The sequence below is a fragment of the Silurus meridionalis genome, chromosome 23 (genome assembly GCF_014805685.1).
Source record: "Silurus meridionalis isolate SWU-2019-XX chromosome 23, ASM1480568v1, whole genome shotgun sequence".
NCBI classification, from domain to species: Eukaryota; Metazoa; Chordata; class Actinopteri; order Siluriformes; family Siluridae; genus Silurus; species Silurus meridionalis.
Window position 1 is genome coordinate 12,786,213 of NC_060906.1, and position 72,089 is coordinate 12,858,301.

The 72,089-nt window shown below is 36.4% G+C and overlaps 3 protein-coding genes across 4 annotated transcripts; 2 read left to right on the top strand and 1 right to left on the bottom strand.

Annotated features, from left to right (window-relative positions):
- Window positions 1–18,929: 18,929 nt before the first annotated feature.
- On the top strand, window positions 18,930–24,211 carry si:ch211-142k18.1. The gene is made up of 3 exons (XM_046836562.1): window positions 18,930–19,129; window positions 22,338–22,898; window positions 23,544–24,211. Exons 2-3 carry the CDS (start codon window positions 22,384–22,386, stop codon window positions 23,683–23,685), a joined length of 657 nt encoding a protein of 218 aa, XP_046692518.1. The 5' UTR covers window positions 18,930–19,129; window positions 22,338–22,383; the 3' UTR covers window positions 23,686–24,211.
- Window positions 24,212–26,068: 1,857 nt separating this feature from the next.
- Window positions 26,069–34,218, top strand: chrna2b (cholinergic receptor, nicotinic, alpha 2b (neuronal)). 2 transcript variants are annotated; one of them, XM_046836214.1, is made up of 6 exons: window positions 26,069–26,675; window positions 28,692–28,843; window positions 30,201–30,245; window positions 30,571–30,680; window positions 31,570–32,737; window positions 33,839–34,218. In XM_046836214.1, exons 1-6 carry the CDS (start codon window positions 26,573–26,575, stop codon window positions 33,962–33,964), a joined length of 1,704 nt encoding a protein of 567 aa, XP_046692170.1. In that variant the 5' UTR covers window positions 26,069–26,572; the 3' UTR covers window positions 33,965–34,218. The 2 variants fall into 2 exon arrangements, with proteins under 2 accessions (XP_046692170.1, XP_046692171.1); XM_046836215.1 differs by lacking the exon at window positions 30,201–30,245.
- Window positions 34,219–35,861: 1,643 nt separating this feature from the next.
- On the bottom strand, window positions 35,862–59,501 carry ptk2bb (protein tyrosine kinase 2 beta, b). Its single transcript, XM_046836213.1, has 31 exons — window positions 59,346–59,501; window positions 54,831–55,065; window positions 53,202–53,380; window positions 52,904–52,991; window positions 52,732–52,811; window positions 52,509–52,571; window positions 50,652–50,706; window positions 49,870–50,010; window positions 49,678–49,752; window positions 48,739–48,840; window positions 48,533–48,650; window positions 48,226–48,265; window positions 48,047–48,093; window positions 47,882–47,929; window positions 47,657–47,754; window positions 47,479–47,560; window positions 47,221–47,321; window positions 46,176–46,291; window positions 45,977–46,077; window positions 44,200–44,289; window positions 43,131–43,335; window positions 40,697–40,802; window positions 40,533–40,592; window positions 40,310–40,432; window positions 40,003–40,152; window positions 39,825–39,860; window positions 37,925–37,949; window positions 37,770–37,816; window positions 37,451–37,585; window positions 37,239–37,319; window positions 35,862–36,978 (listed from the first exon to the last, which is right to left on the bottom strand). The coding sequence occupies exons 2-31, from the start codon at window positions 55,014–55,016 to the stop codon at window positions 36,739–36,741; spliced, it is 3,018 nt and encodes a 1,005-aa protein (XP_046692169.1). The 5' UTR covers window positions 55,017–55,065; window positions 59,346–59,501; the 3' UTR covers window positions 35,862–36,738.
- Between the last annotated feature and the right edge of the window lie 12,588 nt (window positions 59,502–72,089).

Sequence of the window (72,089 nt, forward strand, 5' to 3'; positions counted from 1 at the left end):
CGACTGTACGGGAAAGGGGTCAGATTTGGTCTTTTGTATCCTGCCAGACTTCGGGTATTGTATGAAGGGAAGGTATGCTACTTTAACACGCCAGAAGAAGCCAACGAGTTTTATCGTTCCCACTGGGATGAAGGCTAACGTGCTGGCTCTATATCGACATGTAAAACCCGATGCTGCACAAGACTTATGACTGCGACGACACACACTGTTTAGCTACTAGCTGATTAAAATGTGAAACGACGACATGACTTGGTTACGATATCTGTTCTACATGGGAGCTACACCTGCGATATACATTTTTTACCGTTGCTAATCCGCGTTTCTCGGAAGCTTCTGTAATTTTTTTTTTCTGCGATCAGTCCCTGTTGGGGTCTTAGATCTAGGCTTTATAATGTTCTCTCTTTGTTCGAATAAGGGGTGGGAGTGGGAGGGGTTGGCAGCAATGTTTGCGTATGGTTGTTATGGCACTTTTAATTATAGTTCTGTTGTTTACATTTTACAGTTGCTACATGTTTTGTGACCCTTGCATGTGTCTAATTTTTATTTTAATTTTTACTACATGTGTAATGAAGACCGAGGTCAGCCAGTGAGGCTAATGACATGGAATGTCAAGGGATTAAATGGTCCTGTTAAGAGAGCTAAAATTTTCTCCCATCTTAAATCTTTCAAGCCAGATATACTGTTCCTACAAGAAACTCATCTAAGGCTGGATGATCATATTAGAATTCGTAAAGTATGGGTAAGCCAAATGTTCCACTCCAAATTTAATAGTAGATCACGAGGGGTAGCAATTTTAATTAATAAGAGAGTCCAGTTCTCATCTTCCGAGGCTATCTGTGACCCCAATGGTCGTTACATTATTGTGACCGGATTTCTTTTTCAAGTCCCAGTGATTTTAGTTAATGTCTACGCGCCCAACTGGGACGACGTTCACTTTGCTAATACTCTCCTTTCGCTAATTCCCAAGCTTAATACACATCATTTATTATTTGCAGGTGATTTGAACTGTGCTATCGACCCTCAGCTTGACAGATCTAACATCAACAGTAACACTTCAGAGATGGCAAAGACCTTTTCTTTGTTTATGAAACAGAATGGTTGCGTAGATCCTTGGAGATTTTAAACCCTCTGGGCAAACAATTCTCTTTTATTCCCATGTCCATCACTCCTTCTCCAGATTAGATTATTTTTTTATAGATAATTTGCTTATGTCGATGGTCAGGAAGGTTGAATACTCCGCTATAGTCGTATCTGACCATGCGCCAGTTCTGTTAGACCTATATTTCCCTCTGAATATTAGAGAACAGCCACTTTGGGCATTTAACCCTCTACTTTTATCTAATAATAAATTCTGTGACTTTATTTCAGTTAACATAGATGACTTTTTGGAACTAAACAAAACAGACACAGTGTCCTATTCAGTACTCTGGGAGACTTTGAAAGCGTACTTGAGGGGCCAGATAATATCTTACGCATCCTATGTTAACAGGGAGCATAAAAAGGAACTTCAGATACTGTCTCAGTCCATAGTTGATTTAGACAGAGAATACTCCGAGTCACCAACAGCTGAACTACGTAAGAAAAGAGCTGACTTGCAAACAAAGTTTAATTTTCTATCCACTACTCATGCAGAACATTTAATAATGAAGACACGTGGTTTCTACTACGAATACGGGGACAAATCTAGCCGTCTTTTGGCCCACCAGTTAAAGCGACAAGCCGCTTCACGGATTATTTCTCAGATTAAAGACTCTAATCAAACTTTAACCTGTAATCCGAAAGAAATAAACAACATCTTCAAAACTTTTTATTCCTCACTATATACTTCAGAATTTCCAGCAGACCCCGGGGATATGGATAATTTCCTAAATGATTTAGATACCCCTTCACTGCCAACGGATCAGTTAGTAAGGTTAGAACATGACCTTGAACTCGAAGAGATTAATGTGGCTATAATGGCCATGAAAAGTGGCAAATCTCCTGGTCTTGATGGCTATCCGATTGACTTTTTCAAGAAATTTAAGACAAAGCTTGCGCCCATCCTCCTCGAAGTGTTTAAAGAATCTGTGGGAGCAGGTTCTCTACCCCCAACTTTTTCGCAGGCATCGATTTCACTTCTTCTCAAAAAAGATAAAGATGCTACCCAATGTGGATCATATCGCCCTGTATCACTTTTAAATACAGACACTAAAATTCTATCTAAAATACTAGCACTCCGTTTAGAACACGTTCTTTCTTCAATAATTTCAGATGACCAAACGGGATTCATTAAAAACAGACAATCTTTTTTTAATATTCGTAGATTATCCAACATAATGTATATGCCAGTCCCTTCTCCGCATCCAGAGGTAGTTATCTCCTTAGATGCGGAGAAGGCGTTTGATCGAATCGAATGGCCATATCTGTTTGCAGTCCTAAAAAAATTTGGCTTTGGCGATACCTTTATTTCTTGGATCAAGCTACTATACCGTTCTCCTTTAGCATCCATTCGGACTAACTATACTCGATCAGATTTCTTTCCACTGACACGGGGAACGCGGCAGGGATGCCCCTTATCCCCACTTCTGTTTGCTGTTGCGATTGAGCCTCTTTCAATAGCTTTGAAAAACACTACATTGTTTCATGGAATCATTTTTTCTTTTATGGGTGTTAATGTATAGATATGCTGAATGATGTTAAAAGTAATAAAAAGAATTCAAACACAAGATTGAACAAGTCACATTAGGCCACTTAATATTAATATTATATTATCATCTCATCACTTAGGTGCTTGTGCACAAATCTCAGGTCTATTACTGGGTGTTGACTAAACCTTAAGCTCTCCAAAAAAACACAAGCAGTCACTTTCATCAAATTAAAAACTCTGCACCTCTCGCTATGGGCTCAGAAAAAGTGTGGTATCAGAATGACTTGGCATGGTGCAATCTAACTGGGGGATGGATACTAATTAACAAGAGTGCTTTGCATGGCCAGCATTTTAAAAACTAGAAAAGAGAGAAATATATCAATACAAGCTAATGATAGCAAGGCACCCCAGAAGTCTGACTGCTTTGTTGAATTGCTTGATAGCTTTGTTTTCTGATTCAGATCAATAATAGAAAAAATCATAGTGATGTTTATCTTCACATAACATAAAGTTATGTGCAGTACTGAAGAAAACAATAAATCACTACACTCAATTGTTATTTCCCTCTGACTGCCCCCCAGGTTTTCACATCCTATACCAATACCTGACTTTATTAACACCCTTGTGGTTGAATGAGCATGAATCTCCAAAAGCACTCTTCAAAATCTATTGAAACATCTTTCCAGTAGAGTGGAGGTTTTGATAACAGCAAATGGGGATTAAATATGTAATAGGATTTTCCACAAACTAGTCCATCTAGTGTACCTTAGTATGGGAATAAGGGAGATGTGCAGACCTGCAGTAACTACAGGGGAATTAGGTTGATCAGTCACACCATGAAGTTATGGGAAAGAGTAGTGGAAGCCAGGCTGAAAGAAGAGGTGACCATCTGTGAGCAACAGTATGGTTTCATGCCGAGGAAGAGCACCACAGATGCCTTATTTGCATTGAGGATGTTGATGGAGAAGTATAGAGAAGGACAGAAGGAATTGCATTGTGTGTTTGTGGATTTAGAGAAAGCGTACGACAAAGTGCCAAGAGAGGAGCTGTGGTACTGTATGAGGAAGTCAGGTGTGTCAGAGAAGTATGTGAGGGTGGTGCAGGACATGTATGAGGACAGTGTGACGGCAGTGAAGTGTGCAGTAGGAAAGACAGACTGGTTCATGGTGAAGGTTGGACTGCATCAAGGATCGGCCCTGAGCCCTTTCCTGATTGCAGTGGTGATGGACAGGTTGACGGACGAGGTCAGACAGGAGTCTCCCTGGACTATGATGTTTGCGGATGATATTGTGATTTGTGGTGAGAGTAGGGAGCAGGTTGAGAAGAGCCTGGAGAGGTGGAGATATGCGCTGGAGAGAAGGGGAATGAAAGTCAGTAGGAGTAAGACAGAATACGTGTGTGAATGAGAGGGAGGGCAGTGGAGTGATGCGGTTGCAGGGAGAAGAGCTGGAGAAGGTGGAGGAGTTCAAGTACCTGGGGTCAACAGTGCAAAGTAATGGAAAGTGTGTTAGAGGTGTAAAGAAGAGAGTGCAGGCAGGGTGGAGTGGGTGGAGAAGAGTGACAGGAGTGATTTGTGATAGAAGGGTATAAGCAAGAATGAAAGGGAAAGTTTATAGGACTGTGGTGAGACCTGCAATGTTGTATGGATTAGAGACAGTGGCATTGAGTAAAAGACAGGAGGTGGAGCTGGAGGTAGCAGAGCTGAAGATGTTAAGGTTTTCGTTGGGAGTGACGAGGATGGACAGGATTAGAAATGAGTTTATTAGAGGGACAGTGCATGTAGGATGTTTTGGTGACAAGGTGAGAGAGGCGAGATTAAGATGGTTTGGACATGTGCAGAGGAGAGACATGAATTATATTGGTAGAAGAATGCTGAGGATGGAGCCACCAGGTAGGAGGAAAAGAGGAAGGCCAAGGAGGAGGTTCATGGATGTGGTGAGGGAAGACATGCAGGTAGTTGGTGTGAAAGAGGCAAATGTAGAGGACAGGGTGGTATGAAGACGGATGATCCGCTGTGGCGACCCCTAATGGGAGCAGCCGAAAGAAGAAGAAGAAGAAGAAGAAGAAGAAGTGTACCTTAGTATGGAATGATTCTCTATTCAGACATGAGATTTGTCAGAAGTTGCACACAAAGACAACACAAGACTATACTAATGGGTTCTATTCTTTTTTTACTTTAATGGACTCTGCAAACTTTGATATCAACAGTTATATGCTGTTATTTCTGTTGTTCTTTAAACAAATATAAACAGAATTCCTGCACTGTGGCAAAGAGAATTTATTCTTGTTAATTGCTGTATAAAAGAGCATTTTCAGAGGTGCAAGTTGCATGTCACTATTCATTTCTACCCATTTGGAGAATACCAACTCAAAGAGGCTGATCCATATTTATTATTTTACATGCAACTGAGCCGGGAGATGAAGATAGTGGGAAAAACTAGACAGTGCTGTAAAGATTATATCCACCAAGCAGCATTAAGCTATAAAAGGTTTTCCATACCATAAAGTCCATTCTTAGATTCATAATCAATTATTTCAGCTGAGTACATCCTAGTGTGTTAGTGAAACATAATTTGATGATAATTTTTTTGTGAACATTGAAGCAGTAAAAAGCATTGAAACTAGAAATGTAGTTTGTAGCCTGAAGATCAACAAATAAAACAGCCTGCAAATAATTTTTGCTTTAACTGTGGAAACCGACACTAGTTTTAATGGAGAACTAATTGACCTGGAAAAAACAGCTTGTTGTAAAAGCTTTTTCGAGAGGGAGAAATTACCATATCTTACTTCAGGAAGGTATAAAAACGGAAGGATACCCAGTCAAGAATAAGACAAATATTTGAAAGAGACGAATGTGCTGCGTACAAGTGGAATAAAACACTTCTAGCAATTATGTTATAAAAAATAAACTCCCTAGCGGATACAAAATAAATGACATATTAAGATAATGTTAAACACAAATAAGATGGAATCCAGGACTTATCAGCTCGCAGTTTGTAAGAACGAATTTTAATCATAAAACACTCTATATAACACATACACGTAATATATTTATATAATAAAATCAGTTGTATTTTTTTTTTCTAGGCTTTTTTTTATGTGGTGTCATTTAAGTGAGGTACTAGAGCTTGAATATTGCCTACTTTGTGCAGCACTGCTCAATGACTATAAACAACTTCTTTAAAAAAATATATCTTTATTACCATTTTATTTCTTCATTTGCAATTATTTATGACTTCTGTTTCCAGTTACTTACACTTCCAAACTCAAAATGATCATTTTTCTTATTAATTTCTCATAAAACAAAGGTTGCTATTGTTTGACCAAAAGGTACACATCAGAAACAGAGACATGTATTGATTTCCAATTGCATAGGGTGACTGGATTAGACACCATGGATGAGATATGAGTGACCTTTTATCGGTGCAAGTAATTTGGAAGTTTAATTAAGACAGCTTTAAGCTAATGAATTACCTACACCTGAGTTTCAACCCATGCAGTAATCAATAACTGATGACTAAAGCAGTCATCTTTCCAGGTCAGGTTGTTTATTACATACACTCCCACTCACTTTCCTCTAAATATATGGCTTTGGATATTTTATCACTGTCTAGAAGAGGGATTTTCAATTCTAGACCTAAGCATCATTGCTCTACAGATTTTGACTCCTGCTACACCTGACTGGATAATTATTGTAAATGATTAGTTGGATCAGTCAACTGGATGGAAAATGTATTTTGCATTTTATGGCATAAAGCTTCTTTCCATTGCAATTTCATATTACTGTTAATTTATTCAGTCTAGAGTCAATTTTTGGTGTTTTTTAACCAACATATTAATGCTTTAGCATTTTATTAAAAAGAGACCTGTGACCTGAAATTATGAATACAATGGATGTACTGAGTAAAAATCTCTAGAAAGAGCCTTCTATTTCCCTGCAAACACTCATTGCAGTTATTTTTTTACACTGCATATAACAATAATAATAAAAAATCAGGCAGTGAGGCAGCTGTAACCTTGAAAAAAAGGAAAATACAATTTCCTTAGGTCTGAACAATGCAATCAGAGTTCTTATTCTGATCACAACCAGAGAAATTGGAAAAACAAACAAACAATAATTGCTTATTTTTTGACTGAAATATGAATGTATTTCTACTTGATCCCTTTAAGTCTATTGAATTTCTGGATACCTGCTTCTAAGTGTGTTCATATACTCAATGCTGTTTCAACAAAGTCACAAAGTCATGTGACACAGATATTACAATAAATACTAATGTCCCACAACCATAATATGCTTTCTTCCTCTCCTCTTCCACAGAAGATCACATATATGCAATAGAAAGCTACTGATATCTTGGTAATTTGATTGGAGCTACAGTTGGAGTTTATCTGTGTTGCTGTTGTGAGTATAATTTGCATATATTTGTATATAGAGTATATATTTGTATATATACCACACGTTTTAAATACATACATCTGCACGGTTTTTGACCTCTACTGTCTTTTATTTTGGATTATTTGGATTTAGTTTATCTCAAGCAATTTCAACTTGTAATCCAACCTCCACATTCATAGAGAGAGTTATAAAAAGCATGTTTTATATGACACACAGCACACCATGGGCCTAATAAGCAGCTCCAGCTACTTGTGTCATCTTCATCTATGATGATTTATTGCTTCTTTCTCCCACTGTTATTTCTTGAGCTGATGATGGTCTCCCTATGTCAATATCTCATTCCCTCTCACCAATCACAGTCAAGTTTTAAGGTCCTTAATGAAGACAAAAAGCTATTGGTGTTGGTTTTGCTATTTGGTAGCTGATGACTAAAGTCAGACACATTTTTACATTTGGATTTTTTCATTGTGTATGCAAACCTTGACCAACAACTGGACAGGCTTTGTAATTCTAAGATGGATTTAATTTATTTAAGAGCATTGTCTCATCCATTCTCTCTGAACATTCTTGATTTTAAATAGTGAAGGAACTTACCAGGGCCAAGGTCAAGTAGTATAGAAACATGAACAACAGCATCTCATGAAACCAAGGAAATGTCATTTTGACTTGGCTTAATAAATAATAATTTAAAAAGTTAGAAAACTTTCTACATTAAACTTTTCAGCAATCATATATAAAAAAGTATTTATTTTTTGGTCAATTGAAAACTCTTGCCAGAGGCATTAGCACTGACACACGCTTCATGAAACTCATTTGTTCAATGGAATTCTTCAGTGAAAATGGCATTGACGGCAAATCTTTGACCCAATCTGCTTTGCAGTACATGGATTGATTTGTTTAATAGACACATCCTATGACCAGCTACAATTATCGATTTACTTTATAAACATATTGCTCTCAAAATGTAAAATGTGTAACTATAATACGAAGAATGTAAATAAATAACTGGGTCAAAAGTTTAAACTTTAAAAAATTTAATCTTTGTTTTGTCACATTTTGCAAAATTGCCATGCAGAATCTTTATTCTTAAATTTTCTGACTTTGATTGGAAAACACTTTTGTGAAAGATTAAAGTGACCCCATTTTCATTCTCATTTATTCATCTTGTTTAACCTGAAGTGATTGTGTGTAGTTTAACAATAGTCCAGCGATTGTTTGAATAGTCCATGTGAACTACTGCCAGTTGTTTAGTCCTGATTCAACAGAAAAAGCCATGCCTACCTTGAACTTCATTTCCCATCAGCCTCACAATCAACATCCAGGTCACATGACTATCAGTAGCGCTAGATACTGATTATGCACACGTACTTAATCAACCCCACAGTATAGAAGGACTACATGTACACTGAAGTCATGAGGATGTGTTGTTCAGTCTTGTTCCTGGTATATGTTGGTGATTGTAATAAAGCTTGTTATTTGTGATTAAGTTCAAAAAGTATTATTTGATCTATTCTTCCTGTTTGCTGAATACCTGCTTTCTGACATGTTGGTTTTGTCTGCATGTTTAAAACCTCCCCTTGCACCCAATTGATAAAAAAACTACATTGGAAATATATATTTAGTTATATTGAGTATCTTCAAAATTGCTTTAATATTGCCCAAGCTCACAACAATTGAAAAAAAGCCACACTTGTCCATTCCATTTGGCTTTTCTATCTAGGATTATTTATTGCTAGCATACATGCTTCATTCAATGTTTTAGCATTTGACCAATATAAATTGCAGATTTCTATTTTGTCACACAGGGTCAAACTTTGACCTTTTTTCAACCCTTTTTTCTTGCTCATTATTAGGCAAGTCACTGCAATCTTTATTACTCCAACTGACTTTTATGACATATGAGGGCATGAGTTAATGAGTACATATGCATACGCTGAACTTGTATTGATGTTTGCTTAAATAAAACAATATAAATTGACCTTTTGATTGAGCTTACAGATGCATCTGGAAACATGCCTATACATTTGATCAATATCGAGATGGCCCAAATAGTCTATTCAGCTGATTAACATGACCTGCCACTCCTACGTTTACTATTGTATAACCTACTATATTTTACCAAAAGTGCCAAAAGTAGATTTAAAAAAAAAAGCCTTTATATAATATTAAACATTTCATGGTTAAATATTGTAAAGCTTGGCCATGAAAAGAAATAGTCCTAAAAGTGAAATATAATTTCTTTGGATTCTGTTACTTGTCCTTTATGTCTTATGCAAACCCCATATGATACTAATTATTTGGAATTGAAGTTCTGACATTCTGAAAATTAAACAAAGCCACTAGTGTTAAAATTATATGTATATCCATACAATTCTAGAGTGTGTACAAACAGTTATTGGTGGGATACCTCTAACATCTCTAACATCCTAAGTGATTTTAAGGAACTTCTGGTTCTATAGCATTAATGTATCACTTTTTAAGGGGAAGTGTTACCTTCTATGTGATAGGGAATGATATGATGCACTTTTTTTTTTATCTTCTGCTGGCCTCTATTTTCTCCCACTGGGTTCCTGCTGGAGGCTTCAGTCATCATCAGTCATCATTCTGTCACTTTTCAACACACCTTAAAGTCTGACAAGGTTATGATATTTTTCTATACCCTCTGCATACCTTTAAATCAGATGTTTTTCTTTCTTACTTTGTCAACCTGCTCCACCTTTTATATCTAGAGTTAAACAGTAATTCTATATATTTTTTCCATTAAAATAGTGATTAAAAATGTGTTACATATTAAAAATGTCAGTGATGGCCAGTGAATTGAATGATTGTATATTATCCAAGTAGCTATGGACCATCCTTTGTAATTTAGAGCACTGTTTTAGGTACAGTGGTAAAAAACAAAACAAAACATTTTTTTTTATATTATAATACATGTTTTCAACCTTAATTTCAATTAGCAGTTTTTATTATTTCAAATAAAAAAAGCAAACAGAAATTAATGATTAAAAATATATATATATTTTTCAGAAAATTGTAATTGGTTAATTTTGATCAGTATTTTGATCAGTCACATGTCCTCATTATCATTTTTTTTCTTCTCCTGAATTTCTTTTCAGCATGTTTTTTTTTCACAAAATTAAAGATGAAAAATATCTGACATGATTTATCTTTCCTTTTCGTTAACATATAAAAACCTGCAGTTTATAAGGGTTGTGTAGACTTTTTATAGCCTTTGAAAGTATCAGAAAAAAATATATATTAAAATAAACTGTTATTTATCTGAAATTTTCTGTACAGATCATCAAATATGTGGGTTCCTGATGTTATTCCAACTGCTTCTGTAACATTTGATAGTCACATTTATATTTATCCTCCCAGTAGTCTAGTGGCACATATTAATAAAGTCCACAGTCTAATAACAGACAGAGAGGGTTACGCTATTGAAAGTCTTAATTTATTAGTAAAGTGTAGAAGTGGGCAGAACTTGGACATTAAAAAAAGTAACTTTAAATTAATATTGAAAAGGCATTTGCTGCTCTCTTAATTGGAGGTTATAAATCTCCAGAAATGACAGACTTGTTGGCTTTATGTAGGAGGGTCTATGTGTGCCTCATCCAAATTTCTGAAACCTCCTGCATAATAATTGGTGGATGTCAGGAGGGATGTAAAGGGGTGGATACACAGTTTTGGATGGAATCAAATGTATACAATTGAAGCTGGTGTGGAAAATAGTATGTGAGATTGAAAAGTATGGAGTAAATATAGTCAGCCTGATAGTATATTCACACACAATAGGGGTTCTGATAAGAAACTTCTTGTTTTAACCTGGGGTCTATGCTTCTTACAAGCAAAAGCTGCAAAAGCCATTGACACAGTCTTGTGAAAGGTCATGGGAATATGGTTCCGGGAATCCGGTTTACATATGTTTTCTGAATTTGGGGAATGCCTTTAACTGTGTGCCTCAATGTTTGTTGTTTAAGGTACTGCATGGTTCTGGGGTTTCTGGGTTGTTTTATCTGCATTCCTATCTCTATATGTGTATATTGAAAGTGTTGTTTTTTTGACATCTGGAGTAGAGTTGAAATCTATGGCTAGTGATGGAAAAGTCCGGATTGACTTGCTGTGCATGGTGCTAACACATATAATAAATGAATAAATAGATAAATGTGGTCCATATTGTTATATTCTATATTGTAAAATAAAGTATTAAAAGGCTATTGAAAGCTTCATGTCAGGCTCCTACAGCTTCACTAACCCCCTGGTTGCTCTGCAATCCTGTGGAGGTTGTCAGTGGTGAATAGATTATTAGGTTTTCTGATTGTGACCTTGCATGCCTGCCTATTTACCCTCATCCCATTTTCTTAAGTTTCCCTGGAATACCAGCAATAACTTGAATGCTTTTGACAAACATGCACAGGTATACACACTTGCACACTGCCTAACCTTCTCATAACATGAACAAGTGACCATGCATAGTCAATACAAATCAGCAAACCACTCTCTTTGTCTATTTTTAAGGATTATTTACAGAGACATTAAGGGACTTTTACAGCCAACACTTTCTGACTCTCATTTTCTTTAATTCATTCATATGTTCTGTCAAAAATATAAAGCATAAATCATATAAAGTATTCACATATGTATTCTCTGGAAGAAGTGATGTAATCTGGACAGAGCTTCAGTTGCAGTGACAGGGATTAATTGAAGGGGCCATTAGAAAAATAATGAAAAGTCTTTAGTTTGGTTTTAATACAAAAGTCATAAATATCTATAATCTGTTATAAACTGTAGTGAAGCTGCAGTTATTTATTCTTTTTACAAAAGTGTGTGCTGGATATATACACAGTTTGGTGGCCATTGCAGGTAAATATAGCATCAGGCAGCTTTGCAGCACATTTTCTGTGCCCTCTATCACTCATCTGACCCACACATCTTAAAACTTGACCGCAATCAACAAAGCTATTTGGTAACAGACTTGAGGGTTTTCCCTCTCAGGCTTCAGGGCAAAACATTATAAATTGCTGCTTCATAGCTGCACAGCAAAATGGTCAGTTTTGAATTAACACCTAGAGTGTTATTTTTATTTGTACCTAATGCATAATAGTGATTATCTTACTTGCTTAAATAAGAGGAATAGCATTAAAAGTATTGCTTTATTATGTGAGAACACAGACCATCTTTTTGATGATTGCTTTGTTAACAGAGTGCATTCACACAAACTAAATGATCTGCTTAAACAATGGCTAAGACAAAAACCAGTCTTTAAAAAAATATTTTTTAAGTTCATTGATGACTAAGTGGACAGTGGCGACTAATTGCAAAGAATCATTAGTAAACCTGACAAAATGTCTTTGCTGTCCTTTTGTTTGAATGCTGCCACAGAGCGCATAGAAAGCCGTAAGGTAAATGAGAGAACCATGTGTAATGCTTGCCAGCATAAATGTGGAGCCAACAATCAGCGTAATGGAACTCGAGTGTGTCCAAGGTGCAGAGTCTCCTCTTTCAGCCATTAGGCCTGCAATCTACCAGAGTGGTGGCTGAGAGAATTCAGTCCTAACCTAAACACAACTAATTAACCTCAGCTAATCAAACACTATCCCACTCTTTAAATCCCAGAACTCTTCAGCAAAAACCTTGTTTTTTATTTTATTTTATTTATTTCATTGTGGTTAGAAGTACTACATGGGAAAGAGAGACCCCTTTTATTATCATTTATATTCATATTTATAGTATGTTTATAGTATATGACTATAAATGCTTGCAATATAAAATAAGATATCTTTGTGAGTAGCTAAATTATTATCAAGGGCAATTCTGATAGGTCAGGTGGGTAAAGGTGTGTATCAAATTACCACACATTCACATTAATTCACATATAATATGTTCACAAAGGATCTTTTGACTTTGAAAATTTTTCTTCCATCAGCTAGTTTTATTGAAATCTGAGATAATCCAGTAGGCAGCATTGTCCTGTTTAAAGCCCATACCACCCTTTATATGGAGTGCACTTTAGTAATACCTGATTAGACCTGAACAGGCCACATAGGGAAGGTAATAAAAGGAATCTACAAAATTGCATTTGTTATTTTGTCACTGTCAACTCAGCTCAGTTTCAGACACTAACAACCCAGCACATTGTCAAATATTTAATAATAAAAATAGTAATAATAATAATATTAATAAACTATTTATATAGTATTATTATTTTTCCAAATGTATTTAAATAAATATTAAATAATTTGGTCTACCATATAAATTAAAGTAATGATTGGACACACAAGTGTTAAAAACCATCAGCAATTAGTATTTAACACCAGTACTGCATTTGTTATTATTCTTTTTTTTTTTTTTTTTTTTTACTTTCCACTGACTGCAGATTTCCAGGCACCAGTGTAGAGGGAAATGTATACATCTGTCATTCTTGAAGTGCAGCTGTCCCTCTGGGATTTCAAATACTCTTATGTTAGTTCATATCCAATGCGACAAAAACACAGCAATGTTGTTATAGCCAAACAGCTGGGCAAGAGAGCTACCATGGCAATACTGAAAAAAGTGATCTATTGCCCAGCAGCCTTTCACTTGCCTTACAACCATCCACATTTTCAGTATGTTATAAATGGTTTGTATACTGTTTTATTTCTGATAAAATGAGTAATAACTTTATAAGACAATAATGCAATAAATGATGAATGATATTTCTTGTCACTGAAAATACATATAAATGAAAAGAGAAATATATTGCCTGGATACACCATACAGACAAAAGAATTAGATCATCTGCCTTTCAGCAATATGTATTTTTTCCCCTAAACTGTTACCACAATGTTGGATGCACCCAATTTTATAGAATATTTTTGGGTGCGGTAACATTATATTTTCCATCCATTTGAACTAGAAGACCCAAACCTGTTTCAGAATGATAATGTCTCTCTGTACAATGCAAGCTCAATTAAGATATGGTTTCCATGGTTTGGAACACTTTGGGATAAACTGGAATGCTGAATGCACCCAGGCTTCCTCACCCTAAATCAATATCTGACTTTATTAGTGCCCTTTTGGCTAAATGAGCAAAATCTCCAAAAGCTCACTCCATAATCTAGTGGAACATCTAACAAGACTTATATTCAGGTGTCCACAAACGCTTTTCATATAGTGTACCTTACTTACCATAGTCTTATATTCTGGCTAGTACAATACTGCTGAATTAAATACACACATTGTTCCCATGTCAAAACCATTCAATTCAGTATCTTACACAATGCGTTTTTAAAGATAATTTCATGGTGGGCCAAAGGGATGCTGTTACCCTTGGTGAGAAGAATGACAGAGTTTAACCACTAGCTACCTACTATTATAAAACATTTGCTTAGAACATAAAACACACCATCTTCTCTCCCTACTCTACTGGATAACACCAAAAAGAACAAGTGCAATTCCTGATCCTCAGTAGCCAATAGATCATTCCTTTATCCGTCATAGGCATCTGTTTCACAAATAAATTATACAGCTCAGTAAGCTGTCAGCAAGGCTTTTTAGAACAATTAATCATCTATGGAGGCAGATATGAGTGCATTTAATGGATTGGCTCTATACAGTACAAACTAATTTGTTTCTTGCTCATCTTTAACCACCATACATAAAGCCAAAAAGGCGATGAATATTCATATCTGGACTAGTGGCTCGATTGCCAAACCACTTTGAAATAACATCTGCTTTATTCTAGTATATATCTTACCATTCAAATTAGAGGTTTTACTGGTATTGAAAATAAGCTGAAAAAAAAGAACAGCTCATACAGACAGCATTATAAAGAGGGATATGAAGTACTCCCAGAATGAACTTTCCCAAGGTGAGAGTTATGAGAATCGAGATACATATAAGATGAAGAAGTAAAAAATGCTGATAACGTAAATATAAAAGCCACGTGCATGAGCTCAGCAGCTATTCATGCTATTTAATCTCTTAGATTTATGAAGTTTAGTACCGTGTGCAGTTGAGTGGGACATGATTTGCATACTTTCCTTCAGCTTCAGTCTTAAATGGTCTGCATTTAACTCTCCAAGTGCTAGGTGATGCAGAAAAAAATATGGAATCCTCTTCGATAGTAAGCGCATCAAGATCAAAGTCATGTACTGCAATAATTTGCTATAAATACTACAGCAATCTTTCCATTTCTTTTTCTTGCCTCATGCAAACTGAACATAATGTGCAGCTAGCAACTTAACACCTTGTGTCTGTAAGAAAAATGACAACGATATCTAAGATCTCAATAAAATAATAACTGTATTGCCTCATAGCAGTGACAAAATATATAAAGTTACTTGGGGAGTTCATTGGAGTGCTGCATGATGAACAAACTTTTAGCATACTTGCATATTTTCTCTGTGCTTCTGCATTCTTTAGTCTGCATTTTACAATTAAATCCTGTGTGTGCTTTACCAGAGTGCAAGCATTTTTATTGAAACCGTAGGTGGCCTTTTTTGTCTATTAGTCGTGGATCAGTTTTCTCACATTAGAATCACTGTTCTGCATTTTGCTATTCATCACTGCTTTCTGTGCATGTATGGATTTAGCAATGACTATTATGCATGCTAGAAGTGATACTGCTGATGAATTTGTGAACCCCGCCCCAGGCTTTTCTGGAAATTACCATATATTGTAAGGTCAGAGATCATCAACCACAGAATATGATCCATGAAGGCCCTGAAGTTGTTCTTTCCATTTTGGAGATCTTTGTCTCTATCACTCACTATCTCATATATATATATATATATATATATATATATATATATATATATATATATATATATATATATATATATATATATATATATATATATATAAATATGAGATAGTGACCACTTGCTGTTATAATGAACTTCACTCTTCTGGGATGATGTTCCACTACATTCTGGAGTGTGGTTTTACATAATAAGATTTGTGCTTAGTCAGCTGCAAGGGTGTAAGTTAAGATGTAGGGTGAGGAGGCCTGGGGTGCAGTCAGCTTTCTGAGGGTGTTCAACAGGGTTGAGGTCAGAGCTCAAAAGCAGACCACTCAAGACCTTTCACTCCAATCCACTGCGTTTGGGGAAGTCCAAATCCAAGCTCTTTATATTCCTGGAAAAGTCTAGTATCCCACTATATTTGTTCGTAGAGCATATATATGTATATATGTGTATAAAACCCCAGCACCCCCAGAAAAGGTGTATGCTGAGGATGTTGACTTTCTAGCCCTTTGACTTTGAAACTGACACTAAGTAATGTGTGGTGCAGGGAGGGAACATTGCTGACCCATGCCTATTTTTTTTCTGCAGCCAAGGTGAGAGCATTACAGTACATGTACAGTCGTGGCTAGCTGTTCATAATTAAGCCATAAGGTTTAGTTGTACTGTATACAATGCAGCTAAAAAAAGGTAAAAGGTTAAAATATCGATTTTTTAACCTCAATTATATTTAATCTTTTAACCTTTAAAATGTAATAATGCCAGGTTTTTATGTGAATTTAGAATTTAGAAAACATCATTTAGTCTTTAGATGACGAATATTAGTTACATATAGTAAATATGCCTCAGCATTCTTTTAAAATAAATTGGAATTAGGGATTATTTTCAAGTTGTTTAATACATTGGCTTAATTCTAAACAGGGTCTTTTCTGCATTTAATGCTTTAAACCTGAAGTAAAAATTTGCAGGTGATGGTTTGATTGACATTTACTGTAACATATAGTAAGAGACAAAGACTGCCAAGATTTGTACCAAATACTTTTTCAAGGTCTAAATAAAGGTTTAACTAGTAAAATATAAGTTTTATAGTAAGAACACCATTGCACTCCAAACCAAAATGAGCCAGAGGCTCATTTCAACAGTGATAGAAATGCATAAATCAAAAAAAATAAAAAAGCTAAAATATTTCTGATGTAATTAATGAACAGTGACTGGTGATTGAATTAATTCTTCATTTTTCTTTGTATGGACATTGTTAAAGCATTTGAGAATGGTAAGCGATGGATTGGGGGTGCGAGGAGTTAGGGTGCCATTTAGAATTCATCAGCGCAGTCATATTTTCCAACTTATTTTGGTCCAAAATCATAGTTGTTGAAAGTCTTAAAAGCTCGTCCGAAACTTAGGTTTGTGGTAGTGTCCCATTTATGCCTCTCCTGTACTAATGCTCTAAAAACTAAATAACAAAATTAAGCACCAGTTAAGTGCTTTTAATTAAACCTTTAGTAGTCTGTTTGTTCCTAATTACTAAAATTATTATTTTATACTACTATTACTCTCACGTTTAAGTGCCTTTTTTGTACTAACAAAAATAATTACCAAAATGAACCATGCTTTAAACCATACTTTAGTCGTATATTAAATGTTTTTTATTGAAAGGATGTTTTATTCCTTACAGAAAAGTAATTAGCATTTAAATGTTTATATTACTGACATTGGTTTCTAAAAAAATTAAATACATACCAGTTCATTTGTGTTCTCAGTTATTATCTGTGTTCCAAACTGTGTGTATATTGTAAACAAGATTCAATTTGTTATGGCATTATTATTATTATTATTATTATTATTATTATTATTATTATTATTATTATTATTATTATTATTAAAAGAGATTCAATCTGTTATGGCATTATTATTATTATTATTATTATTATTATTATTATTATTATTATTAAAAGAGATTCAATTTGTTATGGCATTGTATATCTCTTCAGTATGTATATCTATTTTACCTTATAAGTAGCTCTTTGGATAGCAATAAATTTATTAAATAGAGTAAAACACTCAAAGGTGTTAGGAGAAAACGCGTAGCCTATTAAATTTTCTTGGCTTGTTATATCGTTGGATTTATTCCTGCACTGATTTTAGGCTATTATAGACAAAAGGTATTACCCTGTAAGCAAAATGTAATAAAGAAGAGAAAAGGAAGGAAAAAAATGCTATGAACAAAACAGAAATCATTTAATGTCATCGTAAAATCATGAATCTTGTGCCTTCTTGTAGCAGGAGAATGTTATAAACGACACCACATGTTGCACTTTCACAACATGACAAAGAAGTGGTTTTTCCTTGTCGGTTTTATGCCTCTCTCCCTCCAGAACAGACTCATCATTAATGACAGGTGCAATAAAGCAGCACAGTGCAGTTCCTGCTCCAGCTCTGAACCCGATGCGTCTCAGGCTCTTTTCCCAAAGTCCTAGTGAAAGCCTCCTAAATAGTAGCTATAAATATGTTTGCAAGCTGGTAAATAGAAGCATATTAGTACTTATTGCAAAATATGCAGTGCACAGGTCTGTACAGAATTTATTTTGCCGTGGTCTGTCATTAAGAATTTTATGTACACACGCATACCTGCAATGTTTGCAATAAATATTTTTTTGACGTTTTATACCATTTCCATTATAATCATCTCTGATATACAATTCCTTGCCTTTTCAATTCAATGCCTTTTAATATTCATCGCTTTTAACCCAGAACATCGTCCAAAACACCACTCTAGATGCCAGTGACAAAAAGATACAGCAGCTACAATGAAATTTGAGATATCTGCTCAAGCATGGACAGCTTTTTGGTATTATTGGTCATTCTAAAACAAGTAAGGTAGTAAAAAGCAGTAATAATGCTTAGTGGTGGATCTGTATTTAAAACATCTACAAGAAAACCTAACAAATAGTTTCAACTTATTAAACTTCAAATTATTATCACTTACCAGTTATATTTAAGAGTATTGACTAATACCTTCAGTGAGAAAAAAAACTGTGAGAAACTCAACATAAAAAAGGCTTTCCCTTGGTCCAGTAAAACTCACTCTCTGTCTAAAAGCTCAGCACAGATGTGTACTAGATTAACACCCCCCCCCCCCCACCCCCTATTTCCTTCTGCACTTTTCTGTCTCCCTCTTTCATTCTGTCTTCCTCTCTTGACTGCAATAGTAGTTTCCAGACAGTAACTACCAGGCAGGGTTAAAAACGTTTGGGACTCCAAACCAACTCTACAACTCTACAGACATTACGTTGGAATGAAAGCGATGAAGTCATTGATGGATTGATTTTTTTCTTTCTTTCTTTCTTTTTTTTTGTGGTAACTTTTAACCCCTGAAGAATTTCGGTAAGTTTGTTAAACTTTTGTTCTTGTTCGAGCTGTGAAGTTTTAGTTTGTTTGTTTTCTGATTTGCATGAAATAAAAAGGAAATATATTTATATATTATATTTTATATATATAAGGCACATCCTTCATGACAAAATCTAATGCCTATAAGGCCTGTAAATTACTTGGACCAACCTGTAGGTCAGAAATGCACATTATGCAGAAATACCAGAGGTTTTTGAAAAAAATTGTTATAGTAATAGTTCAACTTAAGATATGAGCCAGAAAAATATAAGTGCATTTTTGTTATGCACTAAGCACTAAATAATGAAACAGATGCAAAACAAATGTTACGAATGACTGTATTGAATCTGACTATCCAGTTTGCGTTCTATGTTTTCTAAATGGAAAAAAGTGCCTCTAATTCTGCATGTGTGTAAGAAATTCAAGATAGGTGAAACTGATAAGTGAATGTATTTAGAACAAAGAAAGTGGAAGTAATCCATGGCATTTATAAAGGCATGGGATAAAACACACATTTTGCCATTTTGTTTTATGTGGTTTTATAGTCGTTTTCTTTATTTTGTTCACGGACTATGACATTTTTTTCTGCCCAGCTGTACCTTTGGCATTCAGTATGGAACAGGCTGATTAGTTTTCCCTTTGCCATTCCAAGAAAGAGATTATGGTACAATTCTCTAGGAATACTTGAGGTTAATAGTGGCCTTCTATTTGTAAGGATCCTTACTGCATTTACATTTGATTAACCACTTTAATAAACTGCTCTGGCATTTATATCCTTAAATAGAAACAGTGCACAGTGCAATGGTCGAATAAACAGAACCAAATGAGATGTAAAGGGCAGAAGCAATAGTCTTTTGTGCCCCCAATTAAATACCCTATTTTCTTTTTTATAATGTGAGACATCAAGTTACATCTGTTTTAGACATTTTACCCATTGTTTGTTTCAAAGTGGGCAACACACACACACACACACACACACACACACACACACACACACACACACTTTGTATGGGTTTTGATCATATCTTTGCCAATTTATATTTAAAAAGATGTTTTACATGTTAAACACAGAAACTGCACTATATATCTTATTAGCTTAAGACTTTACAATCATCTCATGTGGTTCAAAACACAATTACTATCAAATATTTATGCAAGACTCTTCATATCAAACTATGCAGCGTTTTATATTAAATAGTTCATTATTTATCTGTGAAAGTCTTAAAGTCAGAAAATCTATTTATTACAGATCAATTGAGTCTACTGTGGAAATGATCTGCCTTCTAAAGAGCCCACATCAGTCAGCAGATTTGAACAACCAACTGCTTTGAGTCTGTAGGGTTTTGGCATGGCATAGACATGGGGGCTGTTCAAAAGCATGCATTTGCTGTCACTTCCTCTGTACCCTCACATGAAATCACTTTTCCAGAGCAGGGCGCATGTCTTGTGCAGCGTTTTAAAGTGTAAAATAATTGTTGGGAATTCTTTCTACTTCTACTTTATAACATGTAAATTATCTACTGAACACAGTGAATTATAATGTAACCTAAATATATTATGCAATTGTTATAAGAAATCTTCTTGCTCTGATTGTAATATTTCAAGTTAAGTCAAGAAGCTTTTATTGTCATTTCAACCCTATATAGCTGACGCAGTACACAGTGAAATGAGACAACGTTCCTCCAGAACCCTGGTGCTACATAAACAGCATAAAGCTTCATAACAGAAAAACACAGAGCTAAGAACTAGTAAGTGTCCTCGCCACATAAAGTGCATTGTGTGCAACCTTGTGCAAACAGTGCAAGACAGACAGTGCAAAGACAACACAAGACAGTGTAGGACAATACACAAAATAGCACCGCCAGTATACCTACTGTGTATTATACAGTGCAGTGTCAAGACAGAACTGGACACAGGAGTGTAAAAAATGTAAAATAAAACAAAGTTATCATATGTTGATGAGTGGTGATGCATTCAAGAGTAAACAGGTCATTCAAAGAGAAGGGTGTAATGTAAGAAGATAGAAAATGATGAAGTGATTAAAATGAGAAGGTGATGAAAAGATTCCTACTCAAATCTCAGTTGGATTGTGTCATTGCTTCTCATGACCTTACACATGGTGGTACTTGCTATAAATCAACCAAACGCTTATTTGTTGCATTTTTAATGAAGCAAAGTCATTTATCTCTGGCACATAAGTTTTCTGTGTATCTATCTTATCTACAAATTGAAATCTTGAGCATACTGACATGTATTTATCAAAAATGTAAAGATCACCCTTGTGGTGTAAACGGCTTAATGTCACTAGAGAAAAGTCTGAGGCAAAAACATAGATCAGGGCTTTAAGGACAGCATTGTTATCCTGTTATCCTTAAATCCTTGGGGGTTATTTTATTTATTTATTTCGTTTTGTGTTTGCCCCTTAGTCACCTTATAAAACCAAGGAAATTGACTTTTTGTAGAAAGATTAGCTGCACAGTGTTCTCATGCATTTTCTTTCCACAAAAGAAAGCCCACATTTATCCCTATACAATGGCACAGTACATAAACTGCCTTTATCAGTGTTTTCACAGTCTATACCTTAGAAGCAGCCCATAAAAAACTGTGCTTGGTGCACATAAAATTAGTCAAATTCATACCACATGTTCCAAAACATCACTTTACCGGTGAATGCACAGCTGGCACATATAACAGTGAATGTAACACCGACCTCTTAGAAACATCAAAGTCAAAACTCCAGCAACACAATTCACACGAGATCCTAAAATGTTTTGGCTGGACCTTCTGAGCTTAGAAATTGTCATTATTTATTTATAAATTTTTTCCCCAGAGTGTTTATCTATAAGTTAAAACTGTGAAAATAATGATTATGATTATATATATATATATATATATATATATATATATATATATATATATATATATATATATAGTTTATTTATCCATTCATCTTTATATACACATAACATACATATATAAGCTTCGGATAAGCTCAATTTTCACCCAAATTGTGTTTTTTCCAGGGCAGATATAATGGAGTCTCAAGTCAAATATAATTTATTAACCCTATATTTCTTTGTTGAGGTCTTTGTTGATGTCAGTTGAAAACATCTACTTTATTTAAGAATAACCTGGTCATTGTTGACACATTTGAAAGGCCTTTACATTTTTCAGCTGTTATGGTCTCATTTATAACTCTTTACAGGTTTGAAAGGTCACCATAGTAAAGTGATTCTTTATCATCAGCCGGAATGGAGCAGCACTGTACGCTGTGTGTATTACTATTCATAGCCACACTGACACTAGGTCACTGCCAGAGTGGTGATGGAGGGGACTGGGGATCAGGCAGTATGCCAGAGCTTTTGTTCACCTCTACCTCAACTCCTATTCCAAACACAGTCTATAATGATTCACCCAACCCTGAGAGCACAAACTGGACCAAGTCACTTTTTCAAGTCATTCCAGACAGCAAAGCTGATGGCTGCTCGGTCAATTTCCACACCAGCCAGGCTATGTCCAGGCGATTACAAGTGGCCAAGGAGGAGATGGCTTATCTGAAAGCCCTCCAGCATGGGAATCAGGCAGTAATGGAGAATCTGATCCAGTTTGTTGGAGCAGAAATGGGGGATCAGAGCTATCAAGACATTATTCAAGAAAATATTGTTGCGATCAAGGAGGATCATGCAAGCTGTGTGGGAGTGCTGAGAAAAGCAACAGAGGAGTTGGAGAACCAGCTAGAGGGAGCTGGCCTTGCTGGAATTCAGAGGTAAGTAGAACAGCAACTATATATATATTTTTATATCTATATAAAACAACAAATCATTCACCCATAAACAATTTGTTACTGGTGAAAGGTTATTTACTCAGGTACTGAATTTCTATCTTTTTAGGTTTTCAGTGAAAGGAATATTAACCCTTGAATGAGCAAAAGATTAAAAAATTGTAATCAATTTATTTCTTTTTTAAACATATAAAGGATTCAATTTGTTTGTTTAAAATTTTTTTCAGTTTTCAGTTTACAGTTTACAGTATTTTCAGTTATATAGTTTATACATCACAGTGTATGGAAGCTTAATTTTCTTTAACTCAATTTATCAGAAAGGAATTGCAGTTGAAAAACCTGTACTTTCCTACTTATGTACATTGTACAAATGTATATGTGTATTAACTTACAGGTACAATGACAACTGCAAAAACGTTCCAGACTAGCTTGTGGAGATTTGGCTTGTCTGTGCTCTCTGGGTTTTCCATCATCTGCATTAACAGTTGGAAAGAATGTGGGTTTAGCCCTTTTCAGGCCTCTAAATCTAAAACTGTTTCAGACCATATTGGCTTCCATCTGTGCATGCTTTCTGTTTTTAAACATAATTAATTAAAAAAATAAAAACTCTGCTTCGTGTCTCTCCATTAGAATCACTGAAGACTCTTTGACCTTTGAAAGGATGCTGCGTGTGACAACAGACATCGCCAACCAACTGGAGACGTCCTCACGAACCCTTCACCTGCAGATAACGGAGCAACTGAGAAAGGGCTTGAAGCTCAAAAGAACATAAATCTCACAAAAGAAAAACTGTCATGTTTGTGGAACATTACAACCTTAAATCCAAGCATCAATAAGATCATTTAAATATTTAAGTGAATTTTAATAGAGTGATAATAAAATATCCAGAAGATCACTTTATTATATGCTAGGTTAAAAAGGTTCATTGTTTTGCACAAGTTTAAATGTTAAAACAAGTGTTGACATCTAATACAACTGTATTTTAATTCCAGACAGCTAGCTTTGTGTTATGGCTTTCGTAGGTGCTAGGGTACAGATGGAGAGTCTACAGCTTGGGCCCCTCAGTCAGTGTGGATATATGTGTGCTGAGAGGAGAGAAAGAGAAATGACAGTGAGGTCATAGAAAAACAAATGGAGCCTCATCTGGCAGCCAAAGCAGCAAGGGTGCTTGTTATCACCATTGTTTAATTCCTTTCTATTAATCATAACAAAACACTGTGTAAAGTATGATTTATGTTGACCAGCTGGAAATGGGATGTATGAGTGCATGGATGCAGGATTAAAGAGCTTGGATGCTTTGTAGGTTATACTTTATTTACATGCCTTTGGACATTATTTAGTTCATTTAGATATATTCTTCTAAACTTCAAGGAGCTGTTCCATACATTCCACTTTTCTTTAATGCATAACTTTATTTTACTGACAAATTCATATAAGTCATTGAATGAGTAATAATCAGAAGTTTAAGGTGTTACAGTCTGAAACCCATTCAAATTTATGCAAGCCATGGCAATTTACAAATTGTTGCATACATTTCTACAGTAATACTTCAGATTAAGCAGTTTTTTCTGCCTTTAATTTCATGCTTTGCAGTTTTCAAAGGTAATAGCACCTTCTGCATACCACCTCAAACTCAGATAATGTTTATTATAAAATTATGTGCAATATAGTAATGTATGCATTTTATTCAGCATATAGTCACGTGTTGTGTCCATTTTTCTGCACAGGAACCAATGATTTACTAATCGAATTTTGTCTGAAATACATTAATAATTATCATCACCATTCATAAATGCCATGGTTATCTACAGCTTGTTTTATCTAGTAAATAATAGCACAGGCATATCTGTGAATAGAATAAGTAAAAAGGTTGGGAAGGTTGGGAAGGTTGTTTGGTTGCTTGTATTGCCTATAGGAGATGACCTTATCATATTACCCTCCTTTGGATATCATGTTGACAAGAAGATTCAGAATTTAGTGTGTCTGCCCTCTAGCTGTGATATGGAACTATAAGGTTTAGTTCCACACTTCGAATTAGAGCGAATTTAAATTCAGTTCTTATATAAATCTGTTAAATGTGTTTACACATCCTGAACTAAGTGATATATATTTGCCTTATATGCTGGGATGATTTTTTATTAATCTATATTAAAAAACAACAACTAATTAATGTTCTTGTGTTGCAAATGTAGCTTTTTGCTCTAACCAGAAATATTGGTAAAGTCTACTTTCTGACAAATAAAAGGTAGTCTCTGCTTTCTAACACTGATCAGGGTGCGATCAGAAGAGGAACTCCATTCAATTCAACCCAACCAGGAACAGTTAAACAAAAACTATTGTCCAGTCCAGGATGTATTCCTACCAGGAGAATAACCACTTTTATTCCATAATACTCATTGCAGTGTTACTTCAGACATTAGTTCCTAATCAGATACAAATTGACAATCTCACAACATAACAATACATTTAAATTAAGAATATATAAGAAAGAATTTCTATTAAAACAAAGATAAATACGACTGTCGAATAGGATACCTACAAAAACAGCACACAAACAAAATGATAGAAACCATTACAAAATTTGTTAATGTTAAAATGGTTTCAATAATAATCGTATTGGTCTCACTGGTTTCTGCAGGTATCTACTGGTGATTTGTTTTCCTCTATTGGTGCCTATTATTAGTTTAAACAAGAATTTGGTTTCACAAGAATTAAATTGGTTTTAGTGGAAACTGTAATAGTTTCTGCTGGTTTTTAATGGTAACTTGTCTTTTATTGGTGGCATGCTATATCTAGTGGATACCATTAAGGACACTGGCAACTTGGCACTGGCCACCAATAGTGACCATTAGGACATTATTCTTCAGATTTCTAAAGTTTATAGAATGGTTTATTTCGTTTGATGATAATGATTTAATGATGTAACATTAAATACATGAAACAGTTGAACCGGTTTGGAAATATGTCGTAGTTTGAACAGCTGGTGGTATGTAACGGTGTTTGTAGTTTTAAACAATAGATTGTCTGTGATGGATTATATTGTTAGCATTCATTAATCATTTTTTAACAGGCTGTGTGTGGGCGCACGCGCGCGTGTGTGTTAACCGTAAAACTCGCGCGGAGTTCCCGCCTCCTTTTTTTTTTTTTTTTTTTTTTTGTCGACGTCACTCTGGACGGACAGACAGCACAGCGCGCGAGCATGGTCGCCTGGGAGACGGGAGGCTGAGGAGCGTTTGGACCGGAACTACGAGTAGGCGCGCGCGCAGGGGGTAAAAACCGCGCACACGCAAAAACTTTTGACCGCGCATGGAGCAGCAGTTTCCAATCGGGATGAAGGCAAAAAAATAGAATAAAAAAGTAATCGGGAAGTTTACAGGTGCTCTAACCTGGGATTTCAGATTTGTTACAGACTGCGTGTAGTGAGAAGCTCGATATCGGAGTGGAGCAGCATGGCAGATGTGTGGATGTGGATTAGACCCGGCAGGCGCTACGGGTGATCACACACTTTTAAAAAAATATACCAAATGCAATATGATGCTTTAATTGATCGTCCAATTAAAGGCAGAGTGATAACTTACTATTGACTATAAAGGATAAACATGTCTGAAACTGAAAGGTTAAAATGGCAGAGGATGGAAAAGTTCCTTCTAAAGCACTGAATGCGCGCATGGAGAGCCAAATGTAGCGGTATGATGGAGCGCGTTGGGAATCTCCTGGTCTCACTGAGGAGCGCTCTGCTCTGGAGCTTCCTGTGGCAAGCAAGTAAGTTGATCTGAAACCTTGTATTCTTGTAAACCTTGTATTCTTAATACTCAATTAGAAATGCAAATACATTTCAATGTTTATTATTTGTTCTCTTTATGCTTATTGTATAATATTTTGTACTGAAGTGTACAGTGAACTAATCCTCAACATATTATTACAAAAATATTACACACATTTATGGAGACAGTAAAGGAGACAAAGGTTGCCTGACAACACTGAAACATAACTCTGACTTCGCTCCTGTAATTTTCCATCTGAACAACTTTCTACAGCTAAAAATGAATATGCCGGGAAGGGTTTTGTCTCCAAGACGTATCCTTCCACCATTTTTTTGTCTTACTGAATTGTTATTCTGTTGTTTAAGACGACACCACTGTAGTTGCATTCTGTACTGCACCTGTCTACCACATAACATTTTTGCAGCAGCCCATTAGGAACTAGCGCTTATATAGTGAATATATTTCAGTGTCCTGACAGTTTGGTGGGTGAACCGCAAGTGGAGCAAGCACAAGAATGTCAATGAGTGAGATAAAAAATACAGTACGCTACTTGCATTACGTGCGAACAGAAACTTAATGTTTCATGCATATGTATACACTAGAGAGAGTTTAAAGCAGACGAGAGCAGTGCATCATTACAAAGCCTTGCATGATGTGCGGTTTGATCTACCCCTCACATGGATCAATCTCTATAGATGAATCTTTCCACTTGATCTAAGACTCTCACAAATCCCATGCCCGGGTCTCCAGTGGGGACAAAATGATGGTAAATCTTCTGACTTCAGCACATAAAGAACTAAAGTCCCTAAGTTTAAATAGTCAATATTGAAGCGATACAATAAAAAATACGTTTAGAGAAGTTTGATTTATATATAATTATAATGATCTGTGTACAGATTTTGAGTATAAGCAATTTTTTATTATTCTGTTCTCAAACATCGTACAAGGCTTACTGAGCTTGATGTCGACCATAAATCTGACTTGATAATGAGATGCTGCTATTTGCTCAGAGGTTGATTTATTTAATGTGCTGTAATCGATAAGCTAGTCCATCCCCAGGGAGCTCTGTGCTAGACTGAGCTAATCACACTACGCTGCAAGAGCTACTCCAGCCATGCCGACCGGCTGTCCTCTCACGTTCAGTGCAATCCCCCCAGGGCTCAAAGGTAGGATCAGTGCAGTTTGGAATTAAAGCTTGAATTTGGTCATTCGGCTGCTTTGCCCAATACATCTTTTTGCTAAATTAGGAAAGTTCTCAGTCACAGGAAAAAAAAGGGCAGATGTGCCAGGTGCAATGATGCAACACAGGGATTGCAAGACATGATCCCTTACAAGAAAAGCATCGGTTACTAAATAAGGTCTGTGCTGCCCAAAACAACATAAAACCTATGAGCCTCTGGCATAAAATACAATATCATAATAGATGTTGGAATGTGTATTTACTACTGCATCTACTTACAGGTAATAAAACGGGAAAATTAAAAAAATAAGTTATACAGTACACAGAGGCTTAGGGCAATGTTATGTGTAATTGCATGTGATTAAGTTGTCTTTTGATATATTCAACATGCAAGTAATACAGACTCTGAACCTTTCATTTAATCTTTTAATGGACTGTTATCCTCATGAATTTAATTAAGCTTAAGGGAAAGCTTAAAAACGTTTTTTTTTATATATGCCAAGAGGATGATTGGACCTTTAGACCTTTTCCAGCAACTGAAATTTGTGACAAAGTAAGCATATGGCATTAATCTGTTGAGATGACATGGAACTGACACTCACTAGATCAGTGGTGTGCAGCCTTTAGAACAACATATTCACTTGCATACCAAATGAGTTCCCCACTGTTCCACAGATATCAGCGATACATGTCTGTGTAAAATTCTCATAAAAAATGGATTTGCTTTTGTACATGCTATAAACCATGAATCTCTGTAAACCTCATGCTTATAATGTTCTGATTTTGTGAATGAAAAAATCTGATCTCTGAAACAAATCTTTATTACATTGGCAGTGTCCTGTTATGAGAAGACTCATTCCTTCGCTGAGGATGAACTGTTTAAGAAGCTTTTCGTTGGATATAACAAGTGGTCGCGGCCTGTGCCAAACACCTCAGACGTGGTCATCGTTAAGTTTGGCTTGTCCATTGCCCAGCTTATTGATGTGGTAAATGTTAAAGCAAAACACCAAATAAACAAATAAACATATAGAAAACCTGCTAGGCAAAAAAGCAATAAATAAAATTTTTATTTGTATTGTTTTTTATGCCCTTGTTTATTGTAATTCCTACTTCTTAATTCCATTTTTATTTATTTCAGCCCGAAATTTTAAATCATGGCTAATACAGTACCTGGGACTTCAGTCATGTTCAATTATAGAGCCTGTGTTAAATCTCTCACTGAGTGAAACACAGGCTTAATTTTGCAAACAGCTGATTGAGCAGCTTCTTCAGCTCTCAGTGTGAGCTGTATGTCAAAGCACATTGTATATCTTCTGTGAGTACCAGTGTAGATCCCTGTTTTAATATTGTAACTGCATTTCTACCAGTGGGCTTTATGTTAGTTGAGATCATATCATGAAACACGTGTCATGTCTACTGTAATGTTTTAAACATCAATTCTATATCCGGTACGTTGTTTGACATAGATTACGGTGTTATGTGGTCTACTATTGATCGCTTTTGTATAAGGACATATTTGACTGAAAGCCCTTCATTAACACAAGGACAAGATAATACTGCAATAAATAAACAGGATTGATTTTTGTAATTTAATTTTCACTTTGACAGACCTGCATCGCCAAAGATATACGGCAGATTATAAAAAGCCTCAACTTTGACTGGATTGAATTTGTAATTTATCAGAACCGATTCCATAATGGAAGGCTCACTCCGGTTTTACTAACAGGCCTATACACTAGTAAGGCTTCAGTGTGGAACTCTGTATAGCTTTTTTTTGTTGTTGCTGCACAGGAACCACAGTATACAATATATATATTTCTTGCTTAAGCATGCATGTTTTTCTCAAAATTGTCCATTGTATATACAATCTGGCCCTCTCATATATTTTTCCTGATAGCCAGACAGCTCTGATGTGCAGTAGTCAGCAGACTTTTTAAATAAAATATACGTATATATGCCAGCTTTTGATATTGCAGCTGGCCAAGATGGCTTGCACATGGCACATAGTCTCCCTATCCAAATTCAATTTAAGACTGTAAGGAGAAGGGGAACAGAAAGCTCTATTTCTTTGAAGTTTTCTAATCTTCTACCGACACATTATAAATATTCATTTTACGACGGAACTAGGGTAGTTACATCAGCTTCCCAGAAAACCACATTAGCACCTTTAACCTGATAGCCCTGATGAGTCAGAACTTCCTTGAAATCAGTCCATCAGGATATTATACTTCAGATGTTGATGCTGAAACAAACCGCCTCAGCTTTCTTTCTCATACTCTCCCACCTACTTTTCTCTTTCTCTTTCTTCTTCATTTTTTTTTTTACACCCCTTCTATGCTTTAGGATGAGAAAAACCAAATGATGACAACCAATGTCTGGTTGAAGCAGGTGAGCCAAATGTTGAATTTGGAAGCGTTTTAAGTGTTTTGAAATCTGTTTAGATTTAAAATGATGCCTTTACAAATGCTACTAAGTAGTTTAGATTTATATATTAAAGGTTATAGTTAGAAATCAGATTTGATTGGGGATTTATAGTAAAATCTGGATGTTATAAAAAGCCACATTAAGATTCATAAAGAAAGTCATAGCCGGTGTACATGGATGACTGTGACTTTGAGTGAATTGCAGTGGTACAAATATCCACATCGAAGATGAAAGGGTAAATTTACACTGTGATAAAAACAGAAATAATAACCTCTAGCCTCTTTCACAGGAGTGGAATGACTATAAATTGCGTTGGAAGCCCTCTGATTATGACAATGTGACGTCCATCAGGGTGCCATCTGAGCTCATTTGGGTTCCAGACATTGTGCTGTACAACAAGTGAGTGATATTAATATAATCTCGAAATGTTTATATGCCAACTACTTGCAATAAATAAAAAAAATATATAGTCAGTATAGTTCAATATAGTCAGAGTCAGGTACAGAAGGGAAACATCCAGCATATAGTGTCTTGGTGAAATGTTTGACCACCACAAGCTGTCAGAACAACTTTTAATGCTGCATGGCTCTGGAACTGTACTAGTGGAGAGAACACAATACTTTCAAAATATATTTCTGTCTATAAAGGAGCTGGTGTAGAGTGCTTTATAACAGATCAGTTCAAAATTCCCAAATGTGGTGACTGTGAAGGCCATAGCATATGTTTGAAATGAAATTCATACTAATTGAACCATTTAGTCAGCTTTCAAATGAATGAATAATCATTGTGAGAAAAGAAGGTTAGACTGATTTGCAGTGAGCCTGAAAATTACAAGGGAATCCAACCAGGTCAGCCCAAATTCGATTTTATTTAATGCGTATTTATAAGAACATCAAGAAATGGATGTATGATGGATGATAGAACTTTCTATAGTGTAGGTACAATGCTGAGTTGGCTTTCACTGAAGAAGGTCAAGTAAGGTTGTCTGACCTGTTACAACGAGTGTAATACAATAAGATATTTAATACGCTTATATTATAAAATTATATCAAAACACCACCACCTGGTGTTCCTTAGTGGTATTACAGCTTGATTTAACAGATTGACTTTATTAAAATAGTAATGCTTCTTAGTTATTCATATATGATGAATGTTGTGATTAGTTGAGTTACCTAGCTGGCTAGCAGCTAGCTACTGTGATGTTTGCTTTAATCATTTATTGTGTGTGTGTGTGTGTGTGTGTGTTACAATTTACAATCTGCAACCCAAGTTTGTGTTTTCTTTTCAGTGCAGATGGAGAGTTTGCTGTGACCCACATGACCAAAGCTCACCTTTTCCACACAGGTAAAGTGCGCTGGGTTCCTCCTGCCATCTACAAAAGCTCCTGCAGCATTGACGTCACCTTTTTCCCCTTTGACCAGCAAAACTGCAAAATGAAGTTTGGCTCATGGACATATGACAAAGCCAAGATTGATTTAGAGCGCTTAGAGACCACTGTGGATCTTAAGGACTACTGGGAGAGCGGCGAATGGGCCATTGTCAATGCTGTGGGGACATACAACACCAAGAAGTACGACTGCTGCCACGAGATTTATCCAGACATCACGTACTTCTTCATTATCCGACGCCTTCCTCTCTTTTACACCATCAACCTGATCATTCCATGTTTGCTGATCTCCTGCCTGACTGTGCTGGTCTTCTACCTGCCATCAGACTGTGGTGAGAAGATCACGCTGTGCATTTCTGTCCTTCTATCTCTCACCGTCTTCCTGCTGCTCATCACAGAGATCATCCCGTCCACATCACTGGTTATACCACTTATTGGAGAGTATCTACTTTTCACCATGATCTTTGTCACATTGTCTATAATCATCACTGTGTTTGTCCTGAATGTGCACCATCGCTCACCAGGTACCCACAAGATGCCAAGTTGGGTGCATACTATCTTCCTTGACATCATCCCACGCTGGCTCTTTATGCGCAGACCGGCTCCCTATGGACGGCGTCGGCAAAGACTGCTTCTCCTGAAAAGTCAAAGGTCACGAGGACTTGGGGCTTCTGTTGGTCCATGTCTCAGCACTTCAGCCAACTGGTTCAGGGAGGTGGCTAAAAATGAAGAAACATGCACACAGTGCTTCTACCAAGACCTAGAGCTGGGAACACTGTCTGCTAATTTCTCTCTCTCCTTCCGCCCTCCTTCTCCTCGTCCACCCGGCTCCACCCCAACTCCATCTCCCCCACTCCCTCCTTCTCTTCCTTCTTCTCTGCCTCTGAAACATGGACATTCTATGAGACATGATTCAGTGCTGGGTTCCAGGCTTCCAAGGCGTAGAGTGAACCATACCATGCAACAATCGGACAATGACCAATTCCTTCTCTCTCCGAGCATAATACAAGCTCTGGAGGGAGTTCACTACATAGCAGATCATCTGAGAGCACAAGATGCCGACTTTAGTGTGAGTAAAAAAGGCAACATTATTCATAATTATGAAATGCTGGTCTATCGTTTTCACCCGGAAACCATGGAGAATGCAAACCTTTTAGTCGAATGAAGAGATTAATTGTTTATCTAGCTCAGAAACCTGTATTAACCCTGTATTCTTTCACATATATCAAACAGATATAAAGATTCTGCATCTTAACATCTAGTTACTTCTAAAAGCGGAAGCAGAGAATGCCACACTGAAAGATTTCATTACTATTCTAGTGAAGATATTCAGCCTACATCTACATTCATAACTTAATTCTTTAGAAACAACATTACTGCCAAGGAAATTTACAGTGGAAGTGGGTTGGTGGCACAATTGGGATAATTGCTTCCAGGTCCTAGATATGCTTCTAAACATGGCTTACAGTATATAAAGAGTATCACCTTTTCTTCTTGTATTTGATTGGGTTTTTCTCTGGGTCTTCCAGTGATATTTAATTGTCAGAAAAGAGGAAGGTTTGAAGATTGGCTGTGCCAAATTGCCCCACGGTGTGACTGGGTGTGTGTAGTAATTTGACTGAATGAAAAGATTTCATCCTGATTAAGAATGAAAGGAAAAACATTAGGTGACGAAAGTCACCTAATGAAAAAAGTTTATATATATATATATATATATATATATATATATATATATATATATATATATATATATAAGAAAGAGAGAGAGAGTGAGAGTGAGAGGAGAGAGAGAGAGAGAGAGAGAGAGAGAGAGCGCACAGGTAAGTTTTTTTATGTTGGCCAGTTCCAAGGTCCACTGTATTAGAGAATTCAGGTAAAATAAATCTGTGGCATAATGTTCACCAGATTACCTGATCTCATGATCATACCCACCAAGTGCAAAAAATAAAAAATAATAATAATTATTACTAAATGAAAAACCATCATCAAGATTATACCTCATATTCAGTTGTATTTACTTGTACTATAAAATGACCCTGGTGAGAGATTATTTGATTTGTCTACTTATATTCCTTACGATACATTTCTAATGAAACACTCATATAATAAAAAGACACACAAGAGAACTTTAACATTGCCTTTCTATGAACTCTTTGATATTGAAATGCAGGTTAAAGAGGACTGGAAGTATGTTGCCATGGTGATCGATCGGATCTTCCTGTGGATGTTCATCATCGTTTGTCTGCTGGGTACCATCGGCCTGTTTCTTCCCCCATGGCTGGCTGGCATGATCTAGAGCCACTTACATGAACTTGCAGACAAGCAGTTTGGGCGCTGAGGAAAAACTTGTCATTACCGACAGTGACTGAGTGTGCCACATGGATGAATAATATGGAAACTGTGCCAAAATATTTGAATGAAGGGCAAGAAATTCATCATGGAGCAGAATGTCTATCAGCACCGTGCAAGAGCCCAGAAAGCAAATTTATCTTTGAATGTAAAGCCTTGCAATAAATCCTGATGAATAAAATATGGCACCTTCAAAAAGGACTTCTGCATGAGTGCAAGCAGAGTTGTTAATTTTGTGTCCATCTATCTTTCTCTCTCAAAAATCAATGAATTAACTTTTGATGCAATGAAATTTAGAAGATGTGACATGTGCTGACACTTTGGCCAGACCATGGGGAAAAGCTGGGAAAGAAAAAAAGCTTTTGTGAGCTGTCCTTTATTTAAAATTCCACACCTGACTGTGTTTGAGGGCCAGATTTTGTATAACTACTATGTATGAGGTCCCACGTTTTTTAAACAATTAAACATACAGCTTTTCTTCCCCATTCATGATGTGTCCCTGCCTCAAGCCACCACAACCCTGACCAAACAACTACTGAAGATGAATGGAAACTTCTGAAAGTTAGTTTCTAAAAGATAGATGTAAAGATTTAAAAAGAATAAAGAATAAATTATAAAAATCAAAGAATAAATTAAAGAATAAGAGTAAGAATAGTTTTAAAACTGACATTCCCATAAATCTTACCATAACACAGGTTTATTACAGTTAATAAGAACTGTGTTCATTACCATGTTGGAACAGCTTCAAATCTCCAACTTGTAATTGCCTGTTTTTTCAAAGTAGAGAATCCTTGTATTCATTTTTTACCATGCTTGCACACATAATGCAAACAAACTAACAAGTAAACTGAGCTATATCTATTTTTATCAAATGTGAAAATTTGGTCAATTATTTCCTTACATGCTTCACTAAAATAATAAATTATTACTATTATTATGAAGCAAATTAGAAGCATTTTTATAGATTCAGAAGGACACCGTCCAGTTGCACATACAGGGGATTAATAATGCTGCTATTCCACAAGGAAAACAATGCAATTAAATATGCTCTCAAATTCCTCACTGACCAGGTTTAGATTTTTTTCATTCCTCTTGTTTGTTTTTATTTATCTAATAGCATAATCAGTAAGGATCACATGTTGACATCATATCCAGGTGTCTTTCAGTTAAATGTATTTTTCAGAGGTATGTGGAATAAATCTTGTAGACTGAGAATTTCTGAAAAACATTTTAAGCAGTCTATTTACTCAAAAAAACTCAAAACTCAAACCTAAAAAAGGAGCTACTCAGCGGAATACCTTTACTTTTCTTTTTTTTTTTTTTTGGCTGACACATCCGTCTTTGTTGTGGTCAATCACAATATGTCACCAGTATATACCCCATACACAGTAAGCAGAAATATATTAACTGTATATAAAGAACCCTTCGAAATTGAATACAGCACTTATCATATAGCCAGTTGATATTTTTTTTATTATTATTCTTTTGTACAAGGAACTTAAAAACAGTCTTGAGCAAAATTCACTTTATACAAGCAAATTCACAGATGTGATAAAAGGCAAAATGTTTAAATGTATATGCTTTTCTTTAAAAACTAACATTTTGCAGATATTATTTGATTTGGGGTTTACTTTTTCAATCTATAGATGATCGAAATTTATACTTTTTTTTACATGAATTGTGCTCTTGTTCTTTACACTTTGTGGTCATGAAATCCAACATAAACTATATTTGACTAACCAGCCATATAATAAACATAACCCTGAGATGTTATACAATTATAATTATAATGATTTAAAGTAGGGACACCTGGAAAAACACTTTTTTATTAAATGCCAAAAAAGTGCAGAAGATGAGGTTTTTATTTTGATACCATATATTTCAACAGCTTTATTAGCTCACAGTTTGTTGCGAAAATGTACATGGAATCTAGAATATTGAAATATCATTTATGAAACCTGACATAAATTGATATACCTCCTGCTTGCACCCGTCAAATATCCTTGATCTGTACCAGAGTTTTGAAATAATCTGAATGTAGATACTATTTTTCACTCTCTATACACGTTTAGAGTACATAATTCTGCAATGAGGAAAAGCAATGTTATGACCAATGTACAGCTTTAAATGTTTTACACCAATAATAATCATCATAATTATACAGCAACACACTAACACTGCGTTTAAAGATATGCATTTGATTGCATCCACCTGACAGCTCAATACAGGAAGATGGACGAATATATTACTTCACTGTCGAGAAGCAAGGTTGCTCTCCGGGATACATATAAAATCTAGCTTCAAATGTCTCTAAGAAAATTCACACTCTAAACTATGGCACCTAACGAACCTATAAAAAAGATCATACTTTTTGGAGTTTGTAGCAGAATATATATCCAGGCACAGTTGGGTTTCCTGACTAAATAAAAATGAATTTGAAATGAAAGGACAACCTTCGTCTAATCAGTCAATTTCAGATGCAATCTTTATTCAGAAAAATCTAGAAAAAAATGCTAGACTTTATGACATATGTATTCTGTACCTAAAGAATGTATTGTACTTTACCTTTAAAATCCATTCAAAGTACAAAATCAGTATCTGTTGTACCACTTTACAATGGTTTTAGCTTTTAGATTAAACATGTACAGTAAATTTTTGCACAGAAAATTGTTTAGGATTCAGATTGTAACTGAACCAAGCTTGTCCCTGCTTTATCTCTGACTAGTCTGCATCAGGGAAGACTGCATCCTCAGGTTTGGGCTTGGCCAGGTTGGCACGTACCCGTGCCTGGTCCACTGCATCCAGTAGGTTCTTGGCATCCATGGCCAGCGTGTGAGCTGCTGCCAGCATCTGTTTCTTGCACTCATCCTTCAGAGAGGTGTTAGCGTTTTGTTGGGCCAGCCGCATCTTACTGATCAGCTCCGCCATGTCCTTATTCAGCAGCTTCTGTGTGCCCCCAATCTAGGAGCCCAGAGAGGCACAACATCAACCACATGATAACACGCGGACACTTTTCTAATCACTTTCTTATAACCTGGGCTCCACTTTCCTGTGGTAACTGGAAAGCCTTTTTTAAGCTTTAAGGGTAGTTTTACAGTACAGAGAGATAAGTGTGAAGGAAGAAAAAAGTTAGGATATTAAACTAGGAAAAAACCTTCAACTAGATTAAAAAAGTGCCTTTAAGGCAACTGTAGGAAATTGTAGCTAATTTGGGAAGTTACCTCTGTCCTCATAGCTCCTTGTAAAGATGGAAGAACATCATCCACACTGGACATTAAATCCCTCAATGTCATTCCAACAGACTGTTAAAAAAATATATGAAAGGATAATAACACAGTAATACAAACTGACACCTGGATAAATCTAAATCTGTTTATTTTTATATCATCTCATAGTTTATCATCCTAAAATGGCTTCGAACTCCCAGTGTTACCTTGACTTGGGATATGTACTCAGTAGATGGTAGTGTGTTCACATCATTTTTCAGCTGCACTACCATTTTAACCAGATCCATGACACACTGGTACACCTTGTCCTCAGAGCGATCGAGCTCTGCTGTAGGGGCAGGCTGATAGAGAGAGAAGGCAATGATTCACAACAGCAAAATTAGAATGCTGATCAGTCATCCAAAATATTATAACACTCAAGTGGCTGATTGAACTCTGACTGCACTAGCAGAGCAGATTCGCTTGACAGATTATCCAGATTATAATCAGAGTGGTCGCCGGAAGATGTGTAAAATATGATAATACCTGCACGGAAATTCGTGGTGGTTTTTCAGGAGGTTTTTGAAGTTCATCTACAATATGAGATTATAGAGAAACGTAGAAAAAAGTCAAACACTGGATCATGAACATTAATTGCATTTGAGTAAAATCTGTTAATTTGAATTAAAATAAGGGTTTACCATTACTAGGTTGAGGTTCTGGGTCCTAATATTGAACAGAAAAAAGAAAGGTTTGATTAAAGTCTTTTGCTTTCTCTTTGAGTATGCATTATATCAGCTCAATAAGGCCCAAAGTTCTAGTGTACCTAAACACATACATTCTCAATATGTTTTATTTATTAATACATAAAATGCAATATATAACAAATATACACTGACCAGGCATAACATTATGACCTGTAAATGAATAACACTATTTATCTTTTCATCATGGCACCTGTTAGTAGGTGGAATTTATTAGGCAGCAAGTGAACATTTTGTCCTGGAAGTTGACGTGTTAGAAGCAGGTAAAATGGGCAAGTGTAAGGATTTGAGCGAGTATGAAAAGGGCCAAATTTTGATGGTTAGACGACTGGGTCAGAGCATCTCCAAAACTGCAGCACTTGTGGGATGTTCCTGGTCTGCAGTGGTCAGTATCTATCAAAAGTGCTCCAAGAAACAGTGGTGAACCAGTGACAGGGTCATGGGCAGCTGAGGCACATTGATGCAAATATTTTTAGTTTCAAACAAAACTAAGCATTCCCCAAGTGCTCTCCACAATACTATATAACATATATCTAGTCCACAGGTTTTCAGCTGGCAGACTATTCTCCACATACAGATCCTGCTGTTTTTTTTTTTCTTAGTGTACTCAACAGAGCACTTAAAAATAATGACACATAAATAATAAATGTATGAATCAAAATGTTCTGATCCTGAAGCAGTGGGGCTTCTTCAGCCCATCTTTTGTTGTTTCAAATACAGGTATTTATAAAGGTATACGTATATATTATACATTGTCATGAGTTAACATAATCACAAATTTTAATCTGTCCTAAATTAACCTTAAATGAATACTTATTTTTTTAATACTCCAATCAGCATGGGAATAGATAAATATGGATGCTTTATGCAAATGTATGTTTATTATTAGTATAAACAAACTCAACATAGAGCATGAAGACAAAATATTCTTGTAAATGTTTTAAAGTAATTATGGTGTTTTAAATTACATAAATCATCAGGACACCACACAAAACCTTTGCTATGTTTCCACACAGACGGTATTAATTGCCGGACCTGTGACCCATGGCGGATTTTGGTGCTTGATTTGAGACTTAGCAAATCAGTAAAACAAATGTTTAGTGATTAAAAATTATTTTTTGGGTACAGATTATAATTTTTTTAAAATATCTAAATAATCTAAAGGAAGGAAGGACATCATGAATAAATGTGTGTTGCATTTAAGGTTTTAATGTCACAATTTTCAATATTTATTTATATTTGTAATAAAAATGGTCAAACAAATATGCGCTGCATTAATCGCGTTAAGAGAATTAGTGCCATGAAAATGCATTTGCGTTAACGAGTTATTAACGCGTTCATTTTGACAACCCTATATAATATACACTATATTGGCAAAAGTATTGGGTCACCTGGTCATAAGTATGGTGTGTTATTTTTGAGCATTGCATTCCACATGTAGTTCTAATTTGCTTTTATAATTCCCTTCATCTTTCTAGATGTTCCACTAGATTTTGGAGTTTGCTTATCGATTATTTGTGTTCATCAGCTACAAGAGTTTTATGAAAGGCAGGTACTGATGTAGGTTAGGAGACCTGGGGTGCAGTCAGCATTCCAATTCATCCCAGGCAGGTGTGTATATATATATATATATATATATATATATATATATATATATATATATATATATATATATATATCGTTGTACAGTGGCTTGGAAGTCTTTGAAACTTTTCAGCATAAAAAATATTTTACACCATATATCTTCCATCATAGAGTATTCTGCCCAGCTTATTTGGAATGCTCAGCAGCTCTACATGCCATATAATAAAATTAATATAGATTTAAAACCACCTACCATCCTAACAACCGAACTCTCATTTATTTTAGGGTCCTTAAAAAGGGAAAGAGCAAGAAGAAAATGAATCACAGTGCATAAAAGAACAGTGATAAAATAAATTAATTAAAATATAAAGAATATGTAGTTTATGGATAATTCTAATGTATATAGTACATAAAAGGATCTTCAGGTATACCAGAAGCTTCTCTTCTTTTTCCAGCCACTGTTTATCCTCCACCATGTCATCCTTTTGTTTTTTTATGGTGTCCTGCAACTTCTCCTTTTCCAACTGCCACAGGCGCTGTGCATCCTCCATGCTGGATGGCCCAACACTGAACTCCCCCTCCTTTACCATAAAGGAAAGAGCATTCTAAAGTCATTTAAAGGACAGACATTGAGTTTAAAAAGATCAAACAGGCATATTTAGACTATGCTAGCACAAAACCACACTATGAATGTCAATAAAAGTTTTTAAAAAATAATTTGCTTAAAAACAGTCTTACTCCCAAACTGAGGCGCCGAACAGGCATGCTGGGAACTGTGAGGATATTGGTCGAGTCTACAGGAGACTGATAGTCACATGGACTAGCCAGATCAGGAGAACTAGCACACAATGCCTCATTTAGCTGTAAAAGAAAACACAATACATTGAAGGAAAACAAACTTGAAGACTGTTTATACACAATTAGATTAATATACCATATAATGTATTAATGCCCAGAATACCTGAATGTGCAGACCAATGCTGAGCGTATTCCCAAAGCGACCAGGGTTTAGCCTTGAGGGCTGAAATGACAGAGAGATAGACAGCTATGAATGCAGGGATGAATCTGAGGCTTACTTGTAAGTCAAGAGTCACACTGATAAATCATAAGGAGAGCTCCTGGTACCTTTGGAGGTGGTTCACTAATGAACTTGGGCTCTAGAAACCTGGTGGCTCTTTGTCTGTCTCTCTCCTTCTCTGCTTCAAGGTCCTTCTCCATTTTGTGTACATCACTAGATTTTTCAGAAAGCTTCAGTTAACATTTTACTTTCAACAGAAATATAATAAATAACAAATCTCTCTCTCTCTCTCTCTAAATATATATATATATATATATATATATATATATATATATATATATATATATATATATATATATATATATATAGTCTCTCACAAAAATGAGTACACCACTCACATTTCACCGTTTTAGTATATCTTCTCAATCTTCACAATCCCAGGAGGATTAAGTCAGTGGTAGATAACAATGGTGCTCACACAAAATATTGACAATTGCACACAGTTGTCAGGGATCCTCCTGCCACGCCTCCCCCCGCGGCTTTCTCTTAGCTGCTAATCGCTGACACCTGTCCCTCGTTATCATTCCCTTTTTTAAGGTCCCGTTCCGACCTCACTCGCTGTCAGATCACAGTTACTACTGTGATCTACTGGACTCCTGACCGCCAGCATGCCCCGCTGGTTCCAGCTCCTTGTCCTGAATGCAAAGGATTATACTCGCTTTGTGGATTATACCCGCTTTACGGATTGTATCCGCTTTACAGATTATACCCGCTATACGGAATATATGCGCATGTTGGATTAACCCCGCGTTGCGGTTAGTAACTCTCCCAGACTCGTGTGTGTGTGCTTAACGTTCAATAAAGACATAATTGAGTTACTCCCACTTTCTATGCATGGTCACTGCCATGACAGAAGATCCGACCAAAACCGAAAGAAAAGGAATCGCTCTACCGCGATGGACTGGCCGCCCTGTCCCGCTTCGGATACTACCCAGGAGCTCACTGTCGCTCCTCGAGAGTCATGCTCGCCAGCTCCGGCTCATGCAAGCCAGTAAATTGTGGAGCGTGAACGGAGGCAATTTTTGGCTTGTACGCTAATTTCATCTGGCAATTCAAGGGGAGGTTTGGGATGATAATGGTGGACCTCCAATACAGTCCAGGATGGCAGGAGGCACCAACCCAAGATCCAGTCTCCAAGCCCCATGGAGTACAACGTCCAGCCTCCAAGTCCCACTGGGGGCATCGCCCAGCCGTTTCTCCTCGCTGGGGGTGCCGCTTAGTTCGTGAGTCCCGCTGGGGTGTTGCCTCACCAGAGACAGTTACTGGGAGGGCGCCACTCCGCTCCAGAGTTCCGCCAAGCGCACCACTCTGCTCCAGTGTTCCGCCGAGGGCGCCGCTTCGCCCCAGTGTTCCGCCGAGGGCGCCGCTTCGCCCCAGTGTTCCGCCGAGGGCGCCGCTTTGCTCCAGAGTTCCGCCAAGTGCGCTGTTCTGCTCCAGAGTTCCGCCGAGAGTGCCACTCCGTTCCAGAGTTCCGCCGAGCGTGCCTCTCCGCTCCTGGGTTCCGCCAAGCGTGCCGCGCCGCTCCCGAGTTCCGCCAAGCGCCGCTCCGCTCCACTCCCGAGCACCGACAGGGTGGTTTCTTCGTTCCCGAACTTCGCATAGGGCGTCGCTCCGCTACCGACCTCCGCCGAGGGCGTCATTTCAATCCTGACCTCTGGCGGGGGCGTCGCCCCGCTCCAGACCTCTGCAGAGGGTGTCGCCCGCTCCAGACCTCCGCAGAGGGCGTCACTCCACCTCAGGTCTCCGCAGAGGGCGTTACTCCGCCTCAGTCCTTGCCTGGCCTCAAGGATATTTCAGCCAGCGGCAGTTCGCATCGAACTCCGTGGTTCCCGCCACTGGCACCCGACCTTCCTCGGATCTTTGGTAGTGCGGGCCCGTCCGGGACTTCCTCTTCCATGCTTCCTCCTTCAACCCTGGATGGGTGGCAAGACACCTGTCCCTCGTTACCATTCCCCTTTATAAGGTCCCATTCCGACCTCACTCGCTGTCGGATCTACTAAGTTAATACAGTGATCTACCGGACTCCTGACCGCCAGCATTCCCCGCTGGTTCCAGCTTCTAGTCCTGAATGCAAAGGATTACGGATTATACCCGCTATACGGAATATTCCCGCATTCTGGATTAACCCCGCATTACAGTTGGTAACTCTTCCAGACTTGTGTGTGTGCTTAACGTTCAATAGAGACATGATTGAGTTACTCCCACTTCCTACGCATGGTCACTGTCGTGACAACAGTGTTGACGTGTTCACTTAGGGTGTACTCACTTTTGTTGCACACATTATTGTCCAGTTATTTAGACAATAATGGCTGTATGGTTAATTAATTTCAGAGGACAGTAAATCTGTACTGCTATACAAGCTGCACATTGACTACACCAAAATATGCAAGTTTCATTTCTATAGTATTGTCTCTTGAGAAGATATATCTTATATCTTATATCTTCTATATATATATATATTAGGGATAAAGAATGGGTTACTTGATTTTGCAGACAAGCTCAGTAAAGCTGGGCCTATCATTGGGGTCGTAGCTCCAACAGCGCGTCATGAGTGAGTACAAAGCAGGAGGGCACAGATCTGGCTTAGGTAGCCTGATGCCCGTCTCCAGCTGGTTAATCACTTCACGGTTCTCCGCCCAGAAAAAAGGCTGCTGCCCTCGACTCATTATCTCCCACATACAGACAGCTGGATATAAGAAGCACAAAAGCAGCAAATAAGTTTTTTTTTTTACTGAGCAATATACTGAAATCCACATCTAAAGAATGTGGATCTAACCTAATTAGCAAAAGTACTGCAAAGTACAGAATTATGGGTGAACTTAACCAACAAAGCACTTTAATCTTAGGTTTCTCAGTTAAGACCTTATTTCATGGACCTTTAGCAGCAGACCACAGAGGGATCAGCTTTCTGCTGGGCTCATATCTCAAAATTGATGATGTGATCTAGAAGGGCAATTCTCCTATATATAACTATCTATCAGAGAGACTGAGTCCATGATTATAACTCAAAGAAGTCTAAAGCTCAGGTTCTCAAAGGCAGGCAAGTATAATATTATTTAAGCCCACTATCCATTATCTTACTATATCACATAGAATTTCCAAATTTGTTGAATACACAGGTTCAAAGAGAATGCTGGAATTAAAACAAAGGATGTCTATTCTTCTACCCAGAGCCACATAGGCTGACATATCTACCCTTGCCTTTAGAAGACTCAGTAAGATGTATCAGAGAATTAGCCAGCTATTAATTTATTACATTTGAATAGTATTTCATTTCGCATTTACATTTTTCTCTTTTTTAAAGATTGCAAAACGAAAAGTCCAGGCAGTGGATCCAGATTAAATCTATTAATCTAACCCTACCCCATAACTCCACAGCCCATTGAGTTTTTGGTCTGCAGTGAGGGGAATATGTAATTTTGTCTGCTAAACATTTCACTTTCTTTTCATTTCTTTGCCATGGTGGGTTATAAATATTTATACTTACGTACTACTCAAAGTACTCGAAGTAATCTGAAAATGTGATCAAGTATAACATTAGACAACTTACCAAACATCCACACATCACTGGATGTGGTGAACCGACGAAAGTTTATGGATTCAGGGGCCATCCATTTGATTGGCAATCGAGTGACAGAGGCTGAAGAAATAGAAAATGTAAAACTCTGTAAAGTTGTTCAAACTTAATATACATCATTTTTTATATATTTTATTTTTTTATACCAATTATATAACAACGGGAAAAAAGTCTACATAATATAATCATGTGTGCATGATGCCTTTAAGTTTTCAAGTTACTGATTACATAAAGGTGATCTGAGGACAGCACTGTGTACTTCTGTGATGCACTATAAAGCATTTTTAAGAGACCGATAAAAAACATCTGTGCACTTTATTTCTTGAACACCATTTATATGGAAAGCCATAATACTGTTATATTAAACTATGCAAAAGTATGCCAATATGTCCGTTTAAATACTAGCGAATAATGACATACCAACTCATGAGCACAAAGCCTGCATCATTTCACTACATGAACTACTTGCCTGTAAGGGATCATAGAACTTTTCAGATTTCTGTCAGATTTAACCACTGATAAGGTCATACACTCCCTAAAGCTCTGCTCAAAACTCTTCTCTACAAAAACATTCATGTACACTGCACTATTTTATCATAATGCCATTACAATAAAAAAATAATTATTAGTGCATGTTTTTTTGTTCTACATAAGTTAGACCTAATTCCAGAACAATAATTACAGCAATACCCACATATGTGGGCTATCTAAACAAACACCTACAGCAGCAATACTGTATGCTATATGCAATTAAGGGACAAAGCGAAACACTGGCATACATCATGTGTTTTTATTTTTCTAATCTAAAGATGTGTCTTAAAATGTTTGAATTACAACAAATTACACACAACCTCCTTCCGAGTAAAATAACCTAACAAGCAGCTAAGCAAATTTTACAATTGTAATCTTTGGCTTGTCTCCTATTTCCTGTTCATTTACTGCCTACACCGGTACAATCAAACAGGCAGGAAGATCCACCCCCAGACAATTCCTGATCAGTTTATCTGCCCGGACATGCTGAAATGTCAGCAATATTAACATGATGCATCCTCAGAATGCACCTGCAATTATAGTGACACCATTAATAATCATTTTACTCAAGCTGCAGCTCGTCAACTGAACTTCACCATGGACCGACCACTACATTATGCACATGAATGGCATCAGAGCTGTCAGAACGGTCAGAACTTAAAAGGAACTTTAAGAAGTATACAATATGTGATAAAATGAGGTAAATAATGTAGAAAAGACTCCTGTGTATTGTAACCTAATCAGTAACATAGAATAATGCATGTTTTTTTTACTCAAGGTTTAGCTTTTAGTGCTCATAGAATCATATTTAACCCTATTGGCATTGAAAATTAATGTTAATAACATAATTTTGGGATATTTTGGACTTCACATATACATATATATTGTTTTCTAATTTTCTAATGAACGCTGTGATATCAAAGACTGAGACACACCGCAACAGCGTTACACAAATGTGCCACAGCTAAACCTTAAAACGTTTAAAACGTACACAACAGTTCAGTAAATACAAAACCATACTTTAAATAAAAAGGAAGTATAATACATGAATGGATATGATTATACAGTCATTCCATCTTAGTAATTGATTCCGTGGTACACGGCTATTGAGCATGCCATCATTAATATTCTGCTTGAGGTTGCTTGACTAAGATAGAGCAGCTGCAGGGCTTTGAACGGCCCGGTGCTTTTATGTGGCTACAAATCAGTCAAGGCTTACCTTTGTAATATTCCTCATTCTCGATGTATCTAGACAGGCCAAAGTCACCAAGCTTTACACACTCCGGTGTGGCGACAAGCACATTTCTTACTGCAATGTCTCTGTTAAACATATAGAAGTTACTCAAATTTTGTTCTTGATCTTTCATTTTAAATATGCAAAGGAAGCTTAGAGATCCAAAGAACTCAGTGTAGTTTACCTGTGTACCATGTTCCTTCCCTGTAAGTAAACCAGAGCTTTGCAAATCTGCAGGCTAAACAGGACTAGTGTGACATTGGTCAACGTGTTTTGATTTTTGTTCAAGTAGTCTCCAAGCTGAAAGTAAAAAAAAACAAAAAAAAAACAACATTCAAGAATTAAGCCCTTGAAACAAAACATTAAACAGAACAGATTATAAGCAAAGACTTTCTTAGGTGAGGGGCTACATTACAAAATAGCAGTGGCATACTGTAGCTTAGAGTTATTTTTGGGTTATGCAAGACAGTAGTGGAAGTGGCGATGGTATTGAGCGAATTAATATAAAAATGTTAAAAAGGCATAGGAAACAAATACATTCCTTATCGTTAAGTAAGAGGCCTGTAATAGGAAAAATTGCATCATACATTTTAATATAAGATGTACAATTTACTGGCAATAATTAACAGTCATCACTATATTCTATGGGTGTAACGGTACACAACACTTCCTGCTTATTTGTCACAAACAGTTATCTGCATATATGTTACAACTTGTAGCAAAATGAAAAAAAAAATGACATTTTGAATCCATAGCACTAGCCGCAATAAAATAAATTTTAAATGCTTGAAATGCCTTGTCTGGCAATTTTGCTTTTAACCCCATTTACCATTTGTCCACGCTATTGTTCTCTACCTTATTCAGTCAGACTTGTATTAGCTTCTAACCTTTCGAAGAAGACCTGCTCACAGACGTCCCATTACTAATGGAATATATTATGAATCATGACGATTAAATGCAAAATGCAAAATAAGACTACAGGTCACAGAAAACCCATAAACACTCTCTCTCAATAGTCTATGCTATTAATAATTAAGATTGTTTTTTAAAACAAATCTAACTAATACTGTACATTAATCCTACTTGAATATTAATGTTACGTCAAAATGCACAGGGTATCTGAATCCATCTGGCCTGCTCATCAATAACATATGTAATTATATAAGGATTATATGAGTAAAAAACTTCTTGATATTCTATACGGACTGTGTGGTGTTTCTGATGCTTACCTCACCATACTGGTAAAGCTCCATGACGATCCACACAGGTTCCTCCTCTATGATACCTATCAGACTGACAATATGAGGATGGTCCAGCTTTTTCATAATACCTAAATCATTAAATAAGCCAGAAACATAAATAAGTTAAGGACAAAAATGCTACTGAGAGTTTCATTAACCATTTTTATTTCTTTGAATAATTCACTTCAGTAATTTTCCTTCTCTTGCAAAGTGTAATTATTAAAAACAAACAACAAAAACTTCTACCTGCTTCACACATGAATTTATCCATGATATCAGGTGAGCACTCTTTACAAGTCTTTACTGCCACTTTGATCTTCTCACCATTCTAAGTCATAGACAGAAAATATTATTGAAACATCCGCTCTATGATATGTATTCATGCACAATGATAAAGAAGAATAAACATGAGTAATCAGTTCACCTCTTTTTTGTAAACTCCTTCAAAGACCTCTCCAAAAAAACCTGCACCCAAAATACGTCCCAAGACGATGGACTTCCTAGAGATTCCATATTTCACTGCTAAACACAAAGCATAAAGGGTCCTTGTGTGTGTTTATGAATGTAAAGATGGGTGACAGCAGTATGTCTTAATTTAAAAAAAAAAAGCACTCAGTACTCAGACACTAAAATGAAGCATTTGACATACCAGGAGGTAGAGGTTTCTCATCCATAATTTCAGAGTATATATCAGAATCTGAAAAAGGTATATGATGTGAGCTGTAAAGTTATTCATAAAGCAAAACTGGGCAGTAAATGAAAAGTTAATATGTTAAGGACCAATATCTGAAAGAGCAAACACATGGGGACTTACTCCTATTGTGCCATTCACTTTCTTTCACAGATTCAGGTAACAGTAAACTAAAAAATGTGAAAATGGGTCAAACAACAGCAAATGGGGGGAAAAAAATGATTTCTAATACACTGCAATATTTTAAGCTACAGCTGTGTTGAAACCAATGAATCAAGAAGAAGGTATTTAGTTTCACTTACCCTTGGGGGATTGCAGGAAGGGAGTTTCGGAGCTCTGTACCTACAAAAGTCAAGCTTATGTAGTTATTTCTTATGACTTAATCATATTTTATTGCGGTTAATTAATTAGGATTGAGAATAGAATAAGGCTATGACTGTTGCTATACATTTTAACATTTATAATATATAATAATATAATATAATCGTGTGTTATTTCACAACTATATCATCAATTATTCTTCAGCACATTATTATTGCACAAGAAAATATATAATTATTTACACTTTACATGAGACCTGGAGAGATAAATTGCACCTCTCTGACTTACTTTTATTGGGCCGAGATATCAATGATGAATCTGTGTTGTTCTCAATCCTGCAGTAGCCATCAATCAGGTCAGCCATGTTTTCTGCCATAGCCAGTGTAGGCACATTGACTGAAAGAGACTGGCATGCGAATGGGCACAGTAATGTTATGATGGAGGCATTTTATAAACTACATTTTATAGATTAGAACTCGCAGTGAGATGAGTACCTGTTTGGCTCCCTTGATGTCAATGTCTAACAGAGCTTTGCTGTCACTTTTTGCAGTGCACTTAATACTTCGGATTTGTTTAAATTCTGCTAGACACACTATCTGGAAAGAAAATTAAAAATGCAATTATAAATAATGCAATTGCAGTCAACATTCACATTCTGATACCAATTTATCACATGTCTACTGCTAAAACAATTATGGTATCTTGAAATGTAAACAATGCTAAACAAAATTCAGGTTACAATTCACAGCACTTGGTGTTCACAGTCTAATTGGTATGTAAAAATCGTAAGACTTTGCAAAATGTTTAGGAATAGTGCAGGCATGTACCATATACAAATACAACATAAACATTTTATCTTAGTATATATTATAGGGATAAAAAACAGAAGTGAAAAATCCTCTCTTCAGCTTTAATAACCACTTTATCCTGGTCATGGGAAGACACTGAAAAGGACACCAGTCGATGAGAGTGCACCATGCACATTCACAAACTTATTCATACCTATTTACTTATACATAACTAATTTAGCCTAGCCAATCCACCTACTCCTTATTTCAGGACAAATTAGGTATGCAGAAAAAACCTTTGCTTATCATGCACAAATACTGGCCAGACTTAGCCATAGACAGATCATAGCCATACTGACAATGTTGACACGTCCAGAATGATCTTATTCAAACTCTCAATGTATTAACAATGTATTAAAAGCACTGACAGCTACAGTAGGATATTATCAGACAGTTTTCATTATTTGCCACAATGCTGCCAACAATAGCTCAGAAATGCATTCACAGTAATTATGATATATTACGCTCCATCAGTGAAATATGACTTTGTTTAAGAGGTGTGCAAAGCTGAGGAGCATGAAATTCTGTTTAGGTTATTTCTGAACATATACATTTGAAAGGATATACAGCTTTTGGGTGTCTTACCGATGAATCTGTTTGTGCTCGTTGGCGAATACCTCTTGCCCCAATGACCAAATCCACTGTTAGACTCCAGCCTTGCTATAGGAAAATGACAGCAATGACCTCAACATTATTTAGACCCAAGTAATTGTCATATGCATCTAAGTTAATTAACTCTGATGAACTAATCAAGCAATCATTTGATCAAACACTCACCACTAGTTCACAAGGGAAAACCTCTTCATTAAAGTTAATGAATTCCCCAAAGGTCTTAAAGAACTTGACCATGCACTCTTCCTCCTTGAGTGTGCCATATTGTTGAAACGTCTGCTGGATCATCTTCCTGAGCTGCTTCGGCTACAATTACATAAAAACAAGAATGACCTCCATTTAGTCCAGCACAGCTTTCAAACCCAAATAAAACCAATAACTGCTCATGGTTTAGATATTTTATATAGCTAATAGTATGTGGAAACCTGACAATTACACCCATATGTTTACACTGAACATCTCATTCCAGCTATTGTTTCTCTTTGCCTGTAAATAATAATAACTGCAACTCTTCTGAAAGATTTCCATTATAATTTTGAGTTGGGTTGTTAAGATGTATGTACAGTATTTTCATCCACAAACATCAGTGAGGTTTTGCACTATGACTGATGGAGGAGTGTGGATGTGAGATGCCGTCTGCACTTCAGTTCATCCTTAAGGTGATCAGTGGGGTTTTAACCATGAGACACTGTGTCAAGCAGACACCCTAAGAAAATCAAATGTACTTTTGTACATTTCTAATTTCTTTCTAAATGTGTTTCATTTCAGAGTATTCAGAGTTTAACACTATTGGTGTTTACCTCATTTTTGACCATCAACATATAACATTTTAAGTAGGAATATTTAGATTTCTAAGTGTGACTATTGTAAATACACTACAACCATACCTTCATATAAAAAGACTTAAATTAATAGTCTAACTAATTAATAGTATAATTAATGCTCACCTTCATACTGTCAATGAGTTTCTGTGGAAAGAAAAGGTCTAACCCAACTTCTTTCCTGGAAGAAAGCATAGAACACAGTTGTTGAAATAGTTACTCACAATACAGTCATGATACACTACATGTGATGTGATTGTTAAAGTTCATTGTAAAACCAAATGCTTGATTTTCTATAACAGCATGCCTCAGAAATGTCATCATCGATTAACAGGAATTGTACCTCTTATGTAACTATAAGGATACCTCTCATAATCCAGGTTTTTCTGTCTCTCCTTGTCACCCTCTCTACTCTCACTCTCTCTCTTTCTCTCTGTCGAGTTAAACATGCTCCTGATGTATCAGTGCTCCTGTCCCTTTCTGCTTTTCTGGACTTGCCTGATTCATCCTGACACCCCGATGGAGCTCTCTTCAATTTGAGACTGCTCGCTGCTGCTAAGGATGGTTCCACATGACCAGTCATAAAGTTACTGTGGGGTTAAACTCAAGAAACCTGTGGATGAATTTGGACTGCAATTAATGTAAACAGCTTAGTGCTGCAACTGCCATGAACAGGTTTGTACTTAAGGGCACATCAGTAGACAACCGAAAACCTTATAAATTGTGTAACTATAACGAATGGAAGTTCGGTGTCACCCAGATGAGGATTCCTTTTGAGTGTGGTTCTTCTCACGCTTTCTTCCTCAAACCATCTCAGGGAGTTATTCCTTGTCAATGGATGCCACTGGCTCAGTCTTTATTGAAGAATTTATTGATTATACTTTATAAATATAACATTTTTGTGAAGCTTCTTTGGAAGAGTGTCTATTGTTAAAAGTGCTAACAAATAGAAATTGTATTAAATTGATTTGAACCACAGGCTGCCAGGTCATTCTAATTATTGTTATTATTTGTATATTAACAATCTAAACAAGGATTTAAACAGCAAGTGTTTAACATGAACATAAAAAAAACAGGCTTTGAGGTTTGTAGTTTTGTCATTAGGACAACAAGCTTCATATTTTGCTTTACTAAATACAAGAAAGGAAAAAAGCTTGACTAGGAAATACCTCTTTATATACTGTATGTTATAGCACAATGAAAGTTATAGCATGTGATAAGGATGAATTTAAGTTATAAACATGTTTTGTATGTATACTCAAGTTACTCAAGTAATTTGAATACAAAAAATAATTTAGTCCATTTAACTACACACGGAGCATTGTTTTTCCCCACGGACGATTATTACTGACGCACCACCAGCTAAACTCGGAAGCGCTCTGGACAGGTAAACACAGAAGACGCTGCAGAATGGCAAATGGATGAACGAAGAGAAAACAGAGAGGGTCAAAGATAATATTTATATGGAAGTCCGTTACCGCCTCATTAAAAAAGAGGTTTGCCTAATTCCAAGTTTTTTTTCCTCCTAATGCCTCGCAATTATTTTCGGCCAATCAGGCAGCGTCACCTCTCTGTAGTGCCAGAAATATTTACAGATTAAAAATTAAACCCACATTATTGACAAGAAATAAAGTCATAGTCGGAATTGTTCCGAAATTAAGTCGGAATTGTGAGAACAAAAGTCAGAATTGTGAGGAATAAAGTCAGAATGACGAAAAATACCGTAAATCTGAACTTTTTTTAATGTGGTGGAAAGTGATTTCCATAGGATTTAGCCTTTTCTACCAAACAAATTTTGTTATATAACTACAAGTACAAAAAAAGTATTTAAGTCTCTAAGTCATTTATTACAAAATGTACACAAAATGTGCTCTGCGAAACATGCTGTGGTAAAAGAAAAATAAAACACTTTCCAATGTGCTGTTATAGAAAACCAAACAATATTATTGATTAAGGAGTTCAAACGCTTGACATATGACTTACTCTAACAATTCAAAATTGGACTTCTTCTCAAGGCCTTTGGCATTCATGTCTTTGTAAAACCTCCTGCCAAGAAGATTAACAACAAAAATCAGTTTTAGTAGAATTGTTGTCAACACGGGATTTTAGAAATATCATGGCTAATAATCAATCAAAATAATACAATAATAATAATAATATGTAATTGTTTTACATAAAAATGCTTTAAATTCATTATTTTTTCTACCTGATCTCCAGACAACCCAACTGCAATGCCATGCCATCACTGACTTTACTAGAATAATGCTGCATGTAGTCACTGCGAACCTGTTCCACACCAAACACCAACACATTATATTAACATTAGTTACCGAAGCAGAAGAAAAGAATTTTAGTCTGTTGTGTATTATCATGGTAACCTGATGATAGAGATATAACAGTGAAGTTCTGTCATCTTTAAACTTCTCCAAGTAATTAGCTGGTATGTAGCGTATCCTCAGGTCATATCTGTGACACAGGCAATAGTGGTAGAAAAAATATGAAACATCATGTAAAGCTTATATAGTTAACTATACTGATTTTCATGTTTATTCACCCTGTAAATCTGTGCAAATACACAGAACATCCTACTGCAATTATTTTAGTGAAAATATTTTGCCTTCTATCTTTCTGGGTTTCACAAAATACTTTGTGTATGTATTGTGCTTTTCTACTCACCTCCACTCTGCCTCCAAATGAAGTTTTTCGTAGCGCAGCTCCACCTCATCTACTGTCAAATCAGGATGTAGCCAGTGATACTCCTCAGACTTCAAGTGTTTGAGTCTCAGGCCAAAGCAACCAGCATTCTGCACATTGGGACCCAAACGGCCACTGATAAGGATGGATTGGATAATGGCCTGATAATAAACAGGAACAGAAGAAATAAATTTGTGTCTACCCAGGAATTGGAAACTTCAATTCAAGTGATTCATCAGTAAATGACAAGTTCTTGGCTCTAGGTATACAGATGCACATTTGAAAGCCTGCATATGTGTGATTATAAATTTCATGAGGTCGTACTAATATATGTATATATTTGCCTTAAAATCGAATTCCTTAATGTATGCTAACATTATTCAAAATCTGAAATTCAGGGTAAACATAAAAAATATGTTAATTGTCCACATCCTTGACTGATAATGCTAAACTAGATCATTTTGGTATTGTGTTATCCCTATGCACTTCACTTAACTCTCAATATAAATATCAATCAAAAAATAAAAGAAGGGTGTGGTGTTCCAGGAAAATAGTAGTGTGTGAAAAACACCAGGGGCTTGTGTGAATTGAGTAAATTGCACTCCTTTTTTCTGACTAAAGTATGTATTTCTTTTTTTTATTTTAGTTACTTTTAACATTGTGTAACATCTCAAAGTAATATGTCTTTCTATAGAATGTAATGAGACAAAAAAAATGAAGTGTGTCACTAAGAAACAGCTAAATAAAATATCCTCACAATATTTGTACTCATTCTGCCACAAGGGTGTTAATAAAGACAGGCACTGATGTAGTGTAAGAAGGCCTGGGGTGCAGTTACCATTCCAATTTGTCCTAAAAGTGTTTAATAGGGGTTAGGTCACAGCAGACCACTCATCTTTAAGACTCTGTGGGGGCCAAAAATATTACTTCCAGGACTCCTTGTTCTTCTATATGCCAATAATCCTGACCAAATATTCAACTTCATTTGCAGAAATGCAGCCCCAGACTTTTAGGAAACCTCCACCATGCTTCACTGTTGCCTAAAGACACTCATTATTGTAGGATTCTTCAGCCCTTCGGCAAACAACTTGCCTCCAGTAACAGCCAAATAATTCAAATTGTGACTCATCAGTCCAGAACACTTATCAGACTGCATAGTTGAGTCGCTTAGCCTTGTTTCCAAAACGGACGGATGGCTTTTTAGCCGCATTCTTGTATGAAGCCCACTTCTGGCCAGACTTGCCTTGGTGGAACAGTGACATGAAACTGTCTTCTACACCTCACCCTAGCAGAGTAGAACTGTTTTGCGGTTCCTTAACCAGTTGGAAGCCTCCTAGACAACTGTTTTCGTTTTTAGTTAATGACTGTGTTTCAATCTACATATGTAATTAGCACCTGGTTAATCATACACCTGACTCGGATCCTACAAAATCCCTCACTTTGTGCAAGTGCGCAAAAGTAATCTTTCAAAGCCAAAAAGAGGCCACACCAAATGTTCATTTGGATTTATCTTCTCCGATGTACCCGATAGTATTAGTTTTTATACACATATTAAACCTTATATAAAAGAACTCTCCTTATAGAAAACCTTTCACTAACTTTGACTCTTACCCTTATCTGCCAGGAGCTATCACATTTGACAAGTTTGAAGTTTTTCAGGTTGTTGCTGCTGCTGAAGCATACTTTAAGAATTTTCACAGGACCTCCCTCTCCAGCAAAGGCAAACACAGGGGTCCTAGGCCCATCAGAGCCTGGGCTTGGCACCTTCCATGACAGTGTGGTTGTATCACCTGACATTTTGAAAACTGCTTATGGTAAAAAGAACACCATCACACCCACGACAGGCCTGTGGAAAACACACGAACAGATTTATTCACAAAATATGTTTAACATGCTTACACTGTGACTTAGTTAAACTGTGAGTACTTTACAGTGCCAATATAATTTAAACATATTCTGGAACAGTTAGCTTATGTATATAGAAGGACAAGTAATGATGATACACAGAAAAAAACACAGTTGTCGAAAATGCAATTACATTCAATGTTAAAATATAAAAATTACGACATCCTGCAGGTTATTAAACAAAATTAAACATTGTTTAAAAAAAAAAAAAATCCCAAGTATCTTGATGTTATCTTACATCAAAGTGGAGGATCTTAAAACATAAATCTTTCAGGCTAAAATGTTCATGTTTGCTTTTACTGACTGCCCTGAAATACTTAAACAAACACAACTCTTTGCTTTCACTCCCCTGTCATTGTACTGTACATGAAAAAGTCACTCGGAAATGATCACGACTTCTTAAACGTTTGATTTAAATTTTTAAATAATGGCGGTATCACTAATAATGACAAGATTACAAATATTTATTAGGCCTAATCCAGTGCCCAACAAAATACATTGTTTATTGACATTTTATTCAGGTCTGATGAGAGTATAAAATGCCTTAACTTCAGCCTAAGCCTCTTGGCACCACCAGTTCCTACAGCGAAAGTAAGTGATTTCTAGTATGTTTGTATGTCCTCATTTAATTTTTCCCAATCATTTACCATAAAACTTAAAAACGAATCATAGCTACATAGCTAAATGAGATTTCAGCAGCAAAAAGCTATATACACATGATATAAAAATGTTATATAATCCGTTGCCAAGTTAACAAGATTATGTCACTAATGTAAATGATAATTTCATAGTAATGTATTTTTGTATTCATGTATACACATGTTGAAAATTGGTGGTAAAATCATTGTCAATATGGTAAACAACTCTCGACAAGACAATTGTATAATTTATATTCAAACTATCCTGCAGAGCCCTACCAGCTCACCGAGAAGATAAATTGCCTACAAGGCTATTCTTAATGTCAATGTTTACATTTGTCAGCTGGGGTTCTTGTCAAATCGGGAAGTGCACAACATTGTGTGTGTGTGTGTATGTGTGTGTGTTTGTGTGTGTGTTTGTGTGTGTTGTCAAGAGTCCCGCCTTGCTGTTTTTGCAAGCCTGGGGCAATGAATTCCTCACTAGACTGAAGCTACATGTCTGAAATTCACAGACATCTTCTCACACTATCTATAGGATCCTTCAGGGAATTGCCAAGCACAATTCACATTGCAATTACATTCTTTGCATTCAAAGCTGAGTAGCAATACCTACCTACCTACAATACAATACCTTGCACTTTCACTGTTTAATTGGTTAAAAAAAAAGAATAAATCTATTTTTTTGTGTTTGCAATGCTTAGAATATAAGATAAAACCTAAATTACCTTTTCTCCACCAACTAAAACAAACACCAGGCTTTTTGGAAGCCTGCAAATAGTAACATGTTCGTGAGATCTGACCTCCAGAGGTCATATTGCTTTCAGAAACAGGTAGCGCTTGAGAAGAACAGAGAAAATGAGAAGAAGGTTTTTCAGCAAAAGAGCTGGATGCTATCTATATGAACATGAAATAACCACTAAGAAAAAATGATCATGTCTGCCTACTGTGAATGATGAAAGAATAAGCAATAATGTTACTGAAATCTTTTTTTTTTTTCTTATTGAAATACACTGTGTCTTTTATGGTGATTAGATCTGACATTAGTTGAGAAAACTAGCAAGATTACATTTTTATTACACTGTTACGAGAAATATTCTGTGGCTATCACTTCTGATGCATTTGGAGATCACATGAGGACCGCTTTTCACAACCAGGTAAACATAACGAGCAGTTGTCATAAAGCAGAAATAAATAAACATTTATTAAAAAAATATATAATAAATATATATTTATTTAAAAATCAGTGCAAAAACACATGAGAACCTTTTCATGAAAATATTACACCAAAAAAATCTTAAAATAAAAGCAAAAATAAGATGAAATCTTTGAATGCCAACTTCATGTGCCCTTAAGGTCAGATCTTCTGCTAATTCTAGAATTACACAGATATCATAGTTTTCCCGCATATTTATTTTAACCCCACTGTTTGATATCCCGTTTGTTTGATTCATACGTTTTTGTTTTTTTACTTTTGGTAAACATCTGGATAGCTTTTATACCCCACTTGCCATTCAGCTTTAGGACATCTATGCTAGATCTATGCTAGATGCTAATCTGCTCACATTAAAATGTTAGAGGTAGGTTTAAAAACATTTTGTAATTTGTCCTTAAAAGAATACCAGTATCACATGAGCAAGACACTTTGTACATAACAGAATGAATCTGAAAACATAAATGTTTGTCCATATAGAGGTACCCTTTACCCACTAGAACCCTATATGACTGTTATTCCCTATCAAAGCAAGTTTTACTGTAAGTAGAATATTTTCTAGAAGAAATGTTTCTAAGTGTGTATTTTCATATTTACTATATGAACCATCAGTATCAAAAAGCAACTTCCTAGCAGACGACCATGTCAGAACTTGCTAAGTGTGACTGATTCAAGTTGCTGCAGGCATATATCTCAATGCTATGAGCCAACAGATAACAATGTATCAACACAAAGGATTATAGTAAACAGACTAAATGACTTTGCCTTGTTCTGCTAATCCTGTCAAATGTTATGCTTAACAACAGAATAGGTCACTGTGAATCATCTCTCTGAAATCAGGCCCATGCTGCTGTTTCTGATATACTTCAGCTGCTCCTGTTCAGGAGTCGCCACAGCGGATCATATTTGATTGACGCATGTTTTATGCCTGACACAACCCTCTCATTTCATACGGGCTTGAGTAGCCTGGATCTTTTCAATACAATACAATACAAGTACGTTCAAGACCAGTATCGTCGATATTGATACCAACACCAGTTGTTTTTGGAAGCCAATATTATTGAAAAGAAATAGACTGCAATGGACTGGACATTTATTTCAACATTATCATTCAGACAAATTTCCATTCCATCCAATATATAGGTTTTTTTTTTGAAGGAAAAATTACATTTTTATGTTTCTTTTTTTAACTGATCAACTCCCCTGGTTTTTAATATAAAATAAAAAATTCTCTCAGAAAGAACAGAGTGACAGAAGGTTCAGATTCATGTTAAGTAAATATTAAACTCGATAGGATCAATATTTTAATATACGAATCAATCTTCTTGATACCACACCAGTATCGAAAGTACTGATACTTCAGGATCGACCTGTCTATGGTCTATGGTTAGAAGGTGGATAATGCTTAGCCACCAAGTCAAGTCAAGTCAAGTTTATTTGTATAGCGCTTTTCACAACAGACATTGTCTCAAAGCAGCTTTACACATATCAACAGTGATGGTGAATGACCACCAGACCACCAAACCATATCCATCAGTATCATACAGAAAAGTAAAAATGATATAATACTATGCGAAATAGCACAGACAAGCTTGGATATTGTAGTGTTGTCGTTTCGAGCAGTGCACTGCTGTATTGGTGCATTTTTAGTATGCACCTTTAGTGTGTTCAAAATCAGAAACAAACGTATAGGATTGAAATAGTTACAGTAAGCTTATTAAAGACTACAACTGCTGCTTAAACTCCGAGTTGTACACGTTAAATGTACAATTTGAAAGTTGATGTTTAAAGCTATGGGTCGAGGAAAACTCTCCAGAGACATGTACATGCACTTTTCTGTCCTCATAGCTGAGAGTGGAGCAGGCTGCTGGCACTAATAACCTGAGCCAGTGGAATGTGCAATGCAACAACCTGGCCTGCGCAGACATGTCCTGAGAAGAGGTCTTTGGAGTCAGGGAAAATATACAAGTTTCTCTTTTCAATTTAAATAAAAGCACTCATCGCAAAAGAAATGTTTATATATATATATATATATATATATATATATATATATATATATATATATAAAAAAATTTTTTTAATTTATAATACCATTTCTTTTCCCCCCAAATCTCTCTCTCTCTCTCTCTCTCTCTCTCTCTTGATATATATATTTATAGGACAGAAATTAATGGAGGGTCTGTCTGTTGCAAGCACACTAATGCATGCCAAAAGCACCTGACATTAATGGAAGTACTGTGCAAGCACACCCATGCATGCCACGAGCACCTGACAGTTTTAATGTGGGCTATAATTAAGAAATCCTGCATTAGTAAAAGAAAAAAAAAACACTAATATACGAGTATTATAAATAATACTTGCTGGATCATTTACCTTGTATAATGCCTTTAGTGCAGTTCATGCCATTAGAAGAGTCCTGCTCAGTGTTCCCACTCGTTCCGTGTTCAGGTAGAAGGAGGTGAAGGGACTCGCAGGCCACGCCTCAGCTTCACTTACCCTTCGTACTTCCTAGTTCCCATCTGCAACTTGCTGCAACTTTCATGGGGGAGGAGAGGGAAATGTTACTCCTGCTTGTAAAATCCGCAGGGAGTTTCTGTATGAAATGGGTCAGTGCACCTCTGTTTTACATGGACGAAAAACTCCAGAATTTCAAGACTCAATAACAATTTGAAAAGACATACAGAAAGAGTTAAGTCGCAGCTTTACCTTCTCAATATCCACACCTGATCTTAAGAAAGCACAATGTGATCCTGCATTCATGCCAAGACAAATGTGCAAAGATTGAGCAAGCAATTTGGCGGAATTCGGACAGAGATAGCAGGAAGAATGTTATTACAATTGGAAAGATCTCAAGAAGATATGGGAGAAGTTGGAGGTTGTTGTTAAGGCAAAAGTTAGACACAAGTTGTGAGGGAATATTTATACTTATTTACGTTGAAAACATGCAAACTTTTAAAGAATTAATAGGCTATTATATGTGTGAATGTAGCCTAGTAATATTACTTTTTGGGCACTTTGTTACTTGTTACACTATAAACTAAATATCTATGTACTATTTAATCAAAAGTACATATTGCAACATCAGCTTTAGACGCGGGCATCTTAAAGTTGTACATCTCTACAATACTGACATCTTGTGGCAGAAAATGACCTTACATGTATTTACCACATTACGGCTAATAGGCTAAATCTAAAATGGCAATTGGTTCTTTATATAACAGTGTAGTAACTGACCCGTATAAAAAGATTCATTTACTCTGGCAAAAAATTGTACTGTGGAACAAACATCGTTTAGATGAGGGTATCTGATAGCAGTGCCTTTATAAATTCAAGTACATCAATTAGTTTTACATGTAACATCAGAATCAGGATCAGGTTTATTGGCACACACAAGGAATTTGTTTCCAGCTGTTAGTGACTCTCAAAAGTAAAGACATAAATAACACTATACATTTAGCTTGGACTATAAAAGACAAAACAGGCAAGACAATGTGAGACAATATAGACAGTACGACAGAGGTGGGAAGTAACGGAGTACAAATACTTCGTTACTGTACTTAAGTAGATTTTCTGGTATCAGTACTCCACTATTTATTTTTCAGACAACTTTTTACTTTTACTCATTACATTTTTACACAAATATCTGTACTTTTTACTTCTTACATTTTCAAAACAGACTCGTTACTTTAGTTTTAATCCATTGATTTGGTGAAATATTATTTTTTTATTTTCACTGCGCACCGATTTCAGTCGAACAACCGATTTTCTGTTACTGCGCGTTCAATCCACTGGTGTATAAAGTCCTGACTCTCACTCACCACAGAAGGCAGTAAGAAGTTTGGGGTTAATGTGGATGAGACAGAGGGAGTCAGTGATGAGAACATGACTGAGAACAGACACATTCATGATCATCATCATCTTTTCTCTGCTTGTGTTCTATATGTGGATCTTCAGCCTGCACACATTCATTAGGTAACAACATTTTTTATTAATTTTGTATTAATATATATATATATATATATATATATATATATATATATATATATATATATATATATATATATATATATATATATATATATGGCTGTCAAAATTAAATTTTTTAAACGGCACATTTTTTCCTTTCTTTACTTACATATAAAATAAATTAATTAACTCCAGATAAAAATATTTTTAATCAGTAAACTTTTGTTTTATTACTGAGTCTCAAATCAAACACCAAAATCCGCCATATTCTCACAATTAACCCTCTGGGTGGCGTTTTGTGGGTTTTTCCCTCATAATGTATATATATATATATATATATATATATATATATATATATATATATATATATATATATATAAAAGCTTCCTGACTTGACTTGAAGAGGTTTATTTTCTCCGGTATCACCTCATTAACTGTCCGTATGGAAACATAGCAAAGGCTCTAAATGATGTCCACACGTCTCTGCACTGATATAGCCTTTATATTTAATCACTGTACATATGCTTATATATATATCACATGCTGTACATATGCTTATATATATATTACATGCTGTACATATGATACATGTTTAACACCTCCAAGCTGCCAGTTTTGGGCACCTGAGCAAACCCTTAACTCACTACTGCTCATTTAGTAAATGAGATCATTAAGAGTCGCTCGGGATAAACACTTCCAACAGGAAGTGGCTATATCTCGCTATCTTTGTCTCTCTATTTTCTCTATCTAATTGTCTCTGTGTCTCTTTTAGTAAATGTCTCTGTCTCACTGTATATGTCTCTCTCTTGCTGTCTCTCTATTTGTTTCTCACTCTTTCTAAAGCTGTGTCTGTTGTCTTGTCTCTGTCTTTCCTGCTTATTTACATGTCTAACAAAGTTTTGAGTTTTGAAGTAATGCCATTAGTGATCTATGATGAAACACTTCCCTGGTTCGATTCTTACCTCTAGTTTCATATTGAACATTATAAAAGTTTTTAAAACAGAACAATGAAAGGTCATTAAAATTGGTTGCTGGCAAATCATGGTATATCAGTGGTGCAGGTGTTGGAGATGTGGTTCTTGTACCTGAGTCACTTCTCATAGACTTCGAGTTACTGAGAGAATGTACAGGAAGGAGAAGTTTTGACCCTCTACCATCATGATCTAAGAGAAAACACTGGTCTCCTAACTATAGAAAAGCCAAGAGTCCAATAAGCAAAGGTTTGTTTGCCTCTCCTGTGTTGGTGTAATGGTCAGTGAAGTGGTCGCTGCTATCTGACTCACCCGGTTCGATTCCTAACCCTTAGGTTTCCTTTAAATTTTTTAAAAGTTTTTAAAAGAACCAGAAAAGGTCCTAAAAATCAGGTTCTTGCAGGAGATCCTGTGGCTCAATTGGAAGAGCTTTACCTCTGGGTTGAGAGGTTGCCGGTTCAAACCCCGGCCAGGGCTCAAAGTTAAGAGTGCGGAAGGTTCCGGTGGCCGTAGTAAGGAAGGTGTCAGAAATGGCTGCGTGGAAGGTTGGATGTGGTTTCGGAGGGCGTATCCTGAAGCAGGGGGGCAATATCCGGGCATCTGCCCCCCCGGTGTCTGAGAAGCTGAAAACAGGGGGTTATGAAGCAAAAACGTTCAAAAAAGTATCGACTTAGTTTTGCATATATAGGGGAAAATTCTGCCAAAAACCTATCACCCTCACTTTTTCTGAGGCTGTGAAGCAGCAGGTCTTCACAGCCTTTGTTTACAGTCAACTATCTCATTGCTTACCAGACCCTACTTTCCACACAGCTTACCCAGTGTGGGGACAAGCCAGATTCGAACCAGCAACCTCTGAGCTCAGAGGCAAGGCTTTTACCACAAAGCCATCAAGTCCCACAACACACCTTCTTTTTTTGGGGGGGTTTATCGTTTGTTTCAGGCTTCAAAGCAAGAAATTCAGACCATACAGAAACTAGGATTCGAACCCTGAACCCCATCAACAGTGAAAAACCAGTCTTAACCCACTGAACCATCGGGAAGGACCTGCTGCAATGATTGTTTAGAGCAGGTCTATCTTTTCTATCAAACCATCAACACAAGAATATAATGCTAAAGACAGACATAGGAAGCAAACCCATGACGTGACTAGCAGGGACAAAACAAGATTCGAACCCTGACTCACACCATTAGCAAGGCACCAGCATTAACCCACTGAACTATCAGGAAGGACAAGTTGGGAAGCTTTGTTTCTTTTTAACCCATCAAAACAAGAATATGAAGATGTAGGTATCAGGAATTTAACCTACCTCATGACTAGCAGACAGAAAGCCAGGTTTGAACCCTGAACCCCACCAAAAGGAAGAAATCTGATTTAACCCACTGAACCATCAGGGAAGACAGGTCAGAAAGCTTGTTTAGAGCAGGTCTATCATTCTTTTCAAACCATCAACACAAGAATTTAACGGTAAAGAAAGATGTAGGAAGCGAGTACAGATGTAAGTAGCACAAGTTGAACCCACATTGTAAATAACAGGAAGAAAGCAGGATTCGAACCATGATCCCCACCAACAGCGAGATACCAACCTTAACCCGTTGAACCATTGGTGAGGACAGACTAGGAAGCTTATTTAGAGCAGGTCTATCTTTCTTTTCAACCCATTAAAAACAAAAATATATCGCTAAAGAAAGAGAATCCTGATTGTGCCTGGCAGACAGAAAGCAGGATTCGAACCCTGAACCCCACCAAAAGCAAGCAACCTGATTTAACCCACTGAACCATCAGGGAAGACAGGTCAGGAGGCTTGTTTAGAGCAGGTCTATCTACCTTTAAACCATCAACACAAGAATATAAAGCTAAAGAAAGATTTAGGAAGCAGGAACATAACCTACATCACAACTAGCAGGCAGAAAGCAGGATTCAAACCCTGATCCTCACGAGCAGCAAGGTACCAGCCTTACCCACTCAACCATGGAAGAAACCAGACTTGGAAGCATGTTTAGATGAGGCACAAGCCTTAAACCACTGAGCGACCACTGCTGAAAAGCATGTGTGCTTTTTGGAGGGTTCATACTTTGTTTCATGCCAGCGTAGTAAGAAAGAAGGCATGTAGGACTGGCTTTGAAACCTTATCACCAGCGTGGACTATATTAAGGACCATGTTCAGGCACAAGCCTTAACCCACTGAGCTACCAAAAAAGTGCCTTTTATTTGGTGGAGTTATCTTTCATTAAAGACCAGGAAATCAAGAAATTAATCCAACACAGAAAGGACAGAATTGAAATGTTTTCAGAGGGGACAAGGTCCAGAAGTTTTATTTACCAAAACAGCAACTAGCTCGACCAGGAATCAAACTCTCAAACTCATCCTCGTTGGGACCCTGACATTAACCCACTAGGCTATCACGTCTATCTATCTCTCTATCTATCTAAAAAGCAGCAGTAGCAGTAATAACTAGTTTTTACTTAAGTACATGTCAGAGCCAAGACTTCTTAAAAAAGGTATAATCAGTACTTCAACTTTTACCCGAGTATTTTAAAACATGAGTATCTGTACTTCTACTTAAGTAAAGGATGTGTGTACTTTTGCCACCTCTGCAGTACGAGTATTAAATAGGAATACAGAGTATGTGACAGATCAGTGATGTACATAAAGTGCGAGAGTGCACGGAATAACAGTATTGTGCATCAGGTACGATAAAGTGTTACTTTAAAACTTTGAACAATATACAGCAGCAATAGTGTGTGTAACAAATACAGATGACGTGATGACTTACAGTTCTGATAATGCAGTACTTATAGATATAAAGCAGGGAATATAGCTAAGGTAAGTTATTAATGAGGGTAAAAGAAACTGTTCCTGTGTCTGGCAGTTTTGATAAACAACGTGCGAAGGGTCAGTAGTGATTTTTCCTGCCCGGTTCCTGGTTCTTGTATGGTACAAGTCCTGGAGAGCGGGCAGGGGAGCACTAATGATTTTATGATGATACATGATACACACATCATATGGAACCTGTGGCTAAAGTCTTCCAGGCCTGGTCATTTTCTCCTCCTCCTTCTCATCATCATCAACATCATCATTATACGTCTACTTTTCTATTCCATACCACTGATTCTCCTCATCCTCTGTTCATTTCATTATTATTCTGAAGATGTTGGCTCATGGGAGAAAGCACAGGAACATCAAATGCTTTCAGACAAACTCACATAGATCTTGCATATACACTGAGAAGATATTGAGTCATCAAGCCTGAGGATTTATTGTTCTCTTAGTCATTGTTCTCTGACACTATTTACTTAGATACAAACACAGCATCAACAGACCGTGTTTTTATTATTGTTTTTCTTACAACCAATCTAAACATTAAGGAATTGTTTCCATTTTTAAACTTGAAATAGAAATATTCCTGAAAACTATAAAGCCAAATGTTTATGGTCATCTGAAATTCAATCTCTGGTGTCGTCCCCAAACTGCTGGTGCAATGTGTGCACTACATGCTGTACATTCCTGTTTACATTAACTGGAACTAAGGAGCCAAATCCTGTTCCAGCACAATACCTCATGTCTATGAAAATGTGGTTTGCCAGGGTTTGATTAGAGTAGCCAGAGTGTCCCACTCTGAGTCGCACAGCATTTATTTGCTTGTGCCCTTAGACTTTTGTGCAGTATCATATGTGTAAAAACACAACTCCATCTGTCCAGATTTTTCCCACCTTGACTATTTCTTTTTACTATCATGTGTATGTGAAGCTTAAACTACATGGAAATTGTAATTCAACTCTCATGCTCCTTTATATAAAATATGATTTGTAACACTGTTTTATCCATTTTAACTGCCAGTTTATCTTGGCAGTGTTCAAGCTCTCCTCCTATTTTCTTATTTTCTTTCTTTTTTCTTTATCCTGCCTTGGCTGTGCTGATGCTGGTGCTGGTATTTGACTGGATGTGCTCCAGCTCAGACATGTCAATCAAGACAGTTGCATAAACAGACAAAATGCACAAAGATCACTAAGAGTAGTCTACAAATCCCTCAGGGACACTTTTAACACATACTTTTTTTTTTTTTTTTTTTACAGAGAATGGAAAGGAAAGATCAGCACATCCTCAAAATCATATCCACAGTTCAGTTTGGCACTGGCAGTTTGGTAAAGAAGCAGTTTGTAGGGTTTTGTATATTCTGGGAGGAATAAAAACACTTTCTCTTTTACTCAAAATGAACCCTTGAAACTAAAAATGTGTAACACAGTCAAAAAAAAAAAAAAAGCTGCAGTTGGCAGGCTAAACAGGAGTATTTTAGTTGTATTAAAACCAAGTATGAATAAATTCCAGATCATTAGATTCCTGACTGTAAAAGATAGAAGACATCATTAAAGATATTTGGCATTTGTGGATTTCTACTGTTTTTATTTCTTTTTGTATTACTGTCAACATGGTTTAAGTGAAGATAAAAAGTAAAAGAGGGAAAATTTGGCTTATCTCATGCTCCAGTTGTATAAATTTCAGTTGAATTTATAATCTGTCTTCTCTTGATGTTCTCTTTCATAGTAACAGTACACTCAAGTAAAAAGTGCACAACTGAAACACTGTACAAATGTACTATATCATTAATACAATTACTATACTACCACATTTATTTACACACATTAGGTAAGAAAGATGAAGAAGAACAAAAAAGAAAGTGACACAGCGTGTGAGGCAAAAAAGTCGGACAGATTTTTATTATACAGTATGTTATTTGTGATTATACATAGTTGCAAAGAATGCCTACTTATTTTTAAAAATGCATGGTCTATTTACAGGCTAATTCATACTAAAAAGACTAGTAAAGAGTGTGAAGAGCTGTGCAAACCTCAAATTAATTATCATGTAACAATGATTATGTGTACCTTTTGCTTCAGCATTCTTCACCAGACACCAGAAAAGTTTCTTCAGAATCTTTTCTCAGAAAGGAGACAGGAGCACAAATACATAATTTATTAAAACTCAAGAGACTGTACTGAGATTCATAGCAAATCAAATACGCGCACACACTTGTGTGTGGCTGTCAATAAAGGCAGAATGCGTTTGTTCAAAGTACTGTAAAATTGTTGATCTGAATCCGTAGGTGCACATTTGATAGTTAATACTGTATACTGCATTTGAACTAGCTGTAATTTTTCTATGAGCGTCTAAACTACACTGATGCCACAGCACAGCTATGACACACATTCAGTATTTGATTCAACACAATGCAGACAGAGAATGCAATATGAGGAGTCTGAGCAAAAGAAAAACATTCGGTTAGAAACAAAGATATGAAGGCTTTCTTTGAGAGGAGTACAGGATGTGTGTGTGCTAATGTGTGAAAATGAGCGATGACTCTACCTGCTTTCTGCTTGCACATCTTGCAAATCGACAGTTTTGCACCTTTATTTAATCGTGGAGATCTTGCTGACCTAAGACAGGATGTAACAAGTAGATTAACATGGAGAAATGGGTGAAATGATCAGATTTAGTGCTTGATATTTGTGACAGGAGTTCTGCCTCACTTAAATAAGCAGAAACTGCTGACATGCTATTATATGATTTATATATTCATTCACTTCCAGCCTATGCTCATTCTATTTTGGATAAAACAAACTGATTTATGTCACTGTGAATTTGTTGCTCATATGAAACAGACAGCAGATACTGCTGCACAGAAAAGAAGGCTGACTGATAACTATGCAAAGTTCTTCCACAATAAACTCTCATACCCTTCTATCACAAATCACTCCTGCCACTTTTCTCCACACACTCCACTCTTCCTGCACTCTTTTCCTCACTAGTCTAACACACTCTCCATTACTTTGCACTGTTGACCCCAGGTACATAAACTCATCTACCTTCACCACGTCTTTTCCTTGCACCAACTCCACTGCCCTCCCTCTCATTTGCACACATGTCGTCTGTCTTACTTCTATGACTTTTATTCCCCTTCTTTCCAACGCGTACCTCTAGCTCTCCAGGCTCTTCTCAACCTGCACCCTACTCTCACCACGAATCACAATATCATCAGCAAACATCATAGTCCACTGAGACTCCTGTCTGATCTCGTCTGTCAATCTGTCCATCACCACTGCAAACAGGAAAGGGCTCAGAGCCAATCCTTGATGCAGTCCAACCTCCACCTTAAACCAGTCTGTCGTTCCTACCGCACACTATATATAGATACTGTTAATCTTAGTTTCATTCTTTGTGTAGATGCTGGTAAATATTATTCCACTTTCGATTAGAAGTCATCATAATTTTGACCCCACAGTAATTTGTTATTAGTTGCTAAATCATTAAAGGTGAATCAACATAGAACATACAACTTCTATCATAGCACTTTATAAGTTAGGAAAGTTAGAAAAGCATTCATTAATGAGCTATTTTGAAAAGTTACCAAAGTTATTCATTGCAGAAAGTGAAACAAATCTTCAAACTATTTCACACTATTACATAATTTACCCTAATGCTATTTTTCTCTCTAACAAACTATTCAGAGGCATCCCAATCCTTGCATCATTTATGTATTAAATGTGCACTCAAACACACATATAGACACAAATTACTGTAGGTGGTCCATCTCCACACATCACTGCTTTTTTTTCCCAGTGCAGGGTCATTTTAATAGTCTCTTTTTGCTACTTCTTTATAGCTTGCCAACCCCACATTAGAGAGTAGGACATCACACCTGTAGTATCTGAGTCTCCAATTACAGCCTCCTCTGCCTTTCAGAGAACAGTGTGCTTATTATTGCTCCTGCTGTCCTCTAATGCACATTGGGACATTGTAGCTGCTTTCCCCACATCATCATTTAATTAGACTACATCACAACAGTGACAAGCTGACAGACCTAACCTCCAGCCCTGTTAGACACAGCTGAACAAATGATCCTAGTCCAGTAATGCATTCAGACTTGTGTTTACAAGGTTTATATAATCCACAATCACATGACAACACATATATTTGTTTAGGCGAACAGCCTTATCTGTGGGTATAGCTGGAGACATACAGTACAGACCAAAAGTTTGGACACACCTTCTACCTAGAACCTAGAATATGACATTTTTCAGTTGTTTCACACTTTTTTGTTATGTATATAATTCCATATATAATTCCACATGTGTTAATTCATAGTTTTGATGCCTTCAGTGTGAATCTACAATTTTCATAGTCATGAAAATAAAGAAAACTCTTTGAATGAGATGGTGTGTCCAAACTTTTGGTCTGTACTGTATATAATCATAATCATATCTGATAATGTGCTGTAATTCAACAGTATTGGGTAACTATATAAATATTAATGGATAATTATAACAGATTTGTATGTGCTTTATTGGCGTAACATGCGGAATAAATTTATAGAAATATACAATATTTTGATTATACATTCAGCTAATATTAAAATATGTTTATCTAAAAAGAAAAATCAGATAACATTAATGCAGTCTATCTGAAAATAGTTGAATATCTGGTGTAAAAAACAAAAAACCAACATTTTTTACCAATAATTTAAAGTGCCTGTGAAACATTTTTTAAACTTTATATTTTCTATATTATCATTTAAAAAAATAATAATAATTTTGATTATGTACAACAATCTATGTCATTGAATTTACTAAAATTCTGTAAATGTACAGATGCTTCATTTTCATTAAAAAATTCTCCCTTAACCTGAATAACCAGCTTTACACAGTCTAGGCATCTGGAAAATTAGTATCTTTAAACATTTAGCTGCAATACTTTGCCATGCCTCTTGTAAAACTTGCCAAATTTGTTTTTTATTAGTTGGATATTTCTTTCTCGCCTTGTGATCCAGTTCATCCCACAGCAGTTTAATCGAATTTAGGTTCAGTGACTGGGCAGACCATTCCATGACAGGTAAAACTCCATCTAACACTTACAGAGCTTGAACGGGTCATTATATTATTGTATTGTAAATTTGGTTTCAATTACCTGCAGTCCAGATGGAATTGCAAGCTGTTTCTAGTATGGAATAGTAGCCATGTTGGTGTAATATTCCTTATACTCTGAATAAGTCTCCAACCTTCCCTGTTTCAAAACAACCCCAAACCATTAAGCTTAAACCTCTATGTTTGACTGTGGGTGTGAGGCAGTCTACAAACATCTTTTCTCCTGTTCATCTGTCTTTCGCTAGATCTAGAAATGTCCGATTGGACTCATCTGTTTACAGAATTTTCCCACATAATAACTGTCCAATTATGGTGTGTTTTTAGTTTACTGAATGTAAACAAAAGGAAAATGCATGTGTTTTAAAAATAATAAAAGACTAAGTGGTTCCAAACTTTTTACAGACACTCTACTTTGACGTGCCTAAGAGAAAATGAGTGTATTTTACTTTAACACTGTAGACTTTTTAGCAGAGGTAGGAGGTGATGAAGCACAAATTCTTCGTTACTGTACTTAAGTAGATCTTTCTGGTATCAGTACGTTACTTCAATATTTATTTTTCAGACAACTTTTTACTTTCACTCATTGCATTTTTTACACAAATATCTGTACTTTCTACTTCTTACATTTTTAAAACAGACTCATTACTTTAGTTTTAATCTATTTGGTAACATGATCAATATTTTTCCTCTCATTTCATGCTGTTTTCAGCCTGTCAACTTTTTTCCTGTCATTGTGCAGCTTTTTTAGTCTACCACTGGTGTATCATTTCCTGGCTCTCACACATCACAGGTGTAGAGTAGTTTATAAAGCTCACAATGAGCTCAGCAGAAGGCAACAAGTAGTCTGGGTAATGTGGATGAGACAGAGGGAGTCAGTGATGAAAACTTGGCTGAGAACAGAAACATTCCTGATCACCTGATCATCATCATCTTTTCTATGTTTGTGTTCTATATGGTATTTGTTCAGTCTGGATACATTCATTAGGTAACACAATTTGAAATTATTTTGTATTAATATATAAATATGATGTGAGGTGCAGTTACCAGTGTGACACTAAAACAGGTAGTAGTTAATGGCTACTTTTTACTTAAATAGGTCAGAGCCCACTTGAGTGAAAAAGTGTAGTCAGTACTTCAACTTTTCTTCTTTTAAAACATGAATATTGTACTTCTACATGAGAAAGGATGTATGTACTTTTGCCACCTCTGCCTTTTACAATTTGAAGACTACTTTCCAAACATTTCTTGGCACCTGCCTGCAAAGTTCACATCTGCTAAGATGCCTGTTCATCAAATTAAGCACTAAATTCAATCAGTCTGCCTAAAGATGGCTAAACGTTTTGCTAGCTGTGATTTTCTCACACTAGTTGATCAGATTTCTGCTAAATAAAATGGACATAGGACAAAATTCTCAAAGTTATCAAAATGTCTCACACTAATTGTCATTACATCAGCAAGGAAAGTGAAACTGTATAAATTAATATAAAGACATTAATAACAAGACAATACCAGAACAGAACTGAATGATTTTCTATTGATGTTATAATGAACAGAGATCAGTTAAGTGTGTAACCACTGTGTGCAAACTTTACCACAGGTGATGAGAGTGATTGATGTAGATTATTTACATTTACATTTGCGGCATTTAGCAGACGTCCTTATCCAGAGCGACATACAAAAGTGCTTTGAGTCTCTAGTAATGAATAAATCTACACTGGTACGCAAGATTACAAACTTAATATAAATATAACTCGAATTCTACAAACTTGGAAAGTGCTAACGTAGGTATTTCAGGAAGAGGTAGGTTTTCAGTCGTCGTTTGAAGATAGTCAGGGACTCTGCTGTACAGACATCTAGGGGAAGTTCATTCCACCACCTCGGTGCCAGAACAGAGAAGAGCCTTGAAGTGTACTTACCTCTCATTCTGAGAGAAGGAGGTACCAGTCGAGCAGTGCTGGAGGATCTCAGACAGCGTGGTGCAGTGCGAGATGTGATGAGGTCACTGAGGTAAGATGGTGCTGGTCCATTTTTGGCCTTGTAGGCAAGCATCAGTGTTTTGAATCTGATACGTGCAGCTACTGGAAGCCAGTTAAGGGAGCGCAGCAGCGGTGTGTTGTGGGAAAACTTGGGCTGATTGAACACAAGTCGTGCAGCTGCCTTTTGGATCATTTGCAGTGGACGAATAGCGTTCAGGGGAAGACCTGCCAGCAGAGTTGCAGTAGTCAAGTCTTGAAATGACAAGAGACTGAACAAGCACCTGGGC

Coding starts and splice junctions, on each gene's coding strand:
- si:ch211-142k18.1 (XM_046836562.1), top strand. CDS start 22,384: ATGGAGCAGCACTGTACGCTGTGTGTATTACTATTCATAGCCACACTG. Junction 22,899..23,543: donor GGCCTTGCTGGAATTCAGAG/GTAAGTAGAACA, acceptor TCTCTCCATTAG/AATCACTGAAGACTCTTTGA.
- chrna2b (XM_046836214.1), top strand. CDS start 26,573: ATGCGCGCATGGAGAGCCAAATGTAGCGGTATGATGGAGCGCGTTGGG. Junction 30,681..31,569: donor GACATTGTGCTGTACAACAA/GTGAGTGATATT, acceptor TTTTCTTTTCAG/TGCAGATGGAGAGTTTGCTG. Junction 32,738..33,838: donor CACAAGATGCCGACTTTAGT/GTGAGTAAAAAA, acceptor ATTGAAATGCAG/GTTAAAGAGGACTGGAAGTA.
- ptk2bb (XM_046836213.1), bottom strand. CDS start 55,016: ATGTCAGGTGATACAACCACACTGTCATGGAAGGTGCCAAGCCCAGGC. Junction 39,861..40,002: donor AAAAAGAAGAGAAGCTTCTG/GTATACCTGAAG, acceptor TCCCTTTTTAAG/GACCCTAAAATAAATGAGAG. Junction 37,586..37,769: donor CACCACGAATTTCCGTGCAG/GTATTATCATAT, acceptor TCTCTCTATCAG/CCTGCCCCTACAGCAGAGCT.